Raw genomic sequence first — 72,089 nt, forward strand, 5'->3', positions numbered from 1 at the left:
TTTATGGGGGACAGGTTATAAAATGAACAGATAATTCTGAAACCTTATATATTTACAATAAACTATATCATGGCTTTAGGTAATAGGGGAATGGCTTTCTTTTAGGGAGGAAATCTTACTTTAGCATGGGTTCTTTGTGATCCTTATATCTTAATTCCACAAGAGGGATGTAACCAGTCACTCTTCTGACACCAGGAAGAGGTGGTATTCATTTCAATTAGAGTTCAAAGGCATTGGGAGATATGAGTTCCAGGAGCTAGAGCTCAGCAGCTGGAGCTCTGTCCAGTATAAGGGGCTTGGCTTCGACCTCTGAGGGGCAGTACTCTTCCCACTGGTATTCTGGAGGCTCTGAGCAGCAGGGTGACAGCAAGCTGGGACCTTCCTTTGTAGGAAAGGCCATGTCAGCAGCGCTCTGGGTAGTTGTGGCCACAAGTCACAGCAGCAGAGGTATCAGGGGACACGTGGGATGGAGTGGCTTCTGCAGTTCCTGGTACTGCAGTTTGCAAAACCTCACAGCACAATTTGCTCCCAGTCAAGAAAAATTCTGTCTGGCACCTGAGAGAATTGTCCCAGGAAGGGGTGGTGGCCCTTTGAGTATTTGTCCTTTGTGTATTTAACTGGCCTTGGTCTTATTTGATCCTCACACTCACTTTGTGACTTTGACCCCTTTCACACATTATATAACAGATTAATTTGCTGGAGGACATGGAAATAGCTGAAAAGGGAAAGGGATTGTTGGGGAGGATTTTAACCTTGGAGTGTTAACATTCTCTTAGGATCCTGCAGGGAGACTTTTGGCAAGTCTCAATTCCTTCATTTGCAAATCAAAGAGATTGACCCAGATCTAAGTTTCCCCCCATTTTAGGGCTCTTAAGATGTACATGGGGTAGTCATTTAACAAAAAAAACTGCTTTTTCTTGGAGCCAACCTATTCTGTCATATGGTTCTACAGGTCCAGGGCAAGGTCCAGGAAACTGCAACTTTCAAAAATGACCCAAACGCTGGGCACCGTGATGGCACACCTGTTATCCCAGAAACTGGGGAAGCTGAGGCCAGAGGATCACAGGTTTGAGGCCAGCCTTAACAACTTAGCGAGACACTATCTCCTAGTAATAATAATAATAAAAAAATAATAATTAAAGAAAAGGCTAGTGGTATAGCTCAGTGGCAAAGTGTCTCAGAGTTCAATTCCCCCACTCCATACCCACCCCCCCAATGACGCTGGTGAGAAACTCTATTTAGACCACCAGTAAAGCCAACTGTTAACTTTAACAAACACAAAGTCCTTTTTATGCACTGTGGCAAGCATTTTACAAATATTAAATCATTTAATTATCATACCTCTGCAGTAGGGCAATTCTTAACCTCATATTGCAGCAAAGGAGTTTGGCACCTGTGCTTCACTTTACTAAACCTAGGCTTTACTTTGTCTCCATTGTTAGCTCAGCCTCATGAACTTTCTGGGCACCTACCCGCCCGCTGTCCTCAGGGTTCCTTGACTGGCAGCTCCCAGTCATGAGGTCAGCACCCCTGCAGGCCTATCTGGACACCAGAGTGCAGGCCTATCTGGACCCAAGAACCGAGCCTGGGGAGAGCATCTCTTCACCCAGAGAGGTGTCCTCAGATCTGGTCTGCTCTAATGGCACAATATAGATCCTTCTGTCATCTCACCAGTGAGGTGGGTTAATTAGCATTGCCAGGGAGGCATAGGTGCAAGTGTGCTTCTTCTTTAATGAGGGCAATTGAGTTCAAGAATCTGTGCTCTTGCCACAGCAGCAACGTGAAGCAGAATGAATGCCCTTGATATTTGTATTTCCACACTGGCATGGTATCTTACCATCTTCCTCTTTCTTTGAGCAAATGGTATTTTTAAATAAGAACCTCTAGGAAGCCACTTTAAAGGCATTCCTAAATATATATGTCCATCTGTTGCATTGTCTTCATAAACAATACTGTCCTTATTAAAATGATTCTCGATACCTTCACTGAAATTGTCAATCATCTCAGAGCCGAATGGACACTTACACTGGGTTTATAGGTTGTAAACCCACCATGGCCCAATTTCCTGAGCTTTTACTCAAAATGAAGGTGAAGTAATATTCTTCATTGGTGTTCAGATTTGGATTCTGGGCTCTCTCATGCTTGTTGACCTTGCTTCTAAGCTTGGAGGTGGTGCTACATGCTCTTATGTCCCTAGACATTGACCCACAGGTGTGCCTGGACATTTCTGCTTCGTGACAGTATCCTTATAAAGAAAACAAAAGATTACTTAGTAAGAATCACTTTCAGTAACATGTTCCATGCTTTCTAATGATAAAAATAATAGATTTTCTTGAGTACAAATAGGATAATATAATGGCTACTGAGCAATGGAGAAAAAAAAAAAAACACCACTTTTCTAGCACCAGAGATAATAATTCTATGTTTTATTTGCTTCTATTGTCTTCTATACAGATCCAGTCTTATGTTACTTAAATACTGTGATGCATATAAGTTTCTTTTCCACTAAGCCATATATCATGTTTTCACATGTCATTTGCCAGACTTTGGAAATACATATACTATTTCACTGTAATAAATAATTTTAATCCATTCTTCTATTTCTGAATATTTAGATTGTTTATAGTTATTTAAATGTTTTTTTTAGTTGCCAATAGACCTTTATTTTATTTATTTATATGTGGTGCTGAGAATTGGACCCAGTGCCTCCCACATGCTAGGCAAGCCCTTTACCACTGAGCCACAACCCCAGCCCTGTTTCCAGTTTTTGTTGGTCTGGTTTTGTGGTACTGGGGACTGAATCAGGGTCTCACACATGAACAAGCCACTTGTACATCCCCAGCCCTGGTTGTTTTTAAAACTACTCCAAACATGCTTTTTCTACTCATCTTAATAGTTCCCTAGAGCATATTTCAAGCAGTTGAAATACTACTGCTAAGATAAAGATACATCTCACAATGTATGACTTTCCAGGAAAATTGTACCAACTCACCCTGGGGAGTTGCTGGATCTGCAGCTCCCAGTCAGCTGCACAATCATGAATGTAAAGAGAAAATACTGCACTGTATAGAGATTTGAAGTCGAGAAATTACACAGGACATTCAAAACTTATTTATAATATAGACAGTGTTAGATGATTTTGCCCAACCATAGGCTAAAGTAAGTGTTTTGAGCACATTTAAGGCAGGCCAGCTAAGCCTGGATGTTTGGTAATTTAGGTATATGTAATGCAGTTTTGACTGACAGTATTTCAAGTGTACTGTGGGAAGTGTAGTTGGAGAAGCCAACAGCAAGTCTCAGCAGGCATGACACCCAGCTTCTCAGGATGTCACCCCTCTGTAAGTTGAGGGCTGTCTGTAGGTTTAGCACTGTAATGTCTGCCTCCATCTTTACATGGTGGTTTCTCTCCTCTGCACTTCTCCTCCTCTTACAAGAACACTGTTGAATTTAGAGCCACCTGGTTAATCCAAGATATTCTCATCTAAAGATCCTTAATTTAAAATATCTGCAAACCCTTTTTATCCAAATAAGGTCACATACATGCATACCCAGGATGAGGACTTGAACGTGTTTTGGGGAGGCCCCGAATCAATGCAATAACATCCCTTCAGCCTTCTCTCATTGCCAAGAAGAGCTTTGGAGTAGAATGCAATAGTGGACTAGGGATACTGCTCTAATAACTGGGAATTAGAGCAGAGTGGGGGATAGTAAGTGTTGGCTGACACTGAATTTTCCAACTAAACTTGTTTTTAGAGATAGGAAAAAGAAAATCAGATAAAGGTATTAATTATATTAGAAAGGTTGCAACGTTTCTTAAGAGGGCCAGGGATGGATGTACTTTGGATGCAGTAATGGACACAGCCGTATCTTGGTTTGATGAAACAGCTCAATTAGCAGAAAGAGCAGTGAACTATACTTCATGATTAAGTCCTGATCTTTTCCTAGGTACCAGCAATTTGGGCAACAACTCAGTTATCCTTCCTTCTCACACAAAAAGCACACATAGTAACATCTGCTCTGCCTATCTAGCAGGTGTTGAGATAAGATATCAGGAATTGTTCAACAAACAGTAAAGCCACATAAATTTAAGTCCCTATGATGATCAGACACTTGTAACTACATTTGAAATGATATACACTCCATTCTCATAATTTGTATTGGTTATGTTGTATGAAGTTGCTGTCAATACTAAATTAGAAGAGAATATTTGGGCCACAGTTCTTTGGGGTAACACAGGGTTAAATTTGTTAATCTCTGGTCACATCATTTGTATCAATCAGACAATATGTAACAATTTTACATGTGTTCCTGTGAAAAGACAACTTATTTAATTTGTGGTATGATTCATTAACATTGAACTCACTGCCAACTGAGCTGTAACTCATGTCTGAACCCACCTTATCCACACATATATTTTCTCTATAAGGCATATCAAAACTTTCTTTTGCTTAAAACTCTAGGCAGAATTTTAACATTATGCTGGGGGCCATTTAAATAGCACCAAACAATCAAAAACTGCATAGAATGTAGGGTAAAATATACACTGGCAAGGACAGCTGTGTATACTATGAGAGCTTAAAGAAGTCTGAACTTCTTTTAGCTCTCATATGGTCTTGTCTCACCTCAGCTGGGAATGTGAGCCACAGGCAACTTGAAGTTTCCACCACTGTGTGCATTTTTGCAAGCGAGGGAAAGCACCCAGGTGTTTGAATTTGAGGGGTTACAGATTAATTTTAGGGTGTGGGCAAATTTGCAAACATGGAATAATCTGAAAATAATGAGGATATTCAGGCTGAGAGGTGGTATTCATTTTTTCCCTGTTTCATCCTTCATAAATTATTCAAATGATCACACTGAAACTGAATTTTGGTCCAGGAATAAACCTTTAGGAAATGATACAGAGAGTAGGGAAAAGGTGCAATCATACAGTAACCCTAGGAGATGTCTGAAGAAGACAGGGAATTTGTGGGAAAGGACTATGCTGGCTTTTCTCTACTGCCATGGGTAAAGACACACCCAGCACATAAATCAGTATTGGTGGACTGAAGGCATCAACACAGAGGCGGGTGGGTCCTGTCCCTGCTCTCCGCCTGCCCGGAGCATCTTGTCCACTCCCTCTCCTTTCTCCAGTTCCTATGGCCACCTGTCTCTGGCTGACACCCAGTGCAGTCTTTCTCCCTGACCCACTCTGATGACCCTGTGGTTCCTTCCTCATCATTTCCTTCCCTTCTCTCCAAGGAAGCTGGGTGTCATGGCTGCTGAGACTTGCTCTTGGCTTCTCCAACTACCACGCCCCACTTCACCCTATATCCCCCTGAGTAGAACAGTCCCCTTCCCTGCTTGGTCTTCATGACACTTCAAGTCCAGGGACTCCCAGGGGCCCACACCATGCGGCGAGACCTGGTCTCCTTCCCGGCTCATGGTTCTCCTGTCTGTCCTTGCAGCAAGCACTCCAGTCCCAAGTCCTGAGACAGGAGGCCTGAGGTTCAGTGGAGCAAAACCAGGGCCTTCGGAGACGTAGGCACTGGAAAACAAGTGGCCCAAAGGCCTGGGTGAGTTTGCCTCCAGCAAAGAAGGGAGGGAGAGAGAGGTGGGTCAAATGAGGCACTCTCCTTCAAATGGGCTCCCTCCCCATTGGGAGAAAGGATGAGCTTCTTTCTCCTCACCCTTTGGCCTGCCACCCCAGCTTCTTCTCAGGGGTTTCCAGATACTTGCATCTCTGACACTTTGTCCCCAGGGAAGCCAGAAGAAAGAATTCAGCTTAGAGCTTCTGGCAACCTAGGACAGATTTTCAGGTTCTAGATGACACCAAGTGAGCTCTGTGGTTCCAGGCTTTGAAAACCAGACCCCTGTGGTCCCCAAACCTGCTCCCTGGCTGGGGATGATCTTACATCTGTAGCATTGAGAAGACTACAATACTCACCTCCTCAGATTATGTCAGAGGTCAATCATGATATTTTACGTAAACTTTTAGCAAAGCCCTAAAAATTAAGACTTATGTGAAAGTTGTCTACCACGGTAATGTTTTTGATGGAAGAGACGGAAAGAAGTGAAGAATTGGAAAGATGGCTCGCATTTGAGGAAAACCACAGATTCCACAAGACTTGTAGACCATGTATACTTGGAAGATGAGGGAAAGTATTTTAAAAGTGCCTCCAGGGACTGTAGTTTGAATTTTTTTTCTTTTTTTTTTTTTTTTTTTTGGTCTGGATGATGGGGTTGTGATCAGGAGAGAGGTAGAACTGGGTTGGGGTTGGGGGTCAGTCAGCACAACTTGAGCTTCAAGAAGCTGGGTCTGAGGGTGCTGTGTCTAGTGGTTGGACTTGTAGAAATATGCTCATGCGCGACAGAGGGTTAGAAGTAATAATTGTGGAATAATCCAGAGAGGTAAGATGGATGCTGGAACAACAGCTACAATGGCCAAGTGGAGAGTGAGGATATGAAGGGATTAGAGATGAGAAGATAAACTATGATATACATGTGCATGGGTTGCATTTGGGGGTGTGGGGGTAGTTATCTGTTGCCAGGCACCACCACTACTGCCTTATAAAGCAGACGGCTAGGTCCTCCAGAATTCTTGTAGGGTTCTGGATGAGCATTTGCAAATGGGAAAAATGTGTAAGGAAAAAAATGCTAGTCGAAATTTCTTGGGAGAAAATGGCAGTCAGAAAGGACCCTGTGGTATCTCCACCAGCTCACCTGGATTGGGTCTGGTGTAGCCTTTATAATTTTACAGCACAAAAAGCAAAACATTAGTATACGCTTTGCAATCTCTCTGTAAATTCCTTCGTGTCATCATGACCGGACCTGGCATCTTCTCAGACATTTCCACTTTGATCTGCAACTTTTCTCCTCCTTCTGGTGCGTTAGGCTGACATATTACTGACATAGCACAGAACGTCTTTTCCTGCCCCTACTACTCACAAAAACCTTCATTCTCTATTTCCTATTTTTTTGGAGGGGGGATTCTGGGGATTGAACCCAGGGAGGCTTTGCCTTGGAGCTAATCCCCAGCTCTTTTTATCTTGAGACAGGGTCTCACTTAGTTGCTGAGGCTGGCCTTAAACCTCCTAACTCAGTTTCCCAAGTTGCTGGGATTATAAGTGTGCATCACTCTACTCAGCAATACCCTAATTCTTTATTAAATACCTTATTCTTAAACTATTTGTAGCAGCCCCATTTTCCTGACTGAACTTGGGCTGATATTATAACTCTCTGGCCATGTCCTAGATCATCCAAGACATTCCCAACTTCATTAATAAACCTTGTATCCCCTGAAGAATCCCAGGCAGTATTAATATGCCTTTAAAAAAAAGGCAAGAAAAACTGACTACGGTGTATGTATAATATGTCCAAATACATCCTACTGTAATGTATAACTAAAGAGAACAAATAAAATATTAAAAAAAAAAAAGAAAAGAAAAACTGACCAATCCAAATGCTGGTGAGGATGGGGAAACAGGATCTCTCATTCATTGTTAGTGGGAATGCAGAATGACAGAGTTCCTTTAGTAGACAGTTTGGCAAATTCTTACAAAGCTAAACATTCTCTTACTATACGACCCATCAATTGCACTCAGTATTTTCCTAATCGAGTTGAAAACTTACATTCATACCAAAAGCTGTACACAAATGTTTGGAGAAGCTTTATTCATAAAATCACCGAAAACTGGAAGCAACTAAGATGCCTTTTAAAAGGTGAACAAATAAACAAATTGTGGCAGATCCATACAGTGGAATATTACTCAGTGACAAAAAGAAGTGGGCTCTCAAGCAATAAAATACACAGAGAGAAACCTTCTAAATGAAACAGCCAAACTGAAAATGCTATATACTGTGAAGCTATAGTTACATGACATTCTGGAAAAAGTAAAACTATAAAGGCAAGAAAAAGATCAGTGATTGCCAGGGGTGCAGGAGGGAGGGAAGGGACAAGCAGGTAAAGCACAGGGAAAGTTTTAGGGAGGTGAAACTACTCTGTATGACATTGCAATGGTGAATACATGACATCATGTACTTGCTAAAACCTATAGAATTTGACAGCACAAAAAAGCAAATCATTAGTATACACAACTTTAAAAATTCATTTAGGAGTTCAAAAGATCAAAGGGAAGAATGTATGTAGGCTGTGACCAGTATAAAGGTATTATAACTGAATTTAAATGAATAAAATAAAGGCCAAAGAGCTGAGGGAAAAGGTCCTGACTTAAGTAACTTTGGGAAGGAATGGAGTATGAAGATTAAAAGCAAAAGAAATTGCACACAAACACTACATTTTTGTTGATATATTTCTCCTCTGGATCATTTTGCTTCTGTGCTTTACCACTGAGCTACATCCCAGCACTTTTTATATTTTATTTTGAGCCAGGGTCTCACTAAGTTGCTGAGGGTCCTGCTAAGTTGCTCAAGCTGGCCTTGAGTTTACACTGCCTCAGTGTCTCAATTCCCTGGGATTACAGGTGTGCACCAGTGTGCCAACTGCATACCAGAATCAAACAGTTAAATAAATTACTGAGGTATGATAAAAATTCTATTTTCTGTGGGGGGAGTAGAGAATTTATAGGTAGACAAAGGGAGGGAGTGAAAACGATCCATGTGGTTATGGATCCATATGGAGTTAAGGGTATTGCGAGTCTATACTGATGATGGAATTCATGAATGGGGAAAAGAGACAAATCTCCATGCGAAATGATCCCAAATAAATTATGTAGATTCTCCAGGAGTCCCCTACCTAAGGAAGGAGAACCTAAGTCTCTCTTTCACAAACATGGGTTGTGCATAGTAACTTCCTTCCAAAGAGTACCACGTAGGGGAATAAATGATAAAACACCATTTTAGCCGGGGGACAAAGGCCAGCACCAATGATGGATCATGTTGACAGTATGATCCCTTGGTAGGGTGAGAATGATACTTCATTCTATAAACTTCCTCCCCAGTCCACAACCCAGTCCCATCAGAAAAGCATCTGTCAAATTCCAATAGATGGGCAGCCTTAAAACCAAGAAGTCTGAGAAACTGTCACAACCAAGAGGAGCCCACAGACATGAAAGTTAAATGTGATGCCTACACTGGGTGGGATCTTGGAACAGAAAAAGGGACATTAGGTTAAAACAAAGGAAATCAGAATAGAGGAATATGACCTTCTAGATGCCCTTGTCCTCTTAGCCCGTTCATATGGGAAGAGTTGCCAAGGTCCAGCCTTGGCCAGGGGGAATGGGGTTCCAGGGGTCCTGAAGGAGGAGTGGTGTCCTCGAAAGAAGAAGAGTCGGGACGACAGGTTGCAAGTTCCGAGCAACCTCCAGAAGACATCTCTGCTGCTCCTGGAGGGACCTTTATTTTTATTCCTTTTTTACAGGTGTTTTTTTCAGGTAGTTAATGGATAGCTTCAAAGCCCGAAACTTTTTTGATTTACATAATTTTCAAGAATTACAGTCTTTTCTAACATACATTGATTACCTAAGATATTGAGTACATTGTTCAAAACATTTTTTCTGTAACCTTAGTCAATCATGATTAAGCTTTTACGTTTGCACCTCAATCACTAGGTGCTAGGCGACGCAACTAGACTATGTGACTAGTGATCTATTATTCACTTCTGACTTTAAAGCATACCTATAATTATTTCATTAATCTTTAAAGCATACTTATGATTAAGCTTTCTTACTTCTAAACTAAAATCTCAGTAAAACACACTTAAAAGTAGTGAAAGTCTATTATTTAAAAGCCTACTACTCTGAAGTACCTCTAAAATATATCTGTTAATTTTACATTATTCTATTTTCAATTTCCAAGGTCATTTCTTTTTTTCATATGATCTATTCAACTACTTTCTTAAAGAACTTCCTTGATCCTGGGTCAAAGCACACCAATTTTTATGTCTTTGTAAGCTTTAACTAAAGGGCAGGCTTTATCCCTCAACCCATTTGTCATTTATGTTAACTATGTGTTTTCCATTTTTATCATTAGTTTCTGTGTAAGGCCAAGGAGGGTCTATTGGTTGGGGAAATGTATTTTTATTAGCCTCTTGTCCTCGAGGGGGATACCATAAGCTACATACGGTGGTCCGTGTACTGTTGGCACAGCAATTGTTTTTCTGTAGCTAGGCTATTGTACAGGTTGTGGCTTTAGGATGGGGTTGGGGGGCTAATGTAAATTGTTAACCATGGGATAAATATTTCTTGTTGTTCAGGCTTAAGGAATAACACCATTGTTTGTATCCTGAGAGAGATTGAAATGCACCTCATGACATGTCTCAATTGTATCCTTAGTCTCATTGTGGGAATTTTCCTGCAATTTCAGGCAATATGTCTTTTATTATTGATTGACATATGCCTTGCTATCCATATCACGAGGATCATAAACAAAACACTTAACATTTCTAATGGTTCCAGTTTCTAGATGGCGTGGCCCGGCTACAGCATCCCCCACACTGTGACCCTGTCAGACAGTGGCTATAGGAACGCCTTCACCAAAGAGTGGATATTACTTCTGACTTTCCAGGATAAGTGTATTCTGACATTTAGTAATATGAGAATCTCAGAAATTGTACAAGATTTTTGTTTGTAATCATTTCTAACCAAGCATTTAACTCTTCAGTTAACATTAACTACAGTGCCATATTTTGCTCCTGATTGACCCACACATTTTTCTAAGCATTTCCTTTCCATGTGTCAGATATGGGGGATAATTGGTAAACAAGTTTAAGCTTCTGCTGTGAAGCAAGTGAATTTAGGGGAAGAAATGAAAAAAAAAACCATCAAGTTGGATGTGTAACCAACGAGATTCTGCAATCTGCATTTGGGGTAAAATTGGGAGTTCATAACCCACTTCAATCTAATGTATGAAACATGATATGTCAAGAGCTTTGTAATGATGTGAACAACCAATAAAAAAAAAAACATCAAGTTACTGGAGATTGTCATCATAAATGTTGCTAAATCATATCAAGTCTTCATTTTGCTTGACTTTAAAATAGGGGTAGCTCTCCTCCTCATAGGGTTCTTAGAACTTATTTCTCTAGGGGATAGAAAAATGCTTGGCTCATGGAAAGTGGCCTACAATATTGATTATTTATATGTTTTATGAAATTGACCATGGAATATGGAATAAAATAGGCAATCCCCTTAAAGTTGGTAAGTGGACTAAATTCTCACCAGTCCTCAATACTCTTGACTTGGCATTTCTACATCCTGTTGGTTTACAAATACATCATTATACCATCTTTCATGGTTTTGCTTAATATGTGAGAGGATACTGTTCATAGCCGGACCAAACTCAATGATATGAGCCTTCTCACTCCATAGCGGACACGTGGTGCCAGCAGCATGCATGGCCACCAAAGAACCTTTTGAATCAAACACCGGAGAGCCAGAAGACCCTAAAAAAAAGGTGGTGTCATAGGTAATCACATCAGGATTTTGAAGCATTTCCTGGAAGCTTCTTTGAGTGTACATGTGGATAAACTCAGATTTATCATAACCTGCTGCTGTTCTCATCTGAATCTTTTCCTTACATTTCTCTTCTCGTTTACCCTGAGGAATCACAACACAAGCGTCAGTATGCTTCTTTTCTCCATCTGGATGGCCAATAATATATATCAAACCACTAGACGGTATAGGACCAATCCCATTATACAGTCCCGCAGGTACTTCTTGTCCATTTTCTTTCAGTTTCAGGACGGCGTAGTCAAGAGTTGTGTCAGATATTTCAAACCAAGGTTCAACGAGAAAGCAGTTGTCTTTTGTGACTGGGGTATCTTCATAATCGAATTTCACCATTACACATTGACTGATTATATCTGCCCACTGGCTTGGCTCTATTCCTTCTCCCACGATATCGTTTATTACATGCCGACAAGTGAAAATGAACAATCCCTTAAAAGCAAAGCAGGTGGCACAGCCTTCGATTCCATTATTGTTCCAGAATATGTATCCCACTGAGTCACTGAGTTGTGCAAGATGTTTGATCACTTTCACTGGAGTTGAATTTTTTGTGAGTTTCCAAAAATTTGTTTTATGCAATTCAAACAGAGAAGTATTCTTCTGTCTTTTTTTCATTTTTTCCTTCAAGTTTTCCCTGATTTTTTCACTTTCTCTTTTCAAACAGGGATACTCTTCCACAATGTACTCTTTCAACACACGGGTGTTTCTTTCTTCTAACTCATTGTTTTGAGCAGCTGCTGCCTTAGGGTTCATTACTTGATCAGCCTCAACTTGAAAGAGCTTACCTTCTAACCCATCTATCAGCTGTGAGTTTTCTAGAATGGAATCCAGATTACCAATGAGCTTCCAATTGTCAGTCTCCAAAAAGGGAAGAAACCTTCCATCCTTGCACATGGTGTCCTTGATGGTTTCTCCTTTGAAACCATAGACACAGAGTTTGTTTCCTTCTTTGTGAAGTTCCCCACGCTTCACAATTCGTTTTCTGGTCTTCCCAATTGCATGAATGTAAAATTTGACCACGTCAGTAGATTCCTGGTTGAGCCGGCCAAATACTTGGCCATCTTCTTTCTGCTTGCTTTTACTTTTGGAAAATGTAATTACCACGTGGCTGTTTTCAGGAAAACAACTGAGCGGCATTCCCAGGTTTAAGAAGCCTTTAATTCCTTCTATGCCACGCACCAGCATTTCCTTACCTGGCCGAGTCTCCATAGCTTTTCTGACAGCATCAATGGTCTTGAGCCCCACCAGCAAGTTGTCCTCCTCACTGCATGTGAGCATGTATTTCATGTTCTTGTTTTTTCTAAGGTTTACATTCAAGGTAATAGTAATGATTTTGTTTGGAGAAGTGGTCTGGACTTTCGGAGGTTTCCTGGGTGAGTGGGAACTTTGATCCTGGGTGTCAGTTATATCTCTTGGCCTTTTTCTAGATTGCATCTTCATTTGAATAATACCTGAATTGTTCTGCTCTTCTTTTGAGACCTAAAAATATATGTTAGACGAAAAACCTTGAGACTCTGAATAGAACCCTAGTTTGTTGTTGTTGTTGCTTGTTTCCTTTTTAAATATGCAATTCACAGAATTTCTATGGGAAACTCATACTCAAAAAAACAGTGAATATAATTAGATCTCAGTTTAACTTCAGCTCTAGAATATAAGCTGAGCAGACTGTCACATCAGTCAGATAAGCTCCTAATAAGATACACTGGTGCATTTTTCTGAGACACATGCTTAAAAAGCTACCAGCTTTCTTAAAGTGTCACTTCATGTCTTGTTTACTATTCTCAGCTGTAAAATTTTTACTTTTCTCAAACACAGTGATAAACTGCACTGAAAATTTTGTTCTTAAAATACCAAGTTCATGGGCTGGAGTTGTAGCTCATTGGTAGAGCACTTGCTTCACATGAGTGAGGCATGGGGTTCGATTCTCAGCATCCACATAAAAATAAGTAAATAAAATAAAGGTCCATCAACAACAAAAAATTAAAACCAAAATTTTTAAAAAATACCAAGTTCAGCAAAAATAAGTCACCATGATTTATTATTAGGCATTACATTTTGAACAAAATCCTCATTAGCTAACTGATTATCTGATCATAAAAATAGTTATTTCTAATAATGAATACCTTCATTCACCCAGAACCTATCATGCAAAAAACTTTACTTATTTCCTCTATGACATCAATTAATCTCTAAATTCTATGAATTGAGAAGAAACAAACATGGCCTCTCTTTGTCTTTTTGATGGAGAAACTTAGGTATAGAAAGTTTTTCTTGTTAGTGCCTTTCCTAGCATCATGTAATAACCACTAAATGAAGTGAGTGCCAGAATACCAACACTTAAGTCTAATATTCCTTTCCATGACACCAAACATTTTTCTTGGTAAAATTTGCATTCATGACACTCATTTTTTTTTGGGGGGGGCAGGATACCAGGAATTGAAATCAGGGGCACTTGCCCCATAAGCCATATCCCCAGGCCTATTTTGTATTCTATTTAGAGACAGGGTCTCGCTGAGTTGATTAGTGCCTCACTTTTGCTGAGGCTGGCTTTGAATTCATGATCCTCCTGTCTCAGCCTCCCAAAGCACTGGGATTACAAGAATGCATAATACTGATTTTTGTAGGGTATCATCTTAAGAACCAGGAGTTGGGGAAGGGGAAGGAATTAAAGAGGATTAGTCAAACAGTACAAAAAAATTAATGAAAAATTAAGAGCAACTGCTTATGAATAGGACTTCAGGAAAATGTACCTATTTCTAAAATGTACATTTTCCTAAAGTCCTACTCATTATGGTGAGGGTATGAACAGGCATGGAGTCATATGCTAGCAAGGCTACATTCTGGTAATGGGAATAACAAAGCCAGGATTGTCGTAAAGACTAGGCCTAACATCATTGTGTAGCACAGCCTAGCAACATGACTGGCATGTAATAGGGTAGATTTGTTAAATACTAGTAGTCTGGGTCAAAGAGATAAAAAGAACACAAGTTAATGTAAATTTACTTGTGCTATGTGTGCAAATCTATAAAAGGCATCTCTAAAGCCTAATGCTGTCAGAAACATCTTGCTCATGTACCCCACGGGAGCATTGCAACAGAATTCCAACTTGTCAAAGTATTCTTGGGCACATATAGGAACTTTTGAAGGAAACATATTAGAGGTAAACTCTTTTACCTGACTAACATGGTTATGGTAAGAATAAACAAGCAAAAAATTTGTTTCATAAACTGTAAAGCACTGTACAGATGTAGGTTATTATGATTCAGTATATCAGCCACACTTGGCATGGTATTTCTGTGCTATAAAACAGATTACTTTTGGTTTTGTTTTATCCAAAGTTTAATATAGTTATTTGGTTTTTATGGTTGTCCAGGAATTACTACCAGTTTTTTTTAAGGGCTAGTGTGATATGACCAAAATTATTATATATATATATATATATATATATATATATATATATATGTATATATATATATATAAAACAAAGTGGATGAGAAAGGTCTTACCTTATATAAATATTTCCAATATATAATGATATGATTTCTTGGCAGGAAGATTTATGCAATACAGACTCAAGGATGGCTAAATCTAACATTAGCATATTCATTACATAAATAGTGTTTACAAACATACCTGAGCAAAATAGTTCTCTATTTTCATGTTTTTTTTCACATCCAATAAGTTCTTCTGTGACCTGCGATTCTTACAGCTCATGATGACTTGAAGATGAACTAGTTCAGCTGAAACACTAATTTAAAAAAGGTTCAAGTTACAACAGTATCTTCATAGCTGTCATTAATTATGTAGAGGAAGAGATGAACTTCCTTCTTCAGCTCTGTTCTTGCCCTCCCCAGAGATATTAACTTAGCAAATAATTTATCCACCAAGTATTATCACCCCAACAATAAAAGCTTCCTTTTATAGAGCATTATGTGTCAGTCACTACACTTGACACTTTATGAAAATTATCTCTAACTTCGAATCCCAACTACAGTGGGAAAGAGGTTATATCTAGATTTTTTTTTTAATTGGGGGAAAGGATAGCTTAAAGAAGAGAGATCTGTCCATGTGCAAATATTAAAACCCATAGAAAAATCTGTAGTTGGAGAATTCAAAAGTGTGTTCTTCTACTTACCTTGAGTTAAAATTTGATCTCTATTTAAGATGGAGATGCCAGAGATGGTAAAATTTAAGGAAAAGGGTAGGAAAGGAACTGGTTAATACCCTGAAGATAAAAGAAATTTGGAATGGGATTTCATAAAGTAATCTGAAAAGTTTACATAAGCTTCCACTCTACTTTTCTCCCTTCTGTTTTCATAAGACCCTCCCCCCAACTGCCTTTTTAATTCCTTATTTTCTCTCTAGCTTTTGCATATGAGAGGAAACATTCAACCCTTGACTTCCTGAGTCTGGCTTATTTCACTTAACATGATGTTCCCCAGTTACATCCATGTACCAACACATGACATAATCACATCCTTCTTTATGGATGGGTGAAACTCCATTGTGTTTATATACCACATTTTCCTTATCCATCTGCTGATGGACACCTAGACCATCTCTATTACTTGGCTATTTGTAAAAAAAATATATTCTATTTCTAAAATGAAGGACATTTTCTTTTATAATCACAACACTAATTTGATAAACCCCAAATCCAGATGAGGTATGAAAGTTGCCTTTAATTATGGCTTTTAAGTCTCTTTCCTTCTAGAAAAAGCATTGATCTGTCAAAGTGGACAGAAAAGCTGTGGAATGTTCACTTCTTGGATTGCTTCTTTCCCTTGTCATTTTACATATGCACTCTCCTCTGCACTCTTTGGCAAGTGGAAGTCATCTAAAGACTGTGCTTATTCTTGTAACCACTTCACTATGGTGCAGGAACTTCTCAATTGCTGGTAATGAGTTTCTAAGGAAATCCAGTTAGCCTATGTGAACCTTAGTTTCCTGTTTGTAAAAAGAGACAATTATTTTAAACAAGATATGAATATGAAAATGTACTATATCAATGACAGTATTTATAAGAACATCTAGGCTCAACTGTAAGATTGCCACTTCCCAGTTTCATGACCTGTGAAATAACAATTAACTACTTCCTGTCTCATTTTCCTTATCTAAAATGAGGACAGTATTAGAATTAACTTCTGGTGTTGTGAAGATTAAAAAGTGTCCTTTAGAACAGTGAATGCCGTTTAATAGGCTGCCCAGTAAATATTACTGCCAGTACTAGCATCAGTGTCAAAACACTTAACCAAATGTATACTTTTTAAACATCAAAGAAGGGTTGGAGGTGGTAAAAATAGAGGAACTGAGCTTCTAAAAAATTGAGGAACTGAGCCGAGCTGTAAGATCTTTGAAGGCAGAAAATTTGGGTGGGGTGTCACTGTTGATGATGACTCATCTAATGATGTCTGAGAAAGAAACTGCTTCAGAAATAATTTTCACACCCACTACAAAAGGAAAACAAATCAAGTAGAAAGAAATATGTATTTTAGGATTACTGGCTTGTATATGAGCAGCTGCAGTGGAAAAGGCCAAGATGTTAAGAATACACCCCAATACCGCCCGGGCCCCACACATAGGTTTCAGTATCTAGACTGCACAGTGTTATATCAAAATGTGAAGGACTTTACCGCTCTGCTATTCCAACCTTGTGTTATAGTGGGATATGTCCAGGTTCTACTCACCTAAAGGACTTGCTTTACTTCCTACACTAAAGGGATAAAAGTAATACAGCCTGTCCTGGATCCCATCTCCACCTGACAGCTCTCCTGGAATTTCTCATTCTCATATTCTCTTTTCTTCTCCCCTCTCCTTTCCCTTCTCCCCGTTCCCCTTTCCTTTGCCTTCCTCTGATACTTCTACCATCTTCTTATTTCCCCGTCCTTCTCCCCACCTTGACCTTCCCCCCCGCCCCCCCTCTGGGCCCCCGCTTCCCTCTCTTACAGTCTCCCAACCGGCTCGCCCACCAGGATGGCTCACCAATTCCGTGGGCTCCCTGGCTGCTGCGCACCTGGCACACGCAAAGGTCTGGCATTCAAATCCTGTGCCAATTTACCTCAGCAGCCCGGGTTCCACAGAGAGGCAGCTAGTCTGGCCAATGAGAGTGCGCCCACTGAAACTGGGATTGGACAAGACAGGATGGAGGTGGGACTAAGGGCTTGAAAGGACCGCCCACCCTTCTGTGAGTGGCTGTTGCCCCTGCCATTTAGTTACTTTCTTTGCCTTCTCTGCCTGTCAGGCCTCTTCCCTCCTAAACTACCCCATCTCCCACCTCCATCCCCCTCAGTTCCTTGCTTTTTTGGACCTCTGGGAAGAGGGGGAGACTGGCTGTTCCTGGCCTCAGGTGGCTCTCCAGAGAAGCATCTGATTTTGTATTTATTTCAGACAGCGCCATCAGTCTAAAACCAAAACCTTCTGAATGTCTTGGTCGTCAGGGCGAGCCCCAGGAAACACATTTATCAGAGCCCATGCCTGTTCTCTTAATAATAATAATAATAATAATAATAATAATAATAATAATAATTATAATTATTATTATTTACAATAACAGAGACAAAGTGCATTGTTGCTAAAAATAAGGTAGATTTTCGCCAACCATAAGAGTTTTCTTTTTTTTAATCCGAGAAGATAATTCAAAAGGATTACTTAAAAGGTTTCCTTACTCCTAGGAACAAAATAGATTTGCACTTGGGAAACACAACAAAAAGGAACTGGATTTCAACTTAATGAAACAGCTACTTTACCCAGCTTTGGGGGCGGGGGGCAGAGGGCTCTTGGAAGGGGGTTTGAAGGGACCTCAGCAGGGAACACTGATTCTGGGTTGAGGGGTGTAGGTTAAGGTGGAAGAGGCTGATTCGGTCTTGCAGGGGTCTTCAAGAATGGCAAATGCCTGCTTTCAGAAATGTCATCAAAGCAACCTGCTGATAAGACAAAGCCAAGCTTATTGTTTATGAGGTACTGGAGACTAATAGCTTGACAGCATTCTGGTAGTTTCCTGGGGAGGGTAAAGCAAAGCTGGGCTAATATTGAGATTATGAAGTCTGGTTTAAACCTGGTCTTTAGTGTGTGTGTTTGGGGGGTGGGGGATTAGATAGGATTGGGTAACAGTTTAGGGTTGGTGGATATACCGAAGTTAGGATTTTGAGGAGAAGGTTCAAGAATTCTTGAGTTGCAACCTGTTCTTTGATGCCTTCTAATGAAGACTGGTTGGGTCTCTGAGGACGTTACTGGAATAAACAATAAAAACACTTGCAACTTTCTAATTTCCTGGCAGAACATGCCTGGAACAGTAAATTTACGTTGATGAAAGCAAGACAAGCACATCATGTTAAGCACTGCAAAAGAAATGCATCGTTTTACCTATCTCTGTTCTTTTTACGTTTCCAGGAACTGCACGCGGTACCCTCTCTAGAAAAGATAGCAAGCATCCAGGAATAGAGGATTTTTCCTCCTGCTCTCTACCAGCCCGAGATTTTTCTGCCAATGAATTCTCCCAGCTAGCCCAGAACCAAAGGGGTAACTTACCTAAGAGGAAGAGTCCCTTCAAAGTCCAGCGACGAACTCTGATGAACTCGCCAGCACCACTGCAAGGGACCTTTCCCGCCAGCACTGGAATCGCCCTTTCCCGGTAGAAATGACGTGAATGGCCAATGAACAGAGAGATCCTGAGCTCCTCTTCTCTTTCAGACAGCAACTCGCCTCCTCGGAAGCCAATTGGCCCCTCTCTGGCCACGAAGTGGAGCTGTTCCAGGGCTTCCGCATAGTTGGCGGGTGAGAGTGGATGGCAAGGTCTGGCGGGGGAGCGCTCCCCCTTTCTCTCCTTAAGCGCTACTTTTTCTGGCCAGAATGACCACGCCCCATAACTTTATTACCTACTGCACCTGTTTCTTTTCTCCCGGGACCCCAATGGGGTTAGAGGGAAGTTGGGTTGGGCGGGGCTTAGAAGGCATGGTTTGTCAGGCACAGCCAGCAGAGCAGACTGGGACTGTCCTGGACCAGCAATTGCAGCAACTGGAGGAAAGCAGCTGTGTTAGTAGGCTGCAGGAAAGTGGCTCCAAAGTGTCCTCAGCCATGGCTAGGCAGGAGGATTGGGTAATAGCAGAATCATCTGCTCCAACACTCTGGAGGCACTTGGTTGGGTGGGTAGGTGGGAAGCAGGAAATGTGAGCTATTTGGGCCCTGCCCAGGAGTCAACATCCCCAGTTTAATCCTGAACAAGAAGATGGGGTATGGACCCCCGAAATATGCATCAAAACTGATGACCAAAGAAGATTGGGTAAAACTTTCATGGCAGCCTGTATGCAGGACCTGCATTCAAAGGTGCAAGTAAGTATTCGATGATGTTTTGGAGAAGAGAATAAAGGTCACAATAGTGACAACTCTTTATGCAATTGACAGAAAGATATATGATGCATATAAAGTAACAGTTTTAAAAGGTGTGTTTAGTTAACTGCAATACTGTGAGAGTTTTAGAAAACTAACCCAAAAGTATACACAAACACCCAGGGTAGATAAAATGACTGTTTTGTCTTCTGTGGGTCTGGAGTTTAAGAAAGATTACTCTATCAAAGAAAAAAAAAATCCCCCAATTATATAAAAGTTTCTTCACTCACTGTCATTCTTTGACTCTTCAGCCATTTTCACACTCCTGTGAGTAAGGCAAGCCATGATTACCAAATAATAAGGATTTGGTTTGTGGTTTTGTTTTTTTTCCTGTCACGGGTTCTGGGTTCTGGGACAGTGACAACTTCAATGCCCATTAAGAGATGGTAAAGAATACTGAAGTTGTATTTGTCCATCAATCTGAAGACACTTTTCAAGAGCTATCCTGGTAGTCCCAAACACTAAAGAACTTCCTACCATTTGAGCTAAATTGCTAGTATTTCGTGCGCTTTTGAGATATTGGCCAGAAGTTAAGAGACTCAGAACACTCTGAAATGAAGTGAAGTTGTCTTTTTTGAAACAAACACTATTGTCGAAGCCTGTGATTGTAGACATTAGAGTAAGACTTATGAGGGTAGAATAACAAGTGGTTAAAGCACTAAGAATGTGTTCCTGCCACTGGAAGTGTTTTCTCTGGTGGCTTTTCAATTTATTTCTCTCTTTCTGCCATTTTTACATTTCTCTGCATAAGCAAAGGAGTGATTTAATAGACAATAAGCTTAACACCACTTTCTAGAACATGGATGTTAAGAATTCAACATGTTCATAAAATTCTCAATCCACAAAATTAAAATTCACTGGAAATCTTATTCAAATCATTTTGATACATAAAAATGTTAGTTCATGAAAAGATAATAGGAGGTTTACAGAAAACATAAAATGTGTTCTAAAATCTGTGTAACTAAACTTATGTAGCAAAATATCTATCACATTGTTTCCAAAATCTTTATATAATTTTGTATATTTTGGAACAATTTATTTTTAAACATTTCTGGCTTTGTAAATTATGGGTTGGTTTATGGGGGACAGGTTATAAAATGAACAGATAATTCTGAAACCTTATATATTTACAATAAACTATATCATGGCTTTAGGTAATAGGGGAATGGCTTTCTTTTAGGGAGGAAATCTTACTTTAGCATGGGTTCTTTGTGATCCTTATATCTTAATTCCACAAGAGGGATGTAACCAGTCACTCTTCTGACACCAGGAAGAGGTGGTATTCATTTCAATTAGAGTTCAAAGGCATTGGGAGATATGAGTTCCAGGAGCTAGAGCTCAGCAGCTGGAGCTCTGTCCAGTATAAGGGGCTTGGCTTCGACCTCTGAGGGGCAGTACTCTTCCCACTGGTATTCTGGAGGCTCTGAGCAGCAGGGTGACAGCAAGCTGGGACCTTCCTTTGTAGGAAAGGCCATGTCAGCAGCGCTCTGGGTAGTTGTGGCCACAAGTCACAGCAGCAGAGGTATCAGGGGACACGTGGGATGGAGTGGCTTCTGCAGTTCCTGGTACTGCAGTTTGCAAAACCTCACAGCACAATTTGCTCCCAGTCAAGAAAAATTCTGTCTGGCACCTGAGAGAATTGTCCCAGGAAGGGGTGGTGGCCCTTTGAGTATTTGTCCTTTGTGTATTTAACTGGCCTTGGTCTTATTTGATCCTCACACTCACTTTGTGACTTTGACCCCTTTCACACATTATATAACAGATTAATTTGCTGGAGGACATGGAAATAGCTGAAAAGGGAAAGGGATTGTTGGAGAGGATTTTAACCTTGGAGTGTTAACATTCTCTTAGGATCCTGCAGGGAGACTTTTGGCAAGTCTCAATTCCTTCATTTGCAAATCAAAGAGATTGACCCAGATCTAAGTTTCCCCCCATTTTAGGGCTCTTAAGATGTACATGGGGTAGTCATTTAACAAAAAAAACTGCTTTTTCTTGGAGCCAACCTATTCTGTCATATGGTTCTACAGGTCCAGGGCAAGGTCCAGGAAACTGCAACTTTCAAAAATGACCCAAACGCTGGGCACCGTGATGGCACACCTGTTATCCCAGAAACTGGGGAAGCTGAGGCCAGAGGATCACAGGTTTGAGGCCAGCCTTAACAACTTAGCGAGACACTATCTCCTAGTAATAATAATAATAAAAAAATAATAATTAAAGAAAAGGCTAGTGGTATAGCTCAGTGGCAAAGTGTCTCAGAGTTCAATTCCCCCACTCCATACCCACCCCCCCAATGACGCTGGTGAGAAACTCTATTTAGACCACCAGTAAAGCCAACTGTTAACTTTAACAAACACAAAGTCCTTTTTATGCACTGTGGCAAGCATTTTACAAATATTAAATCATTTAATTATCATACCTCTGCAGTAGGGCAATTCTTAACCTCATATTGCAGCAAAGGAGTTTGGCACCTGTGCTTCACTTTACTAAACCTAGGCTTTACTTTGTCTCCATTGTTAGCTCAGCCTCATGAACTTTCTGGGCACCTACCCGCCCGCTGTCCTCAGGGTTCCTTGACTGGCAGCTCCCAGTCATGAGGTCAGCACCCCTGCAGGCCTATCTGGACACCAGAGTGCAGGCCTATCTGGACCCAAGAACCGAGCCTGGGGAGAGCATCTCTTCACCCAGAGAGGTGTCCTCAGATCTGGTCTGCTCTAATGGCACAATATAGATCCTTCTGTCATCTCACCAGTGAGGTGGGTTAATTAGCATTGCCAGGGAGGCATAGGTGCAAGTGTGCTTCTTCTTTAATGAGGGCAATTGAGTTCAAGAATCTGTGCTCTTGCCACAGCAGCAACGTGAAGCAGAATGAATGCCCTTGATATTTGTATTTCCACACTGGCATGGTATCTTACCATCTTCCTCTTTCTTTGAGCAAATGGTATTTTTAAATAAGAACCTCTAGGAAGCCACTTTAAAGGCATTCCTAAATATATATGTCCATCTGTTGCATTGTCTTCATAAACAATACTGTCCTTATTAAAATGATTCTCGATACCTTCACTGAAATTGTCAATCATCTCAGAGCCGAATGGACACTTACACTGGGTTTATAGGTTGTAAACCCACCATGGCCCAATTTCCTGAGCTTTTACTCAAAATGAAGGTGAAGTAATATTCTTCATTGGTGTTCAGATTTGGATTCTGGGCTCTCTCATGCTTGTTGACCTTGCTTCTAAGCTTGGAGGTGGTGCTACATGCTCTTATGTCCCTAGACATTGACCCACAGGTGTGCCTGGACATTTCTGCTTCGTGACAGTATCCTTATAAAGAAAACAAAAGATTACTTAGTAAGAATCACTTTCAGTAACATGTTCCATGCTTTCTAATGATAAAAATAATAGATTTTCTTGAGTACAAATAGGATAATATAATGGCTACTGAGCAATGGAGAAAAAAAAAACACCACTTTTCTAGCACCAGAGATAATAATTCTATGTTTTATTTGCTTCTATTGTCTTCTATACAGATCCAGTCTTATGTTACTTAAATACTGTGATGCATATAAGTTTCTTTTCCACTAAGCCATATATCATGTTTTCACATGTCATTTGCCAGACTTTGGAAATACATATACTATTTCACTGTAATAAATAATTTTAATCCATTCTTCTATTTCTGAATATTTAGATTGTTTATAGTTATTTAAATGTTTTTTTTAGTTGCCAATAGACCTTTATTTTATTTATTTATATGTGGTGCTGAGAATTGGACCCAGTGCCTCCCACATGCTAGGCAAGCCCTTTACCACTGAGCCACAACCCCAGCCCTGTTTCCAGTTTTTGTTGGTCTGGTTTTGTGGTACTGGGGACTGAATCAGGGTCTCACACATGAACAAGCCACTTGTACATCCCCAGCCCTGGTTGTTTTTAAAACTACTCCAAACATGCTTTTTCTACTCATCTTAATAGTTCCCTAGAGCATATTTCAAGCAGTTGAAATACTACTGCTAAGATAAAGATACATCTCACAATGTATGACTTTCCAGGAAAATTGTACCAACTCACCCTGGGGAGTTGCTGGATCTGCAGCTCCCAGTCAGCTGCACAATCATGAATGTAAAGAGAAAATACTGCACTGTATAGAGATTTGAAGTCGAGAAATTACACAGGACATTCAAAACTTATTTATAATATAGACAGTGTTAGATGATTTTGCCCAACCATAGGCTAAAGTAAGTGTTTTGAGCACATTTAAGGCAGGCCAGCTAAGCCTGGATGTTTGGTAATTTAGGTATATGTAATGCAGTTTTGACTGACAGTATTTCAAGTGTACTGTGGGAAGTGTAGTTGGAGAAGCCAACAGCAAGTCTCAGCAGGCATGACACCCAGCTTCTCAGGATGTCACCCCTCTGTAAGTTGAGGGCTGTCTGTAGGTTTAGCACTGTAATGTCTGCCTCCATCTTTACATGGTGGTTTCTCTCCTCTGCACTTCTCCTCCTCTTACAAGAACACTGTTGAATTTAGAGCCACCTGGTTAATCCAAGATATTCTCATCTAAAGATCCTTAATTTAAAATATCTGCAAACCCTTTTTATCCAAATAAGGTCACATACATGCATACCCAGGATGAGGACTTGAACGTGTTTTGGGGAGGCCCCGAATCAATGCAATAACATCCCTTCAGCCTTCTCTCATTGCCAAGAAGAGCTTTGGAGTAGAATGCAATAGTGGACTAGGGATACTGCTCTAATAACTGGGAATTAGAGCAGAGTGGGGGATAGTAAGTGTTGGCTGACACTGAATTTTCCAACTAAACTTGTTTTTAGAGATAGGAAAAAGAAAATCAGATAAAGGTATTAATTATATTAGAAAGGTTGCAACGTTTCTTAAGAGGGCCAGGGATGGATGTACTTTGGATGCAGTAATGGACACAGCCGTATCTTGGTTTGATGAAACAGCTCAATTAGCAGAAAGAGCAGTGAACTATACTTCATGATTAAGTCCTGATCTTTTCCTAGGTACCAGCAATTTGGGCAACAACTCAGTTATCCTTCCTTCTCACACAAAAAGCACACATAGTAACATCTGCTCTGCCTATCTAGCAGGTGTTGAGATAAGATATCAGGAATTGTTCAACAAACAGTAAAGCCACATAAATTTAAGTCCCTATGATGATCAGACACTTGTAACTACATTTGAAATGATATACACTCCATTCTCATAATTTGTATTGGTTATGTTGTATGAAGTTGCTGTCAATACTAAATTAGAAGAGAATATTTGGGCCACAGTTCTTTGGGGTAACACAGGGTTAAATTTGTTAATCTCTGGTCACATCATTTGTATCAATCAGACAATATGTAACAATTTTACATGTGTTCCTGTGAAAAGACAACTTATTTAATTTGTGGTATGATTCATTAACATTGAACTCACTGCCAACTGAGCTGTAACTCATGTCTGAACCCACCTTATCCACACATATATTTTCTCTATAAGGCATATCAAAACTTTCTTTTGCTTAAAACTCTAGGCAGAATTTTAACATTATGCTGGGGGCCATTTAAATAGCACCAAACAATCAAAAACTGCATAGAATGTAGGGTAAAATATACACTGGCAAGGACAGCTGTGTATACTATGAGAGCTTAAAGAAGTCTGAACTTCTTTTAGCTCTCATATGGTCTTGTCTCACCTCAGCTGGGAATGTGAGCCACAGGCAACTTGAAGTTTCCACCACTGTGTGCATTTTTGCAAGCGAGGGAAAGCACCCAGGTGTTTGAATTTGAGGGGTTACAGATTAATTTTAGGGTGTGGGCAAATTTGCAAACATGGAATAATCTGAAAATAATGAGGATATTCAGGCTGAGAGGTGGTATTCATTTTTTCCCTGTTTCATCCTTCATAAATTATTCAAATGATCACACTGAAACTGAATTTTGGTCCAGGAATAAACCTTTAGGAAATGATACAGAGAGTAGGGAAAAGGTGCAATCATACAGTAACCCTAGGAGATGTCTGAAGAAGACAGGGAATTTGTGGGAAAGGACTATGCTGGCTTTTCTCTACTGCCATGGGTAAAGACACACCCAGCACATAAATCAGTATTGGTGGACTGAAGGCATCAACACAGAGGCGGGTGGGTCCTGTCCCTGCTCTCCGCCTGCCCGGAGCATCTTGTCCACTCCCTCTCCTTTCTCCAGTTCCTATGGCCACCTGTCTCTGGCTGACACCCAGTGCAGTCTTTCTCCCTGACCCACTCTGATGACCCTGTGGTTCCTTCCTCATCATTTCCTTCCCTTCTCTCCAAGGAAGCTGGGTGTCATGGCTGCTGAGACTTGCTCTTGGCTTCTCCAACTACCACGCCCCACTTCACCCTATATCCCCCTGAGTAGAACAGTCCCCTTCCCTGCTTGGTCTTCATGACACTTCAAGTCCAGGGACTCCCAGGGGCCCACACCATGCGGCGAGACCTGGTCTCCTTCCCGGCTCATGGTTCTCCTGTCTGTCCTTGCAGCAAGCACTCCAGTCCCAAGTCCTGAGACAGGAGGCCTGAGGTTCAGTGGAGCAAAACCAGGGCCTTCGGAGACCTAGGCACTGGAAAACAAGTGGCCCAAAGGCCTGGGTGAGTTTGCCTCCAGCAAAGAAGGGAGGGAGAGAGAGGTGGGTCAAATGAGGCACTCTCCTTCAAATGGGCTCCCTCCCCATTGGGAGAAAGGATGAGCTTCTTTCTCCTCACCCTTTGGCCTGCCACCCCAGCTTCTTCTCAGGGGTTTCCAGATACTTGCATCTCTGACACTTTGTCCCCAGGGAAGCCAGAAGAAAGAATTCAGCTTAGAGCTTCTGGCAACCTAGGACAGATTTTCAGGTTCTAGATGACACCAAGTGAGCTCTGTGGTTCCAGGCTTTGAAAACCAGACCCCTGTGGTCCCCAAACCTGCTCCCTGGCTGGGGATGATCTTACATCTGTAGCATTGAGAAGACTACAATACTCACCTCCTCAGATTATGTCAGAGGTCAATCATGATATTTTACGTAAACTTTTAGCAAAGCCCTAAAAATTAAGACTTATGTGAAAGTTGTCTACCACGGTAATGTTTTTGATGGAAGAGACGGAAAGAAGTGAAGAATTGGAAAGATGGCTCGCATTTGAGGAAAACCACAGATTCCACAAGACTTGTAGACCATGTATACTTGGAAGATGAGGGAAAGTATTTTAAAAGTGCCTCCAGGGACTGTAGTTTGAATTTTTTTTCTTTTTTTTTTTTTTTTTTTTGGTCTGGATGATGGGGTTGTGATCAGGAGAGAGGTAGAACTGGGTTGGGGTTGGGGGTGAGTCAGCACAACTTGAGCTTCAAGAAGCTGGGTCTGAGGGTGCTGTGTCTAGTGGTTGGACTTGTAGAAATATGCTCATGCGCGACAGAGGGTTAGAAGTAATAATTGTGGAATAATCCAGAGAGGTAAGATGGATGCTGGAACAACAGCTACAATGGCCAAGTGGAGAGTGAGGATATGAAGGGATTAGAGATGAGAAGATAAACTATGATATACATGTGCATGGGTTGCATTTGGGGGTGTGGGGGTAGTTATCTGTTGCCAGGCACCACCACTACTGCCTTATAAAGCAGAAGGCTAGGTCCTCCAGAATTCTTGTAGGGTTCTGGATGAGCATTTGCAAATGGGAAAAATGTGTAAGGAAAAAAATGCTAGTCGAAATTTCTTGGGAGAAAATGGCAGTCAGAAAGGACCCTGTGGTATCTCCACCAGCTCACCTGGATTGGGTCTGGTGTAGCCTTTATAATTTTACAGCACAAAAAGCAAAACATTAGTATACGCTTTGCAATCTCTCTGTAAATTCCTTCGTGTCATCATGACCGGACCTGGCATCTTCTCAGACATTTCCACTTTGATCTGCAACTTTTCTCCTCCTTCTGGTGCGTTAGGCTGACATATTACTGACATAGCACAGAACGTCTTTTCCTGCCCCTACTACTCACAAAAACCTTCATTCTCTAGTTCCTATTTTTTTGGAGGGGGGATTCTGGGGATTGAACCCAGGGAGGCTTTGCCTTGGAGCTAATCCCCAGCTCTTTTTATCTTGAGACAGGGTCTCACTTAGTTGCTGAGGCTGGCCTTAAACCTCCTAACTCAGTTTCCCAAGTTGCTGGGATTATAAGTGTGCATCACTCTACTCAGCAATACCCCAATTCTTTATTAAATACCTTATTCTTAAACTATTTGTAGCAGCCCCATTTTCCTGACTGAACTTGGGCTGATATTATAACTCTCTGGCCATGTCCTAGATCATCCAAGACATTCCCAACTTCATTAATAAACCTTGTATCCCCTGAAGAATCCCAGGCAGTATTAATATGCCTTTAAAAAAAAGGCAAGAAAAACTGACTACGGTGTATGTATAATATGTCCAAATACATCCTACTGTAATGTATAACTAAAGAGAACAAATAAAATATTAAAAAAAAAAAAAAGAAAAGAAAAACTGACCAATCCAAATGCTGGTGAGGATGGGGAAACAGGATCTCTCATTCATTGTTAGTGGGAATGCAGAATGACAGAGTTCCTTTAGTAGACAGTTTGGCAAATTCTTACAAAGCTAAACATTCTCTTACTATACGACCCATCAATTGCACTCAGTATTTTCCTAATCGAGTTGAAAACTTACATTCATACCAAAAGCTGTACACAAATGTTTGGAGAAGCTTTATTCATAAAATCACCGAAAACTGGAAGCAACTAAGATGCCTTTTAAAAGGTGAACAAATAAACAAATCGTGGCAGATCCATACAGTGGAATATTACTCAGTGACAAAAAGAAGTGGGCTCTCAAGCAATAAAATACACAGAGAGAAACCTTCTAAATGAAACAGCCAAACTGAAAATGCTATATACTGTGAAGCTATAGTTACATGACATTCTGGAAAAAGTAAAACTATAAAGGCAAGAAAAAGATCAGTGATTGCCAGGGGTGCAGGAGGGAGGGAAGGGACAAGCAGGTAAAGCACAGGGAAAGTTTTAGGGAGGTGAAACTACTCTGTATGACATTGCAATGGTGAATACATGACATCATGTACTTGCTAAAACCTATAGAATTTGACAGCACAAAAAAGCAAATCATTAGTATACACAACTTTAAAAATTCATTTAGGAGTTCAAAAGATCAAAGGGAAGAATGTATGTAGGCTGTGACCAGTATAAAGGTATTATAACTGAATTTAAATGAATAAAATAAAGGCCAAAGAGCTGAGGGAAAAGGTCCTGACTTAAGTAACTTTGGGAAGGAATGGAGTATGAAGATTAAAAGCAAAAGAAATTGCACACAAACACTACATTTTTGTTGATATATTTCTCCTCTGGATCATTTTGCTTCTGTGCTTTACCACTGAGCTACATCCCAGCACTTTTTATATTTTATTTTGAGCCAGGGTCTCACTAAGTTGCTGAGGGTCCTGCTAAGTTGCTCAAGCTGGCCTTGAGTTTACACTGCCTCAGTGTCTCAATTCCCTGGGATTACAGGTGTGCACCAGTGTGCCAACTGCATACCAGAATCAAACAGTTAAATAAATTACTGAGGTATGATAAAAATTCTATTTTCTGTGGGGGGAGTAGAGAATTTATAGGTAGACAAAGGGAGGGAGTGAAAACGATCCATGTGGTTATGGATCCATATGGAGTTAAGGGTATTGCGAGTCTATACTGATGATGGAATTCATGAATGGGGAAAAGAGACAAATCTCCATGCGAAATGATCCCAAATAAATTATGTAGATTCTCCAGGAGTCCCCTACCTAAGGAAGGAGAACCTAAGTCTCTCTTTCACAAACATGGGTTGTGCATAGTAACTTCCTTCCAAAGAGTACCACGTAGGGGAATACGTAAATGATAAAACACCATTTTAGCCGGGGGACAAAGGCCAGCACCAATGATGGATCATGTTGACAGTATGATCCCTTGGTAGGGTGAGAATGATACTTCATTCTATAAACTTCCTCCCCAGTCCACAACCCAGTCCCATCAGAAAAGCATCTGTCAAATTCCAATAGATGGGCAGCCTTAAAACCAAGAAGTCTGAGAAACTGTCACAACCAAGAGGAGCCCACAGACATGAAAGTTAAATGTGATGCCTACACTGGGTGGGATCTTGGAACAGAAAAAGGGACATTAGGTTAAAACAAAGGAAATCAGAATAGAGGAATATGACCTTCTAGATGCCCTTGTCCTCTTAGCCCGTTCATATGGGAAGAGTTGCCAAGGTCCAGCCTTGGCCAGGGGGAATGGGGTTCCAGGGGTCCTGAAGGAGGAGTGGTGTCCTCGAAAGAAGAAGAGTCGGGACGACAGGTTGCAAGTTCCGAGCAACCTCCAGAAGACATCTCTGCTGCTCCTGGAGGGACCTTTATTTTTATTCCTTTTTTACAGGTGTTTTTTTCAGGTAGTTAATGGATAGCTTCAAAGCCCGAAACTTTTTTGATTTACATAATTTTCAAGAATTACAGTCTTTTCTAACATACATTGATTACCTAAGATATTGAGTACATTGTTCAAAATATTTTTTCTGTAACCTTAGTCAATCATGATTAAACTTTTACGTTTTCACCTCAATCACTAGGTGCTAAGCGACGCAACTAGACTATGTGACTACTGACCTATTATTCACTTCTGACTTTAAAGCATACCTATAATTATTTCATTAATCTTTAACTTTAAAGCATACTTATGATTATTGGTAAGCTTTCTTACTTCTAAACTAAAATCTCAGTAAAACACACTTAAAGTAGTGAAAGTCTATTAATTAAAAGCCTACTACTCTGAAGTACCTCTAAAATATATCTATGTTAATTTTACATTATTCTATTTTCAATTTCCAAGGTCATTTCTTTTTTTCATATGACCTATTCAACTGCTTTCTTAAAGAACTTCCTTGATCCTGGGTCAAAGCACACCAATTTTTATGTCTTTGTAAGCTTTAACTAAAGGGCAGGCTTTATCCCTCAACCCATTTGACATTTACGTTAATTATGTGTTTTCCATTTTTATCATTAGTTTCTGTGTAAGGCCAAGGAGGGTCTATTGGTTGGGGAAATGTATTTTTATTAGCCTCTTGTCCTCGAGGGGGATACCATAAGCTACATACGGTGGTCCTTGTACTGTTGGCACAGCAATTGTTTTTCTGTAGCTAGGCTATTGTACAGGTTGTGGCTTTAGGATGGGGTTGGGGGGCTAATGTAAATTGTTAACCATGGGATAAATATTTCTTGTTGCTCAGGCTTGAGGAATAACATTGTTTGTATCCTGAGAGAGATTGAAATGCACCTCATGGCATGTCTCAATTGTATCCTTAGTCTCATTCTGGGAATTTTCCTGCAATCTCAGGCAATACATACTTTTATTATTGATTGACATATGCCCTGTTATCCATATCATGAGGATCATAAACAAAACACTTAACATTCCCCATGGTTTCCAGATGGTGATGGTGCGGCCCTGCATCCCCCACACTGTGACCCTGTCAGACAGCAGGTGCAGGAACGCTTTCACCAAAGAGTGGATATTACTTCTGACTTTCCAGGAAAAGTGTATTCTGACATTTAATAATATGAGAATCTCAGAAATTGTAAAAGATTTTTGTTTGTAATCATTTCTAACCAAGCATTTAACTCTTCAGTTAACATTAACTACAGTGCCATATTTTGCTCCTGATTGACCCACACATTTTTCTAAGCAATTCCTTTCCATGTGTAAGATATGGGGGATTATTGGTAAACAAGTTTAAGCTCCTGCTGTGAAGCAAGTGAATTTAGGGGAAGAAATGAAAAAAAAAAAAAAACATCAAGTAACTGGAGATGGTCTTCATAAACTGTTGCTAAATCATATCAAGTCTTCATTTTGCTTGATTCTAAAATAGGGGTAGCTCTCTACCTCATAGGGTTCTTAGCACTTTTTTCTCCATGGGATAGAAAAATGCCAGGTTCATGGGAAGTGATCTAGAATATTGATTATTATTATGTTTTATGAAATTGAACACTGTGGAAGTTAGATAACCATCATCATTGCCTATGGAATAAAATACGCAATTCCTTTAAAGCTGGTAAGTGGACTAAATTCTCACCAGTCCTCAGTCTCTTGACTTGCCATTTCTGCAGTCTCTTGACTTGCCATCTCTGCAGTCTCTTGACTTGCCATCTCTGCAGTCTCTTGACTTGCCATCTCTGCAGTCTCTTGACTTGCCATCTCTGCAGTCTCTTGACTTGCCATCTCTGCAGTCTCTTGACTTGCCATCTCTGCAGTCTCTTGACTTGCCATCTCTGCAGTCTCTTGACTTGCCATCTCTGCAGTCTCTTGACTTGCCATCTCTGCAGTCTCTTGACTTGCCATCTCTACAGTCTCTTGACTTGCCATTTCTGCAGTCTCTTGACTTGCCATTTCTGCAGTCTCTTGACTTGCCATCTCTGCAGTCTCTTGACTTTCCATTTCTGCAGTCTCTTGACTTGCCATTTCTGCAGTCTCTTGACTTTCCATTTCTGCAGTCTCTTGACTTGCCATTTCTGCAGTCTCTTGACTTTCCATTTCTGCAGTCTCTTGATTTAGAAACATATCATCATACAATTTTGTCTGTTTTTGCTTAATATTAGAGAGGATACGGCTCATAGCAGGGCCAAACTCAATGATATGAGCCACCTCATTTGGTAGCGGACATGTGGTGCCAGCAGCATGCATGGCCACCAACAAACCTTCTGAATCAAACACCGGAGAGCCAGAAGACCCAGAAAAAAAGATGGTGTCAAAGGTAATCACATCAGGAATTTGAAGGATTTCCTGGGAACTTCTTTGAGTGTACATGTGGATAAACTCAGATTCACTATAACCTGCTGCTGTTCTCATCTGAATCTTTTCCTTACATTTCTCTTCTTGTTTACCCTGAGGAATCACAACACAAGCATCAGTATGCTTCTTTTCTCCATCTGGATGGCCAATAATATATACCAAACCACTAGATGGTATAGGACCAATCCCATTATACAGTCCCGCAGGTACTTCTTGTCCGTTTTCTTTCAGTTTCAGGACAGCGTAGTCAAGAGTTGTGTCAGATAACTCAAACCAAGGTTCAAAGAGAAAGCAGTTGTCTTTTGTGACTGGGGTATCTTCATAATCAAATTTCACCATTACACATTGACTGATTATATCTGCCCAATGGCTTGGCTCTATTCCTTCTCCCACGATATCGTTTATTACATGCCGACAAGTGAAAATGAACAATCCCTTAAAAACAAAGCAGGTGGCACAGCCTTCATTTCCATTATTGTTCCAGAATATGTGCCCCACTGAGTCACTGAGATGTGAAAGATGTTTGATTACTTTCACTGGAGTTGAGTTTTTTGTGTGTTTCCCAAAATTTGTTTCATGCAATTTAAAAAGAGAAGTATTCTTCTGTCTTTTTTTCATTTTTTCCTTCAAGTTTTCCCTGATTTTTTCACTTTCTCTTTTCAAACAGGGATACTCTTCCACAATGTACTCTTTCAACACACGGGTGTTTCTTTCTTCTAACTCATTGTTTTGAGCAGCTGCTGCCCTAGGGTTCATTACTTTCTTAGCCTCAACTTGAAAGACCTTACCTTCTAACTCATCTATCAGCTGTGAGTTTTCTAGAATGGAGTCCAGGTTACCAATGAGCTTCCAATTGTCAGTCTCCAAAAAGGGAAGAAACCTTCCATCCTTGCACATGGTGTCCTTGATGGTTTCTCCTTTGAAACCATAGACACAGAGTTTGTTTCCTTCTTTGTGAAGTTCCCCACGCTTCACAATTCGTTTTCTGGTCTTCCCAATTGCATGAATGTAAAATTTGACCACGTCAGTAGATTCCTGGTTGAGCCGGCCAAATACTTGGCCATCTTCTTTCTGCTTGCTTTTACTTTTGGAAAATGTAATTACCACGTGGCTGTTTTCAGGAAAACAACTGAGCGGCATTCCAAGGTTTAAGAAGCCTTCAATTCCTTCTGTGCCACGCACCAGCATTTCCTTACCTGGCCGAGTCTCCATAGCTTTTCTGACAGCATCAATGGTCTTGAGCCCCACCAGCAAGCTGCCCCCCTCACTGCATGTGAGCACGTATTTCATGTTCTTGTTTTTTCTAAGGTTTACATTCAAGGTAATAGTAATGATCTTGTTTGGAGAAGTGGTCTGGACTTTTGGAGTTTTCCTGGGTGAGTGGGAACTTTGATCCTGGGTGTTAGTTATATCTCTTGGCCTTTTTCTAGATTGCCTCTTCATTTGAATAATACCGGAATTATTCTGCTGTTCTTTGGGGTCCTAAAAATATATGTTAAAAGAAAAACTTTGAGACTCTGAATAGAACCCTAGTTTGTTGTTGTTGTTGCTTGTTTCCTTTTTAAATATGCAATTCACAGAATTTCTATGGGAAACTCATACTCAAAAAACCAGTGAATATAATTAGATTTGAGTTTAACTTCAGCTCTAGAATATAAGCTGAGCAGACTGTGACATCAGTCAGATAAGCTCCTAATATGATACACTGGTCATTTTTCTGAGACACATGCTTAAAAAGCTACCAGCTTCCTTAAAGTGTCACTTCATGTCTTGTTTACTATTCTCGGCTGTAAAATTTTTACTTTTCTCAAACACAGTGATAAACTGCACTGAAAATTTTGTTCTTAAAATACCAAGTTCATGGGCTGAAGTTGTAGCTCATTGGTAGAGCACTTGCTTCACACGAGTGAGGCACGGGGTTCGATTCTCAGCACTCACATAAAAATAAGTAAATAAAATAAGGTCCATCAACAACTAAAAATTAAAACAAAAAATTTTTAAAAATATCAAGTTCAGGAAGAATACATCACCAAGATTTATTATTAGGCATTACATCTTAAACAAAATCCTCATTAGCTAACTAATTATACGGACATACAAACAGTTATTTCTAATAATGAATACCTTCACTCACCCAGAACCTATCATGCAAAAAACTTAACTTATTTCCTCTATGACATCAATTAATCCCTAAATTCTATGAATTGAGAAGAAACAAATATGGCCTCTCTTTGTCTTTTTGATGGAGAAACTTAGGTATAGAAAGTTTTTCTTGTTAGTGCCTTTCCTAGCATCATGTAATAACCACTAAATGAAGTGAGTGCCAGAGTACCAACACTTAAGTCTAATATTCCTTTCCATGACACCACATTTTTTCTTGGTAAAATTTGCATTCATGATACTCAATTTTTTTTTTTTTTTTTGGCGGGGGCAGGATACCAGGAATTGAAATCAGGGGCACTTGCCTCATAAGCCACATCCCCAGCCCTATTTTATATTCTATTTAGAGACAGGGTCTCGCTGAGTTGATTAGTGCCTCACTTTTGTTGAGGCTGGCTTTGAATTCAATATCCTCCTGTCTTAGACTTCCAAACCACTGGGATTACAAGCATGCTTTTTATAGGGTATCATCTTAAGAACCAGCAGTTGAGGAAGGGGAATGAATTAAAGAGGATTAATCAAACATCACAAAAATCAATGAAAAATTAAGAGCAACTGCTTATGAATAGGACTTCAGGAAAATGTACCTATGTCTAAAAGGTACATTTTCCTGAAGTCCTACTCATTACGGTGAGGGTATGAACAGGCATGGAGTCATATGCTAGCAAGGCTACATTCTGGTAATGGGAATAACAAAGCCAGGATTGTCGTAAAGACTAGGCCTAACATCATTGTGTAGCACAGCCTAGCAACATGACTGGCATGTAATAGGGTAAATTTGTTAAATACTAGTAGTCTGGGTCAAAGAGATAAAAAGAACACAAGTTAATGTAAATTTACTTGTGCTATGTGTGCAAATCTTCAAAAGGCATCTCTAAAGCCTAATGCTGTCAGAAACATCTTGCTCATGTACCCCACGGGAGCATTGTAACAGAATTCCAACTTGTCAAAGTATTCTTGGGCACATATAGGAACTTCTGAAGGAAACACATTAGAGGTAAACTCTTTTACCTGACTAACATGGTTATGGTAAGAATAAACAAGCAAAAAATTTGTTTCATAAACTGTAAAGCACTATACAGATGTAGGTTATTATGATTCAGTATATCAGCCACACTTGGCATGGTATTTCTGTGCTATAAAATAGATTAATTTTGGTTTTGTTTTATCCAAAGTTTAATATACTTATTTGGTTTTTATGGTTGTCCAGGAATTACTACCAGTTTTTTTTAAGGGCTAGTGTGACAAGACCAAAATTTTATGTATATATATATATATATACATAAAATTTTATATATATATATATAAAACAAAGTAGATGAGGAAAGGTCTTACCTTATATAAATATTTCCAATATATAATGATATGATTTCTTGGCAGGAAGATTTATGCAATACAGACTCAAGGATGGCTAAATCTAACATTAGCATATTCATTACATAAATAGTATTTACAAACATACCTGAGAAAAATAATTCTCTATTTTCATGTTTTTTTTCACATCAAACAAGTTCTTCTGTGACTTGCATTTCTTACAGCTCATGATGACTTGAAGATGAAATAGGTAGTTCAGCTGAAACACTAATTTAAAAAAGGTTCAAGTTACAACAGTATCTTCATAGCTGTCATTAATTATGTAGAGGAAGACATGAACTTCCTTCTTCAGCTCTGGCCTTGCCCTCCCCAGAGATATTAACCTAGCAAATAATTTATCCACCAAGTATTATCACGCCAACAATAAAAGCTTTCTTTTATAGAGCATTATGTGTCAGTCACTACACTTGACACTTTATGAAAATTATCTCTAAATGCAAATCCCAACTACAGTGGGAAAGAGGTTATATCTAGATTTTTTTTTAACTTGGGGAAAAGGATAGCTTAAAGAAGAGAGATCTGTCCAAGTGCAAATATTAAAACCCATAGAAAAAACTGTAGTTGGAGAATTCAAAAGTGTGTTCTTCTACTTACCTTGAGTTAAAATTTGGTCTGTATTTAAGATGGAGATGCCAGAGATGGTAAAATTTAAGGAAAAGGGTAGGAAAGGAACTGGTTAATACCCTGAAGATAAAAGAAATTTGGAATGGGATTTCATAAACTAATCTGAAAAGTTCACGTAAGCTTCCACTCTACTTTTCTCCGTTCTGTTTTCATAAGACCCTCCCCCCCCAGTGCCTTTTTAATTCCTTGTTTTTTCTCTGGCTTTTGCATATGAGAGGAAACATTCAACCCTTGACTTCCTGAGTCTGGCTTATTTCACTTAGCAGGATGTTCCCCAGTTACATCCATGTACCAACACATGACGTAATCACATCCTTCTTTATGGATGGGTGAAACTCCATTGTGTTTATATACCACATTTTCCTTATCCATCTGCTGATGGACACCTAGACCATCTCTATTACTTGGCTATTTGTAAAAAAATATATATTCTATTTCTAAAATGAAGGACATTTTCTTTTATAATCACAACACTAATTTTTTAAACCCCAAATCCAGATGAGGTATGAAAGTTGCCTTTAATTATGGCTTTTAAGTCTCTTTCATTCTAGAAAAAGCATTGATCTGTCAAAGTGGACAGAAAAGCTGTGGAATGTTCACTTCTTGGATTGCTTCTTTCCCTTGTCATTTTACATATGCACTCTCCTCTGCACTCGTTGGCAAGTGGAAGTCATCTAAAGACTGTGCTTATTCTTGTAACCACTTCACTATGGTGCAGGAACTTCTCAATTGCTGGTAATGAGTTTCTAAGGAAATCCAGTTAGCCTATGTGAACCTTAGTTTCCTGTTTGTAAAAAGAGACAATTATTTTAAACAAGATATGAATATGAAAATGTACTATATCAATGACAGTATTTATAAGAACATCTGGGCTCAACTATAAGATTGCCACTTCCCAGTTTCATGACCTGTGAAATAACAATTAACTACTTCCTGTCTCATTTTCCTTATCTAAAATGAGGGCAGTATTAGAATTAACTTCTGGTGTTCTGAAGATTAAAAAGTGTCCTTTAGAACAGTGAATGCCATTTAATAGGCTGCCCAGTAAATATTACTCCCAGTACTAGCATCAGTGTCAAAACACTTAACCAAAGGTATATTTTTAAACATCAAAGAAGGGGTGGAGGTGGTAAAAATAGACAAACAATTGAGGAACTGAGCCGAGCTGTAAGATCTTTGAAGGCAGAAAATTTGGGTGGGGTGTCACTGTTGATGATGACTCATCTAATGATGTCTGAGAAAGAAACTGCTTTAGAAGTAATTTTCACACCCACTACAAAAGGAAAACAAATCAAGTAGAAAGAAATATGAATTTTAGGATTACTGGCTTGTATATGAGCAGCTGCAGTGGAAAAGGCCAAGATGTTAAGAATACACCCCAATACCACCCCCGCCCCACACATGGGTTTCAGTATCTAGACTGAACTGTGTTATATCAAAATGTGAAGGACTTTACCGCTCTGCTATTCCAACCCTGTGTTATAGTGGGATATGTCCAGGTTCTACTCACCTAAAGGATTTGCTTTACTTCCTACACTAAAGGGATAAAAGTAATACAGCCTGTCCTGGATCCCCTCTCCACCTGACAGCTCTCCTGGAATTTCTCATTCTCATATTCTCTTTTCTTCTCCCTTCTCCTTTCCCTTCTCCCTGTTCCCCTTTCCTTTGCCTTCCTTAGATACTTCTAGAGTCTTCTTATTTCCCTGTCCTTCTCCCGACCCTGACCTTCTCCCCCCGCCCCCCCCTCCAGGCCAGGCTTCCCTCTCTTACCGTCTAGCACCAGGCTCAATCCTGTGCGCTTGCTTGCTTTCACTTTCTCTCTGGCTCAGCCACGCTTTCCAGAAACTGGGATCACGGCCGATCCGAGCCTGGCCATTGTCCGCCACCTCGCTCTTCTCTCCAGCACAGAGTGGGACAAAAAACACTGGTCATGAGTTTCTAAGAAAACCCAGAGCCCTTGGGACCCTCCAGGTGGATGACGCTTCTGCCCCAGGTTGCTGGGCCTCCAGCCTCATCCCCTTCAGACCCAGAGGCTCCAGCGCGCCCGCGCCCACCCTGCGGAGCAACCGGTGGGCTCACCCACCCCGAGCGCTCGCCCACCAGGATGGCTCACCAATTCAACGGGCTCCCTGGCTGCTGCACGCCTGGCACACGCAAAGGGCTGGCATTCAAATCCCGCGCCAATGCACGTCAGCAGCCCGGGTTCCACAGAGAGGCAGCTAGTCTGGCCAATGAGAGTGCGCCCACTGAAACTCGGATTGGACAAGACAGGACGGAGGTGGGACTAAGGTCTTAAAAGGACCGCCCACCTTTCTGTGAGTGGCTATTGCCCCTGCCATTTAGTTACTTTCTTTGCCTTCTCTGCCTGTCAGGCCTCTTCTCTCCTAAACTACCCCATCTCCCACCTCCATCCTCCTCAGTTCCTTGCTTTTTTGGACCTCTGGGAAGAGGGGGGAGACTGGCTGTTCCTGGCCTCAGGTGGCTCTCCAGAGAAGCATCTGATTTTGTATTTATTTCAGACAGCGCCATCAGTCTAAAACGAAACCTTCTGAATGTCTTGGTCGTCAGGGCGAGCCCTGGAAACACATTTATCAGAGCCCATGCCTGTTCTCTTAATAATAATAATAATAATAATAATAATAATTATTATTATTATTATTATTATTGTTATTATTTACAATAACAGAGACAAAGTGCACTGTTGCTAAAAATAAGGTAGATTTTCGCCAACCATAAGAGTTTTTTTTTTTTTTTAATCCGAGCAGATAATTCAAAAGGATTACTTAAAAGGTTTCCTTACTCCTAGGAACAAAATAGATTTGCACTTGGGAAACACAACAAAAAGGAACTGGATTTCAACTTAATGAAACAGCTACTTTACCCAGCTTTGGGGGCAGAGGGCTCTTGGAAGGGGGTTTGAAGAGACCTCAGCAGGGAACACTGATTCTAGGTTGAGGGGTGTTGGTTAAGATGGAAGAGGCTGATTTGGTCTTGCAGGGGTCTTCAAGAATGGCAAATGCCTGCTTTCAGAAATGTCATCAAAGCGACCTGCTGATAAGACAAAGCCAAGCTTATTGCTTATGAAGTAATGGAGACTAATAGCTTGACAGCATTCTGGTAGTTTCCTGGGGAGGGTAAAGCAAAGCTGGGCTAATATTGATTATTAATAGATTATGAAGTCTGGTTTAAACCTGGTCTTTAGTGTGTGTGTTTGGTGGGTGGGGGATTAGATAGGATTGTGTAACAGTTTAGGGTTGGTGGATATACCAAAGTTAGGATTTTGAGGAGAAGGTTCAAGAATTCTTGAGTTGCAACCTGTTCTTTGATGCCTTCTAATGAAGACTGGTTGGGTCTCTGAGGACGTTACTGGAATAAATATTAAAAACACTTGCAACTTTCTAATTTCCTGGCAGAACATGCCTGGACAGTAAATTTACGTTGATGAAAGCAAAACAAGCATATCATGTTAAGCACTGCAAAAAAAAAAAAAAATGCATCGTTTTACCTATCTCTGTTCTTTTTACGTTTCCAGGAACTGCACGCAGTACCAACCTCTAGAAAAGATAGCATCCAGGAATAGAGGATTTTTCCTCCTGCTCTCTACCAGCCCGAGATTTTTCTGCCAATGAATTCTCCCAGCTAGCCCAGAACCAAAGGGGTAACTTACCTAAGAGGAAGAGTCCCTTCCAAGTCCAGTGATGAACTCTGATGAACTCGCCAGCACCACTGCAAGGGACTTTTCCCACCAGCACTGGAATCGCCCTTTCCTGGTAGAAATGACGCGCCTGGCCAATGAACAGAGAGATCCTGAGCTCCTCTTCTCTTTTCAGACAGCAACTCGCCTCCTCGGAAGCCAATTGGCCGCGCTCTGGCCACGACGTGGAGCTGTTCCAGGGCTTCTGCATAGTTGGCGGGTGAGAGTGGATGGCAAGGTCAGGCGGGGGAGCGCTCCCCCTTTCTCTCCTTAAGCGCTACTTTTTCTGGCCAGAATGACCACGCCCCATTACGTTATTACCTACTGCACCTGTTTCTTTTCTCCCAGTTCCTCGGGAACTATTAAAAAGGACCCCAATGGGGTTAGAGGGAAGTTGGGTTGGGCGGGGCTTAGAGGGCCTGGGTCGCCAGACTCAGCCAGCAGAGCGGACTGGGACTGTCCTGGACCAGCAATTGCAGCAACTCCAGGAAAGCAGCTGTGTTAGTAGGCGGTGGGAAAGTGGCTCCAAAGTGCCCGCAGCCATGGCTAGGCAGGAGGATTGGGTAACAGCAGAACCATCTGCTCCAACACTCTGGAGGCACTTGGCTGGGTGGGTAGGTGGGAAGCAGGAAATGTGAGCTATTTGGGCCCTTCCCAGGAGTCAACATCCCCAGTTTAAGAGACAGGTCCCAGGAATATGAAAACCAAGAAGAAGCTACAGATGAAGACAGAGTAAATACCCTTGTCCTAAATTGATTTTCCGAACGTGTTTAGACATCTACAATCCTGAACAAGAACATGGTATGGACTTCGGAAATGTGCATCAAAACTGATGACCAAAGAAGATTGGGTAAAACTTTCATGGCAGCCTGTTTGCAGGACCTGCATTCAAAGGTGCAAGTAAGTATTCGATGATGTTTTGGAGAAGAGAATAAAGGTCACAATAGTGACAACTTTTTATGCAATTGACAGAAAGATATATGATGCATATAAAGTAACAGTTTTAAAAGGTGTGTTTAGTTAACTGCAATATTGTGAGAGTTTTAGAAAACTGACCCAAAGGTATACACAAGCACCCAGGGTAGATAAAATGACTGTTTTGTCTTCTGTGGGTCTGGGGTTTAAGGAAGATTGCTGTATAAAAAAAAAAAAAATCCCCCAATTATATAAAAGTTTCTTCACTCACTGTCATTCTTTGAATCTTCAGCGATTTTCACACTCCTGTGAGTAAGGCAAGCCATGATTACCAAATAATAAGGATTTTGTTTGTGGGTTTTTTTTTTTTTTCCTGTCACAGGTTCTGGGTTCTGGGACAGTGACAACTTCAATGCCCATAAGAGATGGTAAAGAATACTGAAGTTGTAATTGTCCATCAATCTGAAGACACTTTTCAAGAGCTATCCTGGTAGTCCCAAACACTAAAGAACTTCCTACCATTTGAGCTAAACTGCTAGTATTTCATACACTTTTGAGATATTGGCCAGAAGTTAAGAGACTCAGAACACTCTGAAATGAAGTGAGGTTGTCTTTTTTGAAACAAACACTATTGTCGAAGCCTGTGATTGTAGACATTAGAGTAAGACTTATGAGGGTAGAATAACAAGTGGTTAAAGCACTAAGAATGTGTCCCTGCCACTGGAAGTGTTTTCTCTGGTGGCTTTTAAATTTATTTCTCTCTTTCTGCCATTTTTACGTTTCACTGCATAAGCAAAGGAGTGATTTAATAGACAATAAGCTTAACACCACTTTCTAGAACATGGATGTTAAGAATTCAACATGTTCATAAAATTCTCAATCTACAAAATTAAAATTCACTGGAAATCTAATTCAAATCATTTTGATAGATAAAAATGTTAGTTCATGAAAAGATAATAGGAGGTTTACAGAAAACATAAAATGTGTTCTAACACCTGTGTAACTAAACTTACGTAGCAAAATATCTATCACATTGTTTCCAGAATCTTTATATAATTTTGTATATTTTGGAACAATTTATTTTTAAACATTTCTGGCTTTGTAAAGTATGTGTTGGTTTATGGGGGACAGGTTATAAAATGAACAGATAATTCTGAAACCTTTTATATTTGCAATAAACTATATCATGGCTTTAGGTAACAGGGGAATGGCTTTCTTTTAGGGATGAAATCTTACTTTAGCATGGGTTCTTTGTGATCCTTATATCTTAATTCCATAAAAGGGATGTAACCAATCACTTTTCTGACACCAGGAAGAGGTGGTATTCATTTCAATTAGAGTTCAAAGGCATTGGGAGATATGAGTTCCAGGAGCTAGAGCTCAGCAGTTGGTGCTCTGTCCAGTATAAGGGGCGTGGCTTAGACCTCTGAGGGGCTGTACTCCTCCCACTGGTATTGGGGGGGGGCTCTGAGGAGCAGGGTGACAGCAAGCTGGGACTTTCCTTTGTAGGAAAGGCCATGTCAGCAGTGCTCTGGGTAGTTGTGGCCACAAGTCACAGCAGCAGGGGTATCAGTAGGGGACATACAGGCTGGAGTGGCTTCTGCAGTTCCTGGTACTGCAGTTTGCAAAACCTCACAGCACAATTTGCTCCCAGTCAAGAAAAATTCTGTCTTGCACCTGAGAGAATTGCCTGAGCCAGAGATGGTGGCCCTTTGCATATTCATCCTTTGTGTGTTTAACTGGCCTTGGTCTTATTTGATCCTCACACCCACTTCTTTGAAGTATGTGTGACTTTGACCCCTTTCACACTTTATATAACAGATTAATTTGCTGGAGGACATGGAAATAGCTGAAAAGGGAAAGGGATTGTTGGGGAGGATTTTAACCTTGGAGTGTTAACATTCTCTTAGGATCCTGCAGGGAGACTTTTGGCAAGTCTCAATTCCTTCATTTGCAAATCAAAGAGATTGACCCAGATCTAAGTTTTCCCCCATTTTAGGGTTCTTAAGATGTACATGGGGTAGTCATTTTTTTTTTTAAAACTGCTTTTTCTTGGAGCCAACCTATTCTGTCATATGGTTCTACAGGTCCAGGGCAAGGTCCAGGAAACTGCAACTTTCAAAAATGACCCAAGCGCTGGGCACCGTGATGGCACACCTGTTATCCCAGAAACTGGGGAAGCTGAGGCCAGAGGATCACAGGTTTGAGGCCAGCCTTAACAACTTAGCGAGACACTATCTCCCAGTAATAATAAAAAATAAAAATAATTAAAGAAAAGGCTAGTGGTATAGCTCAGTGGCAAAGTGTCTCAGAGTTCAATTCCCCCACTCCATACCCACCCCCCCAATGACGCTGGTGAGAAACTCTATTTAGACCACCAGTAAAGCCAACTGTTAACTTTAACAAACACAAAGTCCTTTTTATGCACTGTGGCAAGCATTTTACAAATATTAAATCATTTAATTATCATACCTCTGCAGTAGGGCAATTCTTAACCTCATATTGCAGCAAAGGAGTTTGGCACCTGTGCTTCACTTTACTAAACCTAGGCTTTACTTTGTCTCCATTGTTAGCTCAGCCTCATGAACTTTCTAGGCACTTACCTGCCCGCTGTCCTCAGGGTTCTTTGACTGGCAGCTCCCAGTCATGAGGTCAGCACCCCTGCAGGCCTGTCTGGACACCAGAGTGCAAGACCCAAGAACCGAGCCTGGGAAGAGCATTTCTTCACCCAGAGAGGTGTCCCCAGATCTGGTATGCTCTAATGGCATAATAAAGATCCTTCTGTCATCTCACCAGTGAGGTGGGTTAATTAGCATTGCCAGGGAGGCATAGGTGCAAGTGTGCTTCTTCTTTAGTGAGGGCAATTGAGTTCAAGAATCTGCCACAGCAGCAACGTGAAGAAGAATGAATGCCCTTGATATTTGTATTTCCACACTGGCATGGTATCTTACCATCTTCCTCTTTCTTTGACCAAATGCTATTTTTAAATAAGAACCTCTAGGAAGCCACTTTAAAGGCATTCCTAAATATATATGTCCATCTGTTGCATTGTCTTCATAAACAATACTGTCCTTATTAAAATGATTCTCGATACCTTCACTGAAATTGTCAATCATCTCAGAGCCGAATGGACACTCCCACTGGGTTCATAGGTTGTAAACCCACCATGGCCCAATTTCCTGAGCTTTTACTCAAAATGAAGGTGAAGTAATATTCTTCATTGGTGTTCAGATTTGGATTCTGGGCTCTCTCATGCTTGTTGACCTTGCTTCTAAGCTTGGAGGTGGTGCTACATGCTCTTATGTCCCTAGACATTGACCCACAGGTGTGCCTGGCCATTTCTGCTTCGTGACAGTATCCTTATTAAAGAAAACAAAAGATTACTTAGTAAGAATCACTTTCAGTATCATGTTCCATGCTTTCTAATGATAAAAATAATACATTTTCTTGAGTACAAATAGGATAATATAATGGCTACTGAGAAATGGAGAAAAAAAAACACCACTTTTCTAGCACCAGAGATAATCATTCTATGCTTTATTTGCTTCTATATCTTCTATACAGATCCAGTCTTATGTTACTTAAATACTGTGATGCATATAAGTTTCTTTTCCACTAAGCCATATATCATTGTTTTCACATATCATTTGCCAGACTTTGGAAATACATATACTATTTCACTGTAATAAATAATTTTAATCCATTCTTCTATTTCTGAATATTTAGATTGTTTACAGTTATTTAAATATTTTTTTTTAGTTGCCAATAGACCTTTATTTTATTTATTTATATGTGGTGCTGAGAATTGGACCCAGTGCCTTCCACATGCGAGGCAAGCCCTTTACCACTGAGCTACAACCCCAGCCCTGTTTCCAGTTTTTGTTGGTCTGTTTTTGTGGTACTGGGGATTGAACCAGGGTCTCACATATGAACAAGCCACTTCTACATCCCCAGCCCTGCTTGTTTTTAAAACTACTCCAAACATGCTTTTTCTACTCATCATAATAGTTCCCTGGAGCATATTTCAAGCAGTTGAAATACTACTGCTAAGATAAAGATACATCTCACAATATATGACTTTGTAGGAAAATTGTACCAACTCACCCTGTCCCTCTTGTCCAAGGAGACCAAACATATGGTTGACTCCTTAAAACTATTTCAGTTTTATTATTTTAAACGTTTGAAAATTCATAGATGAAATGCCATTTAACTTCACTATTTGAAAATTTATCTGTTTATTTACTTCCCAGTGAAGCTGGACTTCTTATATATCTATTGGATATTTAAAGAATCACATGGGCCCTGGTGGCACATGCTTATAAAAATCTAGTCAGGAGGCTGAGACAGGAGGATCTCAGGTTTGAGGCCAGCGTCAGCAATTTAGTGAGACCTTCAGAAACTTAGCAAGACACGTCTCAAAATTTAAAAAAGAAAAAAGTTAAAAAGACTTGGAGTGTAGCGCAGTGGTAAAATGACCCTGGGTTGAATCCCTAGTTCAGAGAGAGAAAGAGAGAAAGAAAGAGGACGGAGAGAAGAAAGGGAAATAAAATAATCATCTTTTGAAAAGGTGATTTAAGCATTTGTTTAGTTTCTATCCTGTAGTTGGTCTGTAGGGCACTAAGAAAATATACTCAAGTTACTGATAAAGCACACGACTGGATACATATAAAACCGGATATACATATTCATATATCATTTACATGTACAATCACTTAATGCTGAGTTTCTTCTTCTCTTGGTGCTTCCCGATTCTCTCCTGTTTTCAAATATCATTGCCCAAATCTAATTTGCAGCACTGTCCTCACTTCTGAGCTCTAGATAATAATACTTTGTAGCCTGTTTGACAGCAGCTCTGGGACTCCTTAGTAGCATTATTTCACCCTCAAAACTTTCAAAACCAAAGTCATTAACTGACTTCAGCTCTTGTACCCCATCATGTGTTCCCTGTGTGATAATGGTGTCTTCACTTACTCAACTGGTTTTTTAAATTATGAAACATTATACATGAAAAAGCAGTATATGTTATAACAATAATAAACATCATGTCTGTAGCCTTTGGCCTTAAGATCTAATTTATCAAAATCACTAGAAGCCTCCAATGTGCCCCTCCTTCATCTTGAATTGTCTTAAAATTATTGTTGCCTTATATTTCTTTAGGGACCTATACAGCAAAAAGTATAGGTAGCATATTGTTTAGTTTTGCCTGTTTTCAATTTTATATAGATGCATCCTGTATAACATACTTTCTGTGATTTATTTCACTAGTTTTTTTGAGGTTCATTTTGATGATGGAATCCTATTTTCACTTTAACAGAATCCATTGAAGAAACTTCACATTTTATGCATGCTTTAGTTGTTTCTGAGTTTCTGTTACTAAAAACAGTGGTGCAGTTCTGCTAGGAATATCCTAGAACATGCTTCCTGATACACGTGTCTGCCAGGCATGAGCATAGAAGTGGAATCACTCAACTTAAGGGCAAATGCATACTCACCTTTATTAGATATCACCAAAGTGGTATCTAAATGGTGGTACCAGTTTGCACTTCCATCAGTGGGAAATGACAGTTCTCACTAACATCATTATATTGCTCAACTTTTAATGCTGGCTAATATGGTGGGTGTGAAATGGTACTTTATTGATTGTTTAGTCAGTTGTTTCTAAATAGAATGGGGTTGACCCCTTTTTCATGGTTTACCTTTTTATGCTTTTTGTCTACTGTTCTAGTAGATTATTTTATTTTATATCACTGATTATACTGAATACATAATGAAGTATTTTATGTATTCTGAACACAAATTGTTTATACATCATATGTTAGACATATTTTCTGAGTTTATAACTTTATTTTTTCATTCTCATTAGGCACCACTAAAGGACACCCCCTTATGTCTGTTAAAGTTAAGTTCTAAAACAAAATGAGAAAAACAAGTGGCAGTGGAATCTGAAGTCCTGCATCTGGTCTATGTTGAGCAAATTTGAAGCTTGGGACCAAAGTTCATTAAAATTGGAGATGTGTTGCAGAAAATCTCCTTCCTTTTCCCTGGTTCCTAACTGGAGGATCACAAAGCATTGCAACTAGCAAGCATTGCAACTCCACAAGCTAAAGCCTCCCCATAGCCACAGAATCATTGCTTCTAAAGTCACAGTTTAATTGAAATGTTCATTTCAAACTTCTACTCCTTGAATGTGTTGAATTTCCTTAACTCAGAAATACACACACACACACACACACACACACACACACACACACACACACCCCAGGCCCATGAAATAGGAAAGAAAGCAACACAAATTTAGTTAGCATGGAAAAGAAGGAAGGGAGTGAGGAAGGATTATCATTTGGCTTATTTTGAGTAAAATAATGCATTGATGAAAAACTCCTATCTACATGTATATAGCAGCACAATTCACACTAGCTTAATTATAGAACTAGCCTGCATGTACGTACTTCAACAGATGAAAGGATAAAGAAAATATGGTATGTATACATAATGGAGTTTTATCCAGCCAGAAAGAATGATATTGTACATTTGCAGGAAAATGGATGGAACTTGAGAGCATTATGTTAAGTGCAATAAGCCAAACTCAGAAGGTTAAGGGGCACATGTTTTCTCCTATATGTGGAAGCCACACAGGAAAAAGAAAAGGAAAAAAATGAGGTAATCTAATAAAAATAGAAGGGAGACCAGTAAGAGTAGAGGAAGGTGGCAATAGGAAGGAAGAGGAGAGGGAAAGGGGAGGCCCTGGGAAATCAAATTAAGCAAATTATATCATGTGCATGTAAAAATATGTAATGATGAATCCCTCTATTATATATAATCATAATGTACCAATAAAAATTATTTTAAAAAATCCCCCGGTGTCTGAAGTCTCAGTGCTTGTGTTGAAATCTTTGTGCTGAAGTTCATGACTTTTGTGACTTGAAGCCAGTTGTGCTTCAATTTCATCACTTATTTTTTTTAAAAAAAGGATGATAATGATAGCTATTGTACATTTTTGAGTTGTTCAATAAGATGATTCATATAAAAGTGACACACAAAATCCCAGGTACAAAGTGTTTCCCCAGGAAATATTGCCCATATTATTTTTGCCTGTCTATATTTCCAATGATTTTAAGTGTTGATATCATTTTTAAGTTACCTTGTTACTTGTGTTTTAAGATTTTGCACTGCTGATTAATGTGCTATTGTTTGCTTTTCACAATGCTTATATGTGTGATCTCCCCAAGTATATTTTAAAACAACACAAGAGAGAGGATTATAACCATGATTCTTTAAGAATTTATCTTCTTCCTAGAACCGAAGATGGCACTGTGTAGAGAGTGCTGCTCCAGTGAACATCTGGAAAAAAGCGTTCTTTTAAAACTTCAGGTCTGGTACTCTGGTTATTTTCTGTAGCACAGAATGACTTTTTCCTCATTAGGCTTCATAGAATTCATGAGTTCAAATAGAACGCAACTAACTTCTACTACTGACTAGAATGAAGAAACAAGGAATACACCCCCCCTCGTACACACACAAATACCTGAGATGATTAAAGGAACAAAGACAAAATATATGGAACAACAACTTTCAAATACTAGACCACTAGTGCATGCAGGACAATGAGGTAAGTCCTACAGTTGTCTAGCTTACTTTGTGGACAGATTTTCTAAGGCACATCTTAGGGCACGGCTCTGCCTGACCTGGCAGTTTCTCTGAGTTAGGAAGACAAGCTAGAGTCCTGGGTGGCCAAGCTGGAGCTTGCAGAATGGGGCACTACAGAGAACAGAGCTACAGCTACATAGAGTTTAGGAGATCTGCAGTAGGTACACCTCAAAATTAAAGCATATTAAGTGTTAGAAAACAAAACAAAACACAACAATGAGCAGATGCAACATTTCCTGAAGCTCATATAGGGCTGGGAATAGTTTCTGTCCCCAAAGTCAGAATAAAAAATGTCATAATTTATGAAACATCAGGTAGAAAACTCAGAGAGGCACTGCTTCTCTAGTATGACAAGATGAGCAAGTCAGCTTTCCACCACTGTAAAACAAAATACTTGAGATAATTAATTTATGAAGAGAAAAGTTTTATTTTGGCTCCAGTTTTTGAGGTTCCTGTTCCTGATCACGTGGCACAGTTGCTTTGGGTCTGTGACAAGGAAGCACATCATGGTGGCAGTTCTTAATGGAGCAAAGCCACGTACATCTCTAGGCCAGGGAACAAAGGGACAGAAGATTGGGCCAGGGTCTCACAATCCCCTTTGAAGGCACACCTCCAGTGGCCTCAGGAACTCTCACAGACCCCACCACTCAAAGGTCCCACCAGCTCCCAGCAGTGCCAACCTGGGGACCAAGCTTTTAGCACATGGACCTTTAGGGGCATTTGACATCCAAACCATGGCAGAGCCCTCAGCTAAATTTCAGTCTGAATGGAAAACATGAATTTCCAGCTAATAAAATATAAAATCAAGCCTTTAAGCATAAAATGGTTTCCAAATAACAAATTGTGTACTTGAACAGAGCTCAGGAATATTGATAGGAAGTAAAAATGTACCGCTCAAAAGTGTGAGATTAGCAAACCTTGATATCCAATAAAAACTACCCAAAGCAGAAAAATATCACCCGTAAGGAGGAGAAAAACCAATGAATAGAAACAGACCCAGAAGGGACGCAGATAAAGGACTTTAAAATAGTAATTACCTTAGACTTCTGGTCAAAATGGACTACCAAGAACTATGTATAGCCCGTAGTTTAAAAACCATGGAACAATGGTTTGCAGTGAACTGGACACCCTTCAGCTAAGGACAAGAAAGGCATCCTACAAAGCAGTCCAGTTGGTTGCTTTGAGATTCCTGGCCAGGATGCATGAAGGGCAGCAAGGCAAATAGCTTGTTGCAATTCCTGAGAACTGAGACAAGGGTGGTGAGGGGTCAGGGGACACAGAGCAGGAAATTTGGGCAGAGAGAACTCTGTATATATGACAAGGTTCCCCTGAGGTGTTCAACTGCCTAACAATCAGAGCGAAATCCAGGAAGCTTCCTGAGGCCAGGAAAGAGCCACCCCAAAACCAGTGCAGGGTAGATGAGAGGGTAACTTCTCTCCATCTCTCTTAGAGAGCTGCTTCCTTATTTATAAATTAAGGTTTTTTTCCCCTCAGATCTCATTCTTATAATTGCTGTGTATTATTCTTTCTAAACTTGGTTTTAAAAAATATTTTTTTAGTTGTTGATAGACCTTTATTTTACTTATTTGTGGTGCTGAGGATTCAACCCCCCAGTGCCTTAGACATGCCAGTCAAAGCGCTCTTCCACTGAGCCCCAGCCCCAGCCCTCTAAACTTGTTTTTTAAAAAAGAAAATTCCAGATCCCACCCTCGACGATTCTGATTCAGTACCTCTGGGGTGCAGTTATGGAATGTGCACTTTTAGTCCGCTTCCTTGCTCCCCAAATGAGAACCACGTGGGATCCAACAGCTGCCTAGACTATTCTCCAAGTGTCTGTCCACCATCCCAAACCTCCTTGACCGGTAGGCTGTGGTCCTTCTGCTTCGTGCTCTTGCCAGTCACCCTCCCAAGAACTCCTAGTGCCTCCCAGACTAGAAGAACCAATCACAGAAGGAGAGAGTCTGCCGCAACCCGCGGTGCAGAAGGTGCGCAACGTGCTCTCCGGGGAATTTTCTCGCGCCTTGCAAAGGCAAGCCCGCGCTCTGGGAAACTGACCCCGAATTGATACTTTCTCTGGCCAATGGATGAAGAGGTTCCGGAGACTTTCTGTCTTCACTGGACAGTTCTTGGCGGCGCTCCAGACACCAAGTAGAGCAGCAAGAACGGTGGACCTCATTGCACACTCAGATGTGTAGAGGGACCGGGGCTCGGGGCAGGAGGATTGTGGGCCCCCTTACCCTGTTTGTCCAGATGACCTTGCCCTGTCCTAGCGCCCCACTACCCGCACAATCAGTCCTTAGCCAGATGGATAAACTTTGAGCAATCACTTCCCTCTGTCCCTTCCCGGGTCCTTGGCGCCCTCTGTCTCCGGGTGGGGACAGTACAGGCTTGGAGAGGAACCCAGGTAGCTCTCAGGAGTGGGAGGTGCGGTGGTTTTGCGCTCTTCCTGGCTGTGACTGCGGCGACGGGGAGGAACAGGAGCAGCGTGCGGGGTTCTGAAGCGGCGGGACTCATAGTCCTGTGTGGCTTCACGCGTGGCGGTCGCTGCCCTTCTGCTGCTGGCGTGGGCGGTGGCGAGGGTTGAGCATCCAGGCAAGACCAAGTTGCCTCTGCAGAGCTCCACCTAGACCTCGCAGAAGCCTTGGCTCAGAACCAGTGGGACAGGGCGCTGCAAGTTCCCCAGCCTTCAGAGGACAAAACCGCCCACAGCGGGCTGCTGCCCGCTTCTGCCATGGGGTCTGGTGGGGCTTGGCGCCTGGGTTAAACGAGGGAGGAACTGAGGAGCAGGCTTTGCCCACCAGGAGGAAGAAGCCAACACCTGCAATCCCTGGTTCCCAGGGTGAGCATTGGAAAGTGTAGAACTTTACAGTCCTGCTGGAGGACTTCGGAGTAAGCAGTCCCCAAACTGAGGGTCAAAGAAGTGCTTCACACCTGGCTTTTACATCTTATTGTTCAAGAATTTGAATAGGAGAAAATGACTTCAGTATCAGATGCTGCTTTGGAGAAGCTGGGAAATATGAGCATTTGAACAAGGTGATAAGGGTAACTCCTTTGTAATTCATAGAACAGATGTTATGTAAAAGTTGATGGTGTTGGATGATCATAAAAACTTACAGATTAGCTACAATCACTGCCCAAATTCCAGGTGCTTTGTGGTGTTTGGAGAGAGAAAACTGTGGAAGTATAACTGTAAAAATAATTGAAAGGTTAAAAGAAAAATAAGGGGAAATGATAGCTTTTGCGAATCAATATTATTCTTTAAATCATCTGCAAGCTGCACACATGATTAGCACCCACCACATTGGTGGAGAATAAATCATTACTCACTGGGACTTGCTTATTTTCTTTTCATTATACAATCTGGAGGAACCAGAAAGCCGTGAAAAGCAAAAGATGGTACAGAACAGAGATGAAATGGACTGACATCTCTGAGGACAGAGAGCTTGCCCTGGGAAGAACCACACAGAGGGAGCATTTGCACATATCTACACTAAGCACCCTGCAGGCCACAGTAGAGTCTGGATTTTTAAAATAGATATGTGAAATTTATTCTAAATGGGGGACGTTGAAGCTGGGGGAGCAATGTAACCTAATCCGTATTGTTAAAAATTACTCTGGCAGCTGTGTGTACAACAAACTCTGGGATGGGGGTGTGTGCAAAAGTAGAGTGGAAGAGAGGGTGACTAGGAGTCTAAGGACTCCAGAGATGTCAGAGGTCTTGGTGATAGTGGTGGTAGGGGGTTAGAAGTGATTGGATTCTATATTATTTTGGAGGGTAAACCCACAAAATTTGCTATGGATTGGGTGTTCCGTAATTGGGAGAAAAAGCGAGCTCAGTGAGGATTCTTGGACTTCTGACTTGAGCATCTCTCAAGTGAAAATGGATCCGGAGGAATTAGGGGATAAGGCCAATGCTTTTGAATAGTGACTCCTTCATGAGTCCCTGAGATGCTCCCCACTTCTAACTGAGCAGGCTCACTTCTATATTTACAGTTGCAATCAACCTTGTTCTGAGGGTACAAGGGAAGGCACCTCTGCCTGTACCCGGGGAGTCTATTGCAGAGAAAGAGATTTAGAGTTGGACTTGGTATGTACAGGATGAATGGTCTGAAGGAGAAGACAGAAACAGAGTGGACTGTGAACAAAGGCAAAAGTGAAGGAAGGGTTAAGGAGAATTAGCTTCTGGGGATGAATTTGGGATGAGGGTCTGGTCATCCTACTCCAGAGCTTGCATGGATTTTCAAAAGCTTGAAGGGATAGTGAATTCACTGAGGACTAGTCTCACCCCTGCTGAGAATCCTTCTCCATTTGGGAGAGCACTGGGATGGGGTCTGTCTCTAAGTTCCTGGCCAGAAGCTCCCACAGCTAAACTTTTCTATGTAGACCCCCAGAGCCCTCCATGGAGACTCCTCAGTCTCCCAGGAGGAGGCCACCTTCCAGCTGGGAATTTTCTGTCTTCAGGAAGAGAAATTCCCACAGCGCCACCAAGTGGGCTGAGTGGTTCCCTTTCCAGCCAGTGGAACTCCCAGAAGGATGGGGCCCCAGTGTGTGTGTGTGTGTGTGTGTGTGTGTGTGTGTGTGTGGTGGGGGGTGGGAATGTCACATTTTAATCCAACATCTATTCCTGGTGGGGCAGTGCTTGGTAGATGGGATTCATTTTTTTTTGTCTCATTCAACATTCCAGTATGATTATATACACACACATATTTATATACATACATACATATATATTTGGATATATATATATATATACACACACACATGAATACATATAGATTTTATATATATATGTATTTGGTACTGGGGTTTGATTGAACTCAAGAGCCCTTTACTGCTCAGCTACATACTAAGCTCCTTTTATTTCTCATCTTCAGATTTGAGACAAGGTGCCCCTAAAGTGCCCAGTCTAGCCGTGAACTTGCCATTCTTCTGCCCTCAGCCTCCCAAGCCTCTGGGAGTACAAGGTTGAGCCACTGCGTTCTGCTACCCCATGTCACATATCAATATACAGAATAGTTTGCCCAAGGCCACAGGCTTCATTGGGGCAGGAGAGGGACTCTGCCCCAGGTGCGGTTTAACTTATAGCTTCGGGTTCCTGGGTGACTTGAGCAAGTTCCCTGCTGTCTTGGGGGTCCTATTCCCCTACTTGTGAGTTAGAGATGTGCCAATTTGTGGTCGTACATTAATGTTCAAATTTAACACTTGTGTGATTTTACAAGTGCGGATCCTGGAAATCCATTTCAGTGCCTGAGCTCCATAGGTCTAGGGTGAGGCCCAGTTAAGTGCATCCTTTATCAAGTGAGGGCAGCGACAGAACTGCCTAAGAAACCCAGCAGAGCGCTTCTTTGCTTAGGAGGAGAATGCTCAGAAATCTTGCGCAGCAGAATCCTCTGGAGAACTCGTCAAAACGCCCACTCCAGCTCCACCCAGAGCTGCATTTCTCCAGAGATGATGCCAGTTGCTGATTGGCGGCTCCTCCTGTCCCTCCTGTCCTTCCTGGGGCGCTCTTCCTGGAGCACCGCGCTCAAGGTAGGTGTGGCAGGTGCTCCCAGCAGGCCAAGGCACTTCCCGGTGCTGCTAGTCATCTGCATGCTGCTATCTTTAGATGTTGTCAGAAGATAGGCTTGCTGCAAAAGGGAGTGACATAGAGGTAGGGAAAAGCAGGGCCAATATTGATTGACAACCGCAAGAGCTTCCCATCCTGTTAGGTGGCAGGAGGGATGGAGTGGGAGATGCCCGCGTCGCAAGCTCCGCTAAGGTAACTTGTTCTTCTGAAAGTTGCTAAAGCTCTTATTGACTCAGAATCTTTTTTTTTTTTTTTGTCAACTTATCTTTCAGTTAACTAAGAACTCTCACCTGTCTCTGAGCAAATTTGTCTCACCATCACTCTAAATATTAGAAGTTTCCTGGAAGCCAGCACTGTGCTTTTCATTGTCCTAGCAACGCAGCATTTCTGGCTCTGACAACGCGAAGTGGCTGCGCTGGGGCAGAGATCTGGGTGAGATGCCACAGGTAGTAGCCTTCACTCAAAGGCAGGCATTCTGCTTTGGCATTTTCCATAGGGTTGTCTGACTTCATCATCTTTTTGTTTCACAGATTAGGAACGAAGTTAACTACTTTGCCCAAGGATTGTCTTTGGATAATTTTAACTCAAGCTAAAAGCCAAAACTCTAGGTCTTTTACTGTACCCCAAATTGCCTTTGCTGCATTTCAAAGCAGGCAGGTCCTGTGAGTCACTTCTCCCAGCTCATTGAGCCAGCTCTCTCCTATGGACAGGTTCCCATCTCATTATTCCTATTGTCAGCAATGGTAAACAAACAGATGAACAAGAGGATGAAAAGAATAAGCAGATAATAAAAAAATCACTGAATAAATAAATAAATCCAGTTATAATGGTATTGTGTAAATCCAGATTATCTTTATTGTTTATTGGCTTCCCTTCTTAAGGGAAGTGCCCTCTGTGATTAAGGGTCTAAAGATCTCTCTTTGAAAGTCTATCAGCTTTTGATATATATATATAATTTGTCTTCTTGTGCTCTGTTGTTAAGAAGACTTGTCACACATTTTGTGGGAAGGTTCCGTATTTTATCATGTGTTCACTTTAAGTTCTGCTTGGCTTGGTATGATGTCATTACTTTGCTTTCAGTTTAAGAGTTCCTAATATATCTTGTTTTCATCCTTTTAAACTTTGTATTATTTCAAAAATGCCTTGTTATGCACTGAATATTTATGTCTCCCTCAAATTCATGGGTTAAATCCCTAATTTCCAATGTGATAGTATTTGGAGGTGAGGCATTTGGGAAGTAATTAAGCTTAGATTGAGTCATCAGGGTGAAGCTCCAATGATGAAAATAGTGTTCTTCTAAGAAAAGGAAGGGAGGTGGTATTCCTGTCCTCTCCTCTCCTCTCCTCCTCCCCCTCCCCCCTCCCCTCCCCCTCTCCCTCCCCCCCCTCTTTCATTATGTGAGAACACAGCAAAGTAACATACACATACAAGCAGAGAGAAGAGATCTCAGGAAGAAACCTACCTTGTACCTTAGAAGATGGAACAATCTCCATGTTCTTGGGTAGGCAGAATTAATAATGTCAAAATGGCTATACTACCCAAAGCGCTAGGCAGATAATGAAATTTTTTATTAAGGTTCTGATGACATTGTTCATAGAAAGCACTCATGAAATTCATTTGGAAAAACAAGAGGTCTAGAATAGCCAAAGCAATCTTCAGCAAGAAAAATGAAGCAGGAGGCATCACAATACCAGACCTTAACTTATAGCAGAGAACTACAGTAACAAAAATGACATGATATTGGCACCAGAACAGACATGGAGACCAATGGTACATTATAGAAGACACAGAGACAAACCCATATAAATACAGTTATCTCATACTAGACAAAGATGCCATAAACATACATTGGAGAAAAGATAACCCCTTAAACAAATGGTGCTGGCAAAACTGAAATCCATATGTAGAAAAATGAAATTAGACCCTTATCTCTCTCCCTGCACAAAACTCAATTCTAAGCGAATCAAGACTTAGGCATTAGACCAGAGACTGTCTTTGTACTAGAAGAAAAAGTAGGTCAAAATCTCCATTTTGTCAGTTTAGGAAACAAATTCCTCAACAAGACTCCTATAGCACAATAAGTAAAATCAAGAATCTATTAATTTTATCAAACTAAAAATCTTCTGCACAGCAAGGGAAACAATCAAGCACATGAAGAGAGAGCCTACAGAATGGGAGAAAATCTTTGCCACCTGCACCTCAGCTAGGGCATTAATCTCTAGGATATACACGGGCCAGGGTTCTGGCTCAGTGGAAGAATGCTTACCTAGCATGTGGGAGGCACTGGGTTCCATCCCCAGTGCCACATAAAAAACAAACAAACAAACAAAAAAATAAAATAAAGGCATTGTGTCTATCTACAGCTAAAGAAAAAAAAATTTAAAAAAAAATCTCCAGGATATATAAACAACTCAAAAAACTTAACACCAAAGAAAACAAATAACCCAATCAATAAATAGGCAAAATAAATGAACAGGCACTTTACAGAAGAAGAACATGAATTGTCAACAAATAAATGAAAAAATGTTCAACTTGTAATTGGAGAAATGCAAATTAAAACCACACCGAGATTTCATCTCATTCCACTCAGAATGGCAATTATCAAGAATACAAATAGCAATAAATGTTGGATATGGGGGAAAAGGTACACTCATACATTGCTGGTGGGACTGCAAATTGGTGCAACCACTCTGGAAAGCAATATGAAGATTCCTAAGAACACTTGGAATGGATCCACCATTATCCCAATTATCCCATTCCTAGGCTTATACCTAAAAGACTTAAAATCAACATTCCATAGTGACATGGCCACATCAATGTTCATAGCAGCTCAATTCACAATAGCTAAGCTATGGAACCAATCTAGGTGTCCCTTCGATAGATGAAAGGGTAAAGAAAATGTGGTAGAATATACAGAGAAATATTATTCAGCCATAAAGAAGAATGTAATTATGGCATTTGCAGGTAAATGGATGGAACTGGAGGGTATCCTGCAGATGAAATGAGCCAAATCAAAGGCAGAATGTTCTCTTTGATATGCAAATGATGACTCATGGAGGGGAGATTCACCAGATTGGACAGGGGGAATAGGGGGAAGAGAGGAGAGGATGGACATGGGAAAGACAGCAGAATAAGTTGGACATGACTTTCCTATGTTCATATAGGACTACATGACCAGTGTAAGTCCACATCATGTACAACCACAATAACAGGAAGTCATACTCCATGTACGTATGCTATGTTTCTCCATCAGTATGCAGTCATGAATAACTAAAAAGAAGAAATAAAAAATATTAAAAAAAGAAACTTACCTTGCTACCTACCACCTTGACATTGGACCTGCGAGGCTCCAGAACAATGAGAAATAAATTTCTGTTGTTTAAGTTATTCAGTCTAAGATGGTTTTCCATGGAGGCCAGAGCAGACTAATACATGCTTCTTAGATTTTTTTCCCCAATTCACAGACCTTATTTGGATTTCATCAGTTTTACAGTGATTTCTTCTTTAAACATTTTTCCTTGGTGGTTAATGTAATTATAACCTTATTACAGAAAACTTGAAATGTAGAGAAGGAAAATTATTCTTAGGTCTATTCTCCTATCTAGCTATTTGGACTTTGTTTTTAATAAAAAATAAAAGATAGACATTTTAATAGAAAAATCATTGTATTCATTTTTATTGTAATTCTTGACAATTTTGATTTATTTTTACTGTATTTAAAAAAAATATCTCCACTTTCCCCCCAAGTATTGCTATTGTTTTCACAGTCCAGGTACATTATTAGGTTTGAGAATCATGTCTTGATGGGGCTGCCCAGGGTTAGACGGGAATCCATCCTGTACTCAGGCAATAGACCAGGGGGGAGCTGCCAGCAGGACTCTGCGGAGCCCCAAACCCTGGATGACCGTCCTCTTCTGGTACTGGACCTGCTTGAAGACCCATTTTGAAATAGGCAAATTTTATTTGTTTTCTCTTTTCAAAATCTGTGTTTGCTGTTGCATTTAAAAAGTTGAAATATAGCATTTAAGCTATTTTCACATAACACCATTCCACATTTTTCCCCCTAAGTCTTACTCACCCTTCAGAAACCAAAGTGATGTTTCCTCTCTGCCTCAGACCTGGCTTTCAATTATAAGTCAATATAACAACCTGCCAGGTTTGGGGAGTTTAACAATCTGACTGGACTGAGCCGTAGCAAGGTATGAGTCACAGATCTACTTCAGCCTTCTATGATGAATTTGTATTAAAAACAAACTCACTAACTTACATAATTATCCAGTTGCTGAAATTATTTATTTTAAAATCATATCAAATATAAACATTAAATGTTCTGGAGGTTTTTTTGTTTGTTTTTTTTTTAATGGAGAGATCAGGGTGAGTGTTGGTTAACCACTGGTCAAATTCTGACAGCATTTTTTATTTTAAAAAATTTTATCCACATCTGTCTGGACTTTTAGAAATAATGTAAATTTTGAAAATTTTTTTTTCTTTAAACTGTAGTATCCACAGCAGTCCAGCTACATATAGGGCAGAGGGGCAGAGCAGGGCCAGAAGAGTCCATTATTAGGTCTGAGCTGTTCCTGAGATGCTGGGACCCGTGCAGCTTCAACAAAGGATCTTGAGTAGGGGCAATGGGAGATGGAGAAAAACATGAGACAAAGAAAACACAGAGATATTTTAAAGCAAAGCTGGGGCCAGGTGGGACGCTGCACACTGATGGAGAAACAGTGACCCAGAACTAGCTCCGCAAGTTTATTACACAGGGTCTCTTAATCAGGGAGTCAGACTCTGGGGGCACTGTAAATTGTTCAAGGCTTGTGAGCTATCAAGAGGTTTCTTTGTGAACTAAAAAGTTAACAGAGCTAGAAACATTTTTTCAACTATCCTGCTGACCCAGGAAGCCCATTGTACAGGAACGACTGATAACAGCGCCAGGCCAGAGCCCAGTGTCAAGGTGTTAACATCCTCACCTTTGGGACAAGGAAGGTCTCCCAGGCTTGGCTTTTGCTGACACTGCAGGATCAGCCTACCACCCAGGGCTCATCTGCTCTTCACACTGAGGTGTATGTTTTTAGACCAGGGATTCTGACATGGTGATGCAGTTTCTCATTATGAAGTGCTTATAGGGCTGGAGATGTGGCTCAGCGGTAGCGCGCTCGCCTGGCATGCGTGCGGCCCGGGTTCGATCCTCAGCACCACATACCAACAATGATGTTGTGTCCGCCGAGAACTAAAAAATAAATATTAAAAATTCTCTCTCTCTCTCTCTCTCTCTCCCCTCTCTCACTCTCTCTTTAAAAAAAAAAAAATGAAGTGCTTATAATAAACAGTGCCTGGTGTGTGTCCTTTCCTTCATCTGAGACTCCCTGTGGCTTCTTTGTCAGGGTCACCCCTGCTCACTCTCCAGTCCTCTCTGCCATGGCTCCTTCTCCCAGGAACCCTCCTGATTCGTGGTCTGACCCCTAAGACAGCAGTGGTACAAACTGAAAGGCCTGGACTCATGAACAGACTCCCAGGAAACACCTTACCCAACACCAGGGAGCATGAGACAAGCAGCCCAGCAAACGCCATTTCCACGTCGGTGGCCCCTGGTCCCTGGGACTCAGTCCCTTGGATTCCCTTTTCTGCACTGTAGTGATGGAAGCTGGCCTAGGACAGCGATGGCTTGGGGTTTCACCTTTCGCACACGGCTAGTCCCTGAACTACCCGACTGACTCCCTTCTCTGGTGAACCTGTGAGTCCTACCTCCATAGATACAAGGTGTACTTAGGGCAGACAGGCCATACAGAGGAGGTGTGTTCTATGGATATTTTTATTGAATTCCTCCATTCACCTTCCAGATCCCAGGGTCAGTCAGTCAGGTTTCACAAACCATTCTGGTTCCCAGAGGTGAGAACTGGCCTGGATTTCTGGCTATGTGTTTTACTGGTAACCCCTTTATTCTGGGAACACACTTATCAAGAACTGTGAAAGACTGACCCCCGCCTCAGACTCTAAGTACTTCAAGAGCACGGTTATGTCTTTCAACTTTGCCTCCATGTTAGAGGGTTCCTACCGCATTCAATGTTCAGGGAACACTTGTGAGTGAAGAAAGCTGTGAGGTGCTTCAGCTTTAAGGGAGAGTTTGGCCGTGATGGCTAAGCAGCATCATTGTCTAAACAAATGGAACTTATTTCCCTGGGGAGCAGATCCATTGGTGGCACCCACATGAGGCCACAGAGAAAGACCTCTCTCCACAGATCTGCGGGATTTTTCATTGTCTCCCAGCACAGAGAGGTAGAATGGAATATTCTTCTGACATAGATATTTTTTTTTACCATACAATTTATTTTTATTTTTTTTAGTCATACATGACAGCAGAATGTATTTTGACATATAATACATACATGGAATGCACATACATCAATCATATTGCCTATTCTATTCTGCTGCCCTTCCTATCCCCCCTACTCCTCCCCTCCTCTCCCATCCTTTCTCTCTATCCAATCTAATGTGACACACTTCTTTTTTTCTTTTTCTCCTCACAACATCATACATGTACTCTGTATAACAATGAGGGTCTCCTTCCATCTTCCATGCAACTCCCCTTCTCCCTCTTTTTCCCTCCAACCTCTCTTCCCTATTTAGTGGTAGTCTTCTTCTCATGCTCTTCCTCCCTATCCCATTTTGAGTCACCCCCCTTATATCGGAGAAGACATTCACATTTGCTTTTTAGGGATTGGCTAACTTCACTTAGCATAATCTGCTCTAATGCCATCCATTTGCCTGCAAATGCTATGATCTTGTTATTTTTTTAGTGCTGATTAATATTCCATTGTGTATAAATGCCACATTTTTAAAAATCCATTCATCTATTGAAGGTATCTAGGTTGGTTCCACATTCTAGCTATTGTGAATTGTGCTGCTATAAACATTGATGTGGCTGTGTTCCTGTAGTATGCTCTTTTTAGGTCTTTTGGGTATAGTCTGAGAAGGGGAATAGCTGGGTCAAATGGTGGTTCCATTCCCAGCTTTCCAAGGAATCTCCATACTGCTTTCCAAATTGGCTGCACCAATTTGCAGTTCCACCATCAATGTATGAGTGTACCTTTTCCCCCCGAATCCTCGCCAGCACTTATTGTTGTTTGACTTCATAATGGCTGCCAATCTTATTGGAATGAGATGGTATCTTAGAGTAGTTTTAATTTGCATTTCTCTGACTGCAAGAGATGGTGAGCATTTTTCCATGTATTTGTTGATTGATTGTATATCCTCTTCTGAGAAGTTTCTGCTCAAGTCCTTGGCTCATTTGTTGATTGTGTTATTTGCTTTTTTGTTGTTTAGCTTTTTGAGTTCTTTGTATACTCTAGAGATTAGAGCTCTATCTGATGTTTGAGGGGTAAAAATTTGTTCCCAGGATGTAGGCTCCCTATTCACCTCACATATTATTTCTCTTGCTGAGAAAAAACTTTTTAGTTTGAATTCGTCCCATTTGTTGATTCTTGGTTTTAACTCTTGTGCTATGGGTATCTTATTAAAAAATTTGGGTCCTGCCCCCATGTGATGAAGATTAGGGCCAACTTTATCTTCTATTAGACGCAGAGTCTCTGGTCTGATTCCTACCTCCTTGATCCATTTTGAGTTGACTTTTGAGCATGGTGAGAGATAGGGATTCAATTTCATTTTATTGCCTATGGATTTCCAGTTCTCCCAGCACCATTTGTTGAAGATGCTATCCTTCCTCCATTGCATGTTTTTAGCACCTTTGTCTAATATGAGGTAGTTGTAATTTTGTGGATTTGTCTCTGTGTCCTCTATTCTGTACCATTGGTCTACCCGCCTATTTTGGTACCAGTACCATGCTGTTTTTGTTACTATTGCTCTATAGTATAATTTAATATCTGGAATCGAGATACCACCAATTTCACTCTTCCTGCTTAGAATTACTTTAGCTATTCTTGGTCTCTTATTTTTCCAGATGAATTTCATGATTGCTTTTTCTATTTCTGCAAGAAATGTCATTGGGATTTTGATGGGAATTGCATTGAATCTGTAAAGCGCTTTTGGTAATATGGCCATCTTAATAATATTAATTCTACCAATCCATGAGCAAGGTAAATCCTTCCATCTTCTAAGATCTTCTTCTATTTCTCTTTAGGGTTCTGTAGTTTTCATTGTATAGATCTTTCACCTCTTTTGTTAGGTTGATTCCCAGGTATTTTATTATTATTTTTTTGAGGATATTGTGAATGGAGTAGTTGTCCTCATTTCCATTTCAGAGAATTTGTCACTGATATACAGGAATGCCTTTGATTTATTGGTATTTATTTTATATCCTGCCACTTTGCTGAATTCATTTACTAGTTCTAGAAGTTTCTTGGTTGAACTTTTTGGGTCTGCTAGGTATAGGATCATGTCATCAGCAAATAGTGCTAATTTAAGTTCTTCTTTTCCTATATTTATGCCTTTAATTTCTTTCGTCTGTCTAATTGCTCTGACCAGTGTTTCAAGAACTATGTTGAATGGAAGTGTTGAGAGAGGGCATCCCTGTCTTGTTCCAGATTTTAGAGGGAATGCCTTCAATTTTTCTCCATTTAGAATGATGCTGGCCTGAGGTTTAGCATAAATAGCTTTTACCATGTTGAAGTAATTTCCTTTTATCCCTGATTTTTCTAGAGTTTTGAACATAAAGCGATGTTGTATTTTGTCGAATGCTTTTTCAGCATCTATGGAGATGATCATGTGGTTCTTATCTTTAAGTCTATTGATGTGGTGAATTAAATTTATTGATTTCCATATGTTGAACCAGCCTTGCATCCCAGGGATGAATCCCACATGGTCATGGTGCACGATCTTTTTGATATATTTTAGTATCTGATTTGCCAGAATTTTATTGAGGATTTTTGCATCTGTATTCATTAGGAATATTGGTCTGAAGTTTTCTTTCTTTGAAGTGTCTTTATCTGGTTTTGGAATCAGGGTGATTTTGGCCTCATAGAATGAATTTGGAAGTACTCCCTCTTTTTCTATCTTCTGAAATAGATTATAGAGTATTGGTATTAGTTCTTTAAAATTCTTGTAAAACTCTGCTGTATACCCGTCCGGTCCTGGGCTTTTCTTAGTTGGTAGTCTTTTGATGGCTTCTTCTATTTCCTCATTTGATATTGGTCTATTTAGTTGTTTATATCATCCTGACTCAATCTGGGTAGCTCATATGTCTTAAGGAATTTATTGATGCCTTCACTATCCTCTATTTTATTAGAGTATAGGGTTTCAAAATAATTTCTAATTATCTTCTGTATTTCTGAAGTGTCTGTTGCGATGTTGCCTTTTTCATCCCATAAACTAGTAATTTGGGTTCTCTCTCTTCTTCTCTTTGTTAGCGTGGCTAGTGGTTTATCAATCTTATTTATTTTTTCAAAGAACCAACCTTTAGTTTTATCAATTTTTTCGATTGTTTCTTTTGTTTTGATTTCATTGATTTCAGCTCTGATTTTAATTATTTCCTGCCTTCTACTGTATTTGCTGCTGATTTGTTCTTCTTTTTTCTAAGGCTTCGAGGTGTAGTGTGAGGTCATTTGTTTGTTTGCTTTTCTTTCTTTTAAGGAATGAACTCCATGCAATGAATTTTCCTCTTAGTACTGCTTTCATAGTGTCCCAGAGATTTCGATATGTCGTGTCTGAGTTTTCATTTACCTCTAAGAATTTTTTAATTTCCTCTTTGATGTCTTCGGTAACCCTTTGTTCATTCAGTAGCATATTGTTTATTCTTCATGTGATGTAGGATTTTTTCTTTCTTATTTTATTATTGAATTCCAATTTCATTCCATTATGATCAGATAAAATGCATGGTAGTATCTCTACTCCTTTGTATTTGCTAAGATTTGCCCTGTGACATAATATATGGTCTATTTTTGAGAAGGATCCATGAGAAGAAAGTGTATCCGCTTGATGTTGGGTGGTATATTCTGTATATGTCAATTAAGTCTAAGTTATTAATTGTATTATTGAGCTCTATGGTTTCTTTATTCAACTTTTGTTTGGAAGATCTGTCCAGTGGTGAGAGAGGTGAGTTAAAATCTCCCATGATTATTGTGTTGTGGTCTATTTGACTCTTGAACTTGAGAAGAGTTTGTTTGATGAACGTAGCTGCACCATTGTTTGGGGCATATATATTAATGATCATTAAGTCTTTTTGGTGTATGTTTCCCTTGAGCAGTATGTAGTGACCTTGTTTATCCCTTTTGATTAACTTTGGCTTGAAGTCTATTTTATTTGATACAAGTATGGATACCCCTGCTTGCTTCTGAGATCCATATGAGTGGTATGATTTTTCCCAACCTTTCACCTTCAGTCTGTGTATGTCTTTTCCTATCAGATGAGTCTCCTGTAGGCAGCATATTGTTGGATCTTTTTTTTTTTTTTAAAAAAGTACTGCTTTAGGGTTACTATTTAGGGTTACTATTGAGATATGGTTTGTTCTTCCAGCCATATTTGGTTATTTATGTTACTTAACGTGATTTATTTTTCCTCTTTGATTAGTTTTTCCTTTACTGTACTACCTCCCCCTCTTGGTTTTTATTGTTATTTTTCATTTTCTCTTCCTGTAATGTTTTGCCAAGGATGTTTTGAAGAGCTGGTTTTCTAGCTGCAAATTCTTTTAACTTTTGTTTATCGTGGAAGATTTTTATTTCATCTTCAATCCTGAAGCTTAATTTCACTGGATACACGATTTTTGGTTGGAACCCATTTTCTTTCAGCATTTGAAATATGTTGTTCCAGGATATTCTAGCTTTCAGAGTCTGTGTTGAAAGATCAGCCGTTATCCTGATTGGTTTACCCCTAAATGTAATCTGCTTCCTCTCTCTTGTGGCTTTTAAGATTCTCTCCTTATTTTGTATGTTGGGCATCATCATTATTATGTGTATTGGTGTGGATCTCTTATGATTCTGTGCATTTGGCATCCTGTAAGCTTCTAGTATTTGGGTTTCTTTCTCAATCTTTAAGTCTGGGAAGTTTTCTAGTTTTATTTCATTGAACAGATTGCTCATTCCTTTGGTTCGAACCTCTATACCCTCTTGTATCCCAATAACGCTTAAGTTTGGTCTCTTTATGTTATCCCATATTTCTTGGATGTTCTGCTCATGATTTCTTAACATTCTTGCTGAGCTGTCTATGTTCTTTTCAAGTTGAAAAACTTTGTCTTCGTTGTCTGATGTTCTATCTTCTAAGTGTTCTACTCTGCTGGTAGTACTCTCTTTTGAGTTTTTAATTTGGTTTATTGCATCCTGCATTTCTAGGATTTCTGTTTTTTTTATATCCTCTGTCTCCCTGTATAGTTGATCTTTTGCTGCTTGGATTTGTTTATGTAATTCATTGTCAAAGTGATCTTTCATTGTCTGAATTTGCTGTCTAATGTCTTCCTTGAGACTCCAGATCATCTGAAGCATGTATATCCTGTACTCTTTATGTGACATTCCATCTGCTGCAGATATTACTTCTTCTAATGTTGAATTGACCTGCATTGTTTGTGGTCCTTTATTTCCTTGTCTTTTCATACTGCTCATCTTTCTTTCTAAATTTGTGAAACTGTTGTGTTAATGGTTTTCCCCTTATATATTTATATTTTGCTTGTATAGCTCCAAAATCCCTCTTTTGCGGAGAAACACAGTGTTACACTTCCCAATATCAACAGTATGTCATCTAAGCACAAGTTTTCATTATTAATACATTTATAGTTAGAATCTAAGTCTACAGATATTGGTTTCAATTATTATTTAAAAATATAGTCATTAGTTTCATAAAAGGCATATCATATCTAGTGGCATATAGAAAACTGAATTTCAGAGGAAGGATGTTATACTTAGATGGAATGGAGTGAGGGTATGAGGTTAAACTAACTTAGCAACTTTGGAGAACTCTAACCAATAGACTAGCAATTTATGGAAGAATGTATAGACTCAAGCTCCTATCTGTATTTAGATAGTTACCTTATGTATAGATAGTAAAAGTTAGGGGGTTGAAAGTGCGATAGAGGGAGTAAGAATGAAGAAAAAAATAACAAGGAAGAAAAGAGAAAAAAGAGAGAAGGAAGAAGAAAGTAAGGAAGAAATAAGGGAAAAAATGGGGGTAGGTGGGGCATATGCAATTCCTCTATATTATATTATTTTGGTGATTCGGTTCTTCATGCACAGTTCTTGGTTTCACATATGTTGAGATTGTGAAAGAGAGAGAAGAAAGAAAAATATGTCTCTCAGAACTCTGTTTTCCTTTCTTCCAGTAGGTGGCGTTGTCTATTCCTAGCTTGAGCCTCTGTGTTCAGGGTGGTGGATATAGCCAGTGTGAAAGGACATGAGCTTCCACTTGTATCCTCCCTACTCTAGTCTCTGAGGTGGAAACCAGGTGCCTGAACAGTTGTTGTTTTGTGTTGATAGCTACACCCCCCAAAAGCTTGTGGGAAATATTTTGAGTTATCGAAGCTAAGGGTGGGGGAGTTGGAAACCTGATAGCGGGATCAGCCGCAAAACCGCAAAACCGTGCTGGTAGCCACGCCCCCTTTGATGGGTTTTAAGGGTTGATGGGCTTCCTCCAGACTAGCTCGAGGGGCGGGAAAGATGCTACCCTTTGTTTTGACCTTCAAAGAAATAGAAAACCCCAGCAGAAAAGATTGGAAATGACATTAAAAGTCTTACCATTTAAAATGTGGCCAGAATCAAAATAATTCTTCTTTAAATTATACCTATACCAAAAATAAACACATAATTCTTGTACTGAACCATGGTAACAGATGGAAAAATCCCTAACCCCAAATCTGGTAAGGAAACAACAAAAATATTTATTGATCATTTTCAATGTACAAATTATGAATAAAATGTCTAATAGTGTGTTAAAAGAATAATAACTGTGAAAACATAGAGTTTATTTTAGGAAGGCAAGAATGCTTTAGATTAAAAGATCTCTCAGTATAATAAATTCAAGAGGGAAAAGTTACATAAGTCTACACATTGCCAAAAAGAAAAAAAAAAAACAAATAATGTAAGATTCAGTATTTATTTTAAATGTGAGCCCTAAGAAAATGGGGGTAGTAAGAAAAGAAACATTTGGAGGAAATAAGCATATTTTCAAATATAAGTTATTATGTCTATTTAATTCAAATCAAGAATGAGAGGATGATAAAGCCATTACTATTTTTACTTGGTATTCTTATTTTTTTGATTGTACATTGTGCAATATGGCAAGAAATTGAACAGCTGAAACAGATATTAGGAAAAAAGTAACAAATTATCTTTGTTTATAAATTATAGTATTATGTGTTCACAAAATCCAGGAGGTCCCGACAAAAAAACAGCAACCCACACCAGCAGGATTTGAAAGAGTCAGTGGCATATTTGGAAACAAAAATTACAAACAGAAGTCAAGAGCAAAATAATAATACTCTGAAAGAGAAAGCTAATTTAATAGTATTAACAAATAGCACAAAATACCTATGGGTAATTGCATGAAGAGCCACGTGGATGGCCCAAGAAGAACACTAAAATTTTACTAAACGGCATATAACACGAACTGAGAAAATTTAGATACATACCATGATTCTACACGAAAAGATTTAGTACCCCACAAATATCAGTCCTTCCACAACTGTTCAAGAAAGCTAATCCAATTCAAATCCAATTGCCACAGGTAGTTGGTGGGTAGCTGGAAAAAATAAATTCTATGAAAATTAAGTCTCCTTAATGATTCAGGAGACTGAGGAAGGAGGATCACAAGTCTGGGGCTAGATTCAGCAACTTAGCGAGACCCTGTCTTAAAGTAAAAAATAAAAAGGGCTGGGGATGAAATTCAGTGGTAAAACATCCCTGGGTTCAATCTCTAGTATGAAAAAAGAAAAGAAAATTTAAAAATATGCATGTCAAAATATCCATTAATAAAATAAAATAATGATAAATTGGGAAAAAATTGTACTATGTCTCATTCATGCTAGTATCCCTAATACCTAGAACACTCTTACATAATTTTAAGAATGACACAAATCATGTAGAACACAAGAATGGGATCCTAATTAGAATAAGCTATACTCCATGTATGTATGTATAATATGTCAAAATACATTCTATATATAACTGTCATGTATATCTAAATGAACAACAACAACAGAATGGCACAAAAACCCAGTTTAAAAATTGTCATATCCCAAATACTCTCTGAAACCAGGAGAACTCAATGGGAACTCAAGAATTGGGCATGCCTGAGGCAGCAGGATACGCCCTATTCCCAGCAGGGTACAACTTAAACCTGGAACTGCCCTAAACCCAAGGAGCGGGATACTCCCTAAATCCTGATCCGCCCTAAACCCGGATCCGCCCTGGTCCTTGAGCAAGGTCACCTCTCATGCAATGTCCTACTTGGCAATGACACTCAGCAAAAGGATATGAACAAACAGTTGAACAATAAGACACCATTTGTCACCCATGAGTTTAGTGTAAATTAACATTCAGTGCTGAGGATGATGGGGGTTGGGGGAAAGGTTCTTCCATTTACTTCTAATGGAAATAAAATGTGCAACAATCTTTTGGGAAAGTAATCTGACAGTGATTACTAGAACTTTGGGAAAAAAAGTGTTCTTTATTTTGATAATGCCCCTTATGGAAATCAATCAGGTGAGAAAATTTTCCAGGTGTGAAGACTTGTAAATAGGGTGTTCTTTGAAACATTGCTTGTAGAGGCAAGAGCTGTGAGTGCTTCGAAACCAACAATGGGAGACTGGTTCCCATCATTACAGTGCATTTACTGCAATACTATATAGTTTTAAAAAGAATCCATTAGTGCTTCATTGATGGGCCAGGAGTGATGTCTATAGTGGGCAAAAGGCAAAATAAAACGTTATAAAAGAAGAAGTAGCAAATACCATCATGTGCATTATTATGAGCGATGACACTTCAAGGGTGTGGAGTTTTTCAGTTGCATTATCAGTGCATATTACTTTTGAGATTAAAACTTCATAAAGAAAAAAATTAAACATTTTCTAGTTAAATTTTCCTGCATTTCACTCTTAAAAGTTTTTACTCAAAATTGAATGGATATTTGTTTATTTATTTATTTTTATTCTATTTTCATTCAATCAGAATGGCAAGCATCAATAATATAAATAACAAGAAATGTTGGTGAGGATGTGGGGGGGGGGAAGGAACTCTCACACCATGTTATACATGCCACTAGTACAGCCACTAGGGAAATCAGTATGGAAGTTCCTACAAAGCTGAAACTAGAACTATCAAATGATCCAGCTATACCACTCCTAAATATTTATCCAAAAGAATTAAAGTCAGCATATTTTAGAGATACATGTATACCCATGCTTATTGCAGCACGATGCAGAATAGCCAAGTTTGGGAATCAACCTATTGACCATCAATGGATGAATGCATAAAGAAAATGTGGCATATGTACACGGTGGAATTTTATTCAGCCATTAAGAAGAATGAAATTATGTCATTTACAGGAAAATGGATGGAACTGGGGAACATAATGTCAGATAAAATAAGTCATAATTTTCAGTGAAATAAATCAGACTTAGAATAATAACAGATTTTTTTCTCATATGGAGTAGCTGCAAGGAAAAAATAGAAGGACTTCATGAAATTAGAAGGGTGATCAGTAGACTAGAGGAAGTTGATCCAGGGCAGAGGAAAAGAGGATGCAGGAGGTATTGAGGGAGTGAAAGTGATTAAATTGTGTTTTTATCTATGCACAAATATACCACAATGAAACTCAACATCATGTGTGATGAATATGCTCCAATGAAAAATAAAACATCAAAATAAAAAAATAAATTGACTTTTAATTCTAAAAGGGTCATGATATACTATGGAAATAGATTAGGTAAATGAATTTCATAGTAAGTTGCATTATTTCACAATCTTTCCATATTCTTGTCTTATATATGTATGTATATATATGTCTGTGTATATATACACACACACACAATGGCCTCTTTATATTTTTTTATTGATTTAATAATCTAGTTTTGTTCAATGCAATTAAAATATGAATTCATGAGTTTGATACTATAATTACTTTGCTTAAATACACATAATAATTATAAAGTTACAGAAAGAGAAAATAAATATAATTATTTAGTATACCAAACTTTGAAGAAATTAGACCTGGAACTTAATGAACTATGTGTTAATCAAACTTAAATTGTCAGGAAGCCAGGATCAAATGAACATCTTTAGGGCCAATGTCTAGAAGGTAGACACGGTGGGTCTGGGCTGACCTGGTTGCTGACCTCTACACCCCTTAATTCCTCAAGTTAGGGCCACTTTATTACTTTCTGCACCACAGTCTTCACCCGACTTGCAAACTAGTCTTGATCTGGATTAGGTTATTCCTATTTGGGGACTTGGCTTCTGCACCTGCAATGAAGCAGGGCTGGCCCTGAAGCTATAGCTCACCATTAGATGTTCATGGATTTAGGGAAGTTCATATACTTTATGGCCTAAAGAGATGTCAGTTTGCATTTTAGCTTAGTCACACCTTCGTGTGACTTCAGCCAATAACGATGGCAAGTAATATTTACAATTATATGCCATGTTCTAAATCTTTGATATAAATTGAACACTTAAATAATCCTATAAAAAAAGAGTGAGAATTATTACATTCACTAACAGGGAAAGTGCTTCCACAAAGTTGATGAAAACTTTTCATCAGCCCCTTCTCTCTTGAGAGGCAATTTTTATTAATAGATATCAGCCCTGGTTTTTGGTTCTAAGTCACTGTTCTGATATCACTCTAGAATAGCCTCCTTTCAACCTTCACAGCTCCCCTGCCCTCTCAATGTGCCCTTTAATCTGCCAGTGCCAGCCTTTTCCTCCTTCTCCTCCTATTTCATTCTTGCTTAGGGGATGCAGAGCCCATCTGAGGTACCAAGTTCTGAAGGAGTGTCTTCAAAGTAGCCTGAGTTTTCTTTGGCTATACATGCATGCCTTGTGAATCTGGACGAAGGAAGATCCTCATGCCATTTGGAGATGATTGGTTCCACCCACCTGGTCCGTGTGCCCATCTGTGTCTGAGGTCTGATAATGACTGTCTGATACTCTCTGGCCAGGACTCCACCAGCACCTCCATGTTGAAGGGGTTTCTGTGGTTGATGTAATACAAGGAGCCGGACACCTGAAGGAGGAGCAGAAGGGACTAGGAGAGTTTGGGAAGGTTGCCCTGGCATCCCCGGAGATGGGGCCGTGAATGTGATAAAGAAGAGAGAAACGAAGGCCCAGAGAGGGCAGCAGGAAGAGTTCCGATGGTCATTAGTTGAGTGGTCTCTTCAGGACCATATGGATGAGAGTGAAGCTACCAGCAAACAGGAAGGACATGCAGGTGTCCTTGTGGCATGATTACCTCTGTGCACTAACCTCTCTGGGCACTTACTCCGCTCTTAGCATTGACATTGCATGGATTTATTTAGT

The 72,089-nt window shown here is 40.0% G+C and overlaps 2 protein-coding genes across 2 annotated transcripts; both read right to left on the bottom strand.

Annotated features, from left to right (window-relative positions):
- Positions 1 to 11,060: 11,060 nt before the first annotated feature.
- On the bottom strand, positions 11,061 to 15,155 carry LOC144254544 (serine protease FAM111A-like). The gene is made up of 2 exons (XM_077797849.1): positions 15,075 to 15,155; positions 11,061 to 12,920 (listed from the first exon to the last, which is right to left on the bottom strand). Exons 1-2 carry the CDS (start codon positions 15,153 to 15,155, stop codon positions 11,160 to 11,162), a joined length of 1,842 nt encoding a protein of 613 aa, XP_077653975.1. The 3' UTR covers positions 11,061 to 11,159.
- A 4,227-nt stretch (positions 15,156 to 19,382) lies between these two features.
- LOC144254184 (serine protease FAM111A-like) lies at positions 19,383 to 36,368 on the bottom strand. Its single transcript, XM_077797204.1, has 3 exons — positions 36,288 to 36,368; positions 32,381 to 34,147; positions 19,383 to 19,454 (listed from the first exon to the last, which is right to left on the bottom strand). Exons 1-3 carry the CDS (start codon positions 36,366 to 36,368, stop codon positions 19,383 to 19,385), a joined length of 1,920 nt encoding a protein of 639 aa, XP_077653330.1.
- Between the last annotated feature and the right edge of the window lie 35,721 nt (positions 36,369 to 72,089).

The sequence above is a fragment of the Urocitellus parryii genome, chromosome 4 (genome assembly GCF_045843805.1).
Source record: "Urocitellus parryii isolate mUroPar1 chromosome 4, mUroPar1.hap1, whole genome shotgun sequence".
Classification (NCBI taxonomy): Eukaryota; Metazoa; Chordata; class Mammalia; order Rodentia; family Sciuridae; genus Urocitellus; species Urocitellus parryii.

Excerpts from the sequence above, each read along its gene's own strand:
- LOC144254544 (XM_077797849.1), bottom strand. The coding sequence starts at position 15,155 with ATGAGCTGTAAGAATCGCAGGTCACAGAAGAACTTATTGGATGTGAAA. Across the intron at positions 12,921-15,074 it reads TAGAGAACTATTTTGCTCAG|GTCTCAAAAGAAGAGCAGAA; the intron begins GTATGTTTGTAA and ends ATATATTTTTAG.
- LOC144254184 (XM_077797204.1), bottom strand. The coding sequence starts at position 36,368 with ATGAGCTGTAAGAAATGCAAGTCACAGAAGAACTTGTTTGATGTGAAA. Across the intron at positions 34,148-36,287 it reads TAGAGAATTATTTTTCTCAG|GACCCCAAAGAACAGCAGAA; the intron begins GTATGTTTGTAA and ends ATATATTTTTAG. Across the intron at positions 19,455-32,380 it reads GTCAAGAGACTGCAGAAATG|TTGCTGCAATTGCTGGTCCA; the intron begins GCAAGTCAAGAG and ends GCTTTCCTCCAG.